The sequence below is a fragment of the Marmota flaviventris genome, chromosome 6 (assembly GCF_047511675.1).
Source record: "Marmota flaviventris isolate mMarFla1 chromosome 6, mMarFla1.hap1, whole genome shotgun sequence".
In the NCBI taxonomy this organism is placed as follows: domain Eukaryota; kingdom Metazoa; phylum Chordata; class Mammalia; order Rodentia; family Sciuridae; genus Marmota; species Marmota flaviventris.
Genome location: NC_092503.1, coordinates 101539014 through 101611102, shown reverse-complemented (window position 1 = coordinate 101611102; position 72089 = coordinate 101539014). Strand labels below are relative to the sequence as shown.

The 72089-nt window shown below is 39.5% G+C and overlaps 2 protein-coding genes and 1 pseudogene across 3 annotated transcripts; 2 read left to right on the top strand and 1 right to left on the bottom strand.

The window, feature by feature from the left end:
- Nucleotides 1-25093: 25093 nt before the first annotated feature.
- On the top strand, nucleotides 25094-39890 carry Tmem14a (transmembrane protein 14A). 2 transcript variants are annotated; one of them, XM_071613319.1, is made up of 5 exons: nucleotides 25094-26119; nucleotides 34030-34115; nucleotides 36148-36249; nucleotides 38127-38214; nucleotides 39676-39890. In XM_071613319.1, exons 1-5 carry the CDS (start codon nucleotides 26100-26102, stop codon nucleotides 39713-39715), a joined length of 336 nt encoding a protein of 111 aa, XP_071469420.1. In that variant the 5' UTR covers nucleotides 25094-26099; the 3' UTR covers nucleotides 39716-39890. The 2 variants fall into 2 exon arrangements, with proteins under 2 accessions (XP_071469420.1, XP_071469421.1); XM_071613320.1 differs by lacking the exon at nucleotides 25094-26119 and adding an exon at nucleotides 29009-29096.
- Nucleotides 39891-41331: 1441 nt separating this feature from the next.
- LOC139706030 (glutathione S-transferase-like) lies at nucleotides 41332-62509 on the bottom strand. Its single transcript, XM_071613318.1, has 7 exons — nucleotides 62432-62509; nucleotides 61070-61168; nucleotides 49667-49718; nucleotides 48212-48344; nucleotides 45158-45299; nucleotides 43045-43176; nucleotides 41332-41502 (listed from the first exon to the last, which is right to left on the bottom strand). The coding sequence occupies exons 2-7, from the start codon at nucleotides 61154-61156 to the stop codon at nucleotides 41332-41334; spliced, it is 717 nt and encodes a 238-aa protein (XP_071469419.1). The 5' UTR covers nucleotides 61157-61168; nucleotides 62432-62509.
- Nucleotides 62028-64541, top strand: LOC114082395 (etoposide-induced protein 2.4 homolog pseudogene; annotated as a pseudogene).
- The last annotated feature ends 7548 nt before the right edge of the window (nucleotides 64542-72089 follow it).

Below are 72089 nucleotides of genomic sequence, written 5' to 3'. Positions count from 1 at the left end.
TATTGATGTTGAAACCAGAAAAGAACATTACAAATAAGAAAGCTACTGACCTACATTGTCATGAGCATAGATGCAAAAGACCTTAAGATTTTAGCAAATTGAACTCAGCAACATAAAAAAGAGTAATGTATTATAATCAAATGGAGTTTATGCTAGGAATGCAATATTAGCATTTGAATATAAATTGATGCAATTTAACATAATAAAGAAGAAAAGTATATGATCGCTTTTAATAGATGCAAGAAAAACATTTGACAAAATTCAATGGCCTTCATGATAAAATCTCTCAACAAACATAGAAGAGAAGGAGACTTCCTCAACATTATAAGGGGCGTCTATGAAAACTCTATTGTTAACAACACATTTAATGTGAAAGATTAAAACATTTTTCTGCAAAGATTAAGATCAAGGCAAGTGTGTAAATTCTCATCACTTAGATACTTCTCACCCTAGACACTTCTACCAGAGGTCTTCAACAATGCAATAGGACAAGAATAAGAAATAAAAGGCAGAACTGTAAATGAAGGCATGAAACTGTCTTTATTTGCATATGACACAATTAGGTACACAGGTACACAGAAACTCCTAAATAACAAAAGCTGTGAGAGCTTATAAGCAAATTTAGGAAGGTTGTAGGATATAAGTTTAATATACCGAACTCAGTTATATTTCTACATATTAGCAAATGAATATCTGAGAACTGAAACTTAATACTATTTAGAAAAACATTAAAAAACCAAAATGCTTAGGACTGTACTTAAAACATGTAAGACATACTCTGAAAATTGTAAAATACTGCTAAGAATAAAAGAAGACAAACAAATGGGAAGATATACAATTTATTATTAAGATAATAATATGCAAGAATATGCAAATTATCCCATAATTGATCTATAAATTCACCACAAACCCAATGAGAATCCTGGAAATCTTTTAAAAACATAAATTGATAAATTGATTGTAAAAATTTTCTAGAAATTTGAAGGACCTATGGGCTAGGGATATAGCTCAGTTGAGAGAGTGCTTACTTCGCATGCAGAAGGCCCTGGGTTTGATCCCCAGCACCACAAAAAAAAAAAAAAAAAAAAAAAAAAAAAGAAGGATCTAAAAGAAATAAATCAGTTTTGAAAAACAAAAATGGTAATCAAGATAGTGTGCTACTGATATAAACAGAGACAAATAGAGATTAAATATAGTACAAGAGTGGTTCTACATGTATTTGCTTTTTGACAAAGTTGCAAAAGAAACTCAAAGGGGAAAGGAAATTCTTCTATCAAATGGTGTTAGAATCATTAGCTATCTCCACAGAGAAAAATTAATTAAAACCCATACCTTGTATCAAATGGAAAAATTAATTTGAGATGGATTATATCCCTAAACATGAAGGCTAAAATCATAAAGCTTCTAGAAAAAAAAATTCAGGTTATTTTTGCAACTTAGATATAGACATATATTTTTTTTTCTGGAATCACAAAACACTAGTCATAAAATAAGCAAGTAGATAAAATGGACTTCATTAAAATTTAAAACTTCCATTCATCAAAAGACACTGTTAAGAAACTGAATAAGCATTCACAGCACATATGTCTGACAAAGGAGTTATATTCAGAATATAAACCTCCTATGATGCAATTAAAAAAAAGACAAACAATCCAATCCTGTGACATGGACATGAAGATTTATGCTTTCAAAAAACTGAAGCAGGGCTGGGGATGTGGCTCAAGCGGTAGCACGCTCGCCTGGCATGCGTGCGGCCCAGGTTCGATCCTCAGCACCACATACAAACAAAGATGTTGTGTCCGCCGAAAACTAAAAAAAATAAATAAATATTAAAAAAAAAAAACTGAAGCAGACATATTTGTCCTTATTCTGCATATGTAGCATTGCTAAAAACTCTGAACATTAGAAGACTGTGAAAGGTGGAGAGAAGATAGACCAGCTATAGTTCCAAGGAACAGAGGGACAAATGAGTTCTCTTTTTGCCTCCTATATCTCAGACAGGGTACTCAAGAAGCCAGTGCACTGGAAATGCCAATAGACACACATGCATACTCAGAATCCCCTAGACAAGACTGTTCACTCCAGCTAATGGACCAGAAAGGGTCAGCTTAAGAAGACAGAAAACTGTACTACAGCAACTACTCTACTTTAGCCAAACAATGGAAAATCTGTGACCCCACCCCATCCCTGCCTGCAAAGAGCCAGTGGGGATCTTGAACCTCCACCTGCTGAGATTACAGTGTCCTTCTCCTGTTGGGTGGGGTCAGAGATCAGACACCCACAGAAAAAGCCTAGTCTAATTCCAGTTGTTTGACTTTTCTACACCATGAGCTTATAAGTCACCCTTTTTAATCTAAACTACTTCAATTAGGTTTAACTAAGACCCATAATTCAACTTAAAACAATTTTTCTTTACAACACTTTTCTTTACAAAACTCTCTTATGTACTCTCTCATTTTAACTTTCTATCCTTCCAGGCTTCTTACTAATAATTCTTGTCTTTTCCTTACAGCATCAGTCATGCTTGCTCCATTTGCTTTCCTGCCTCCTGTATCCTATAGTGTATCTCCTCAATATGCTTTTTGTTTAAATGAACATGATTGAGTTATAATTTGCCTGCAGTGTGTAGTCCCTTATAATGTACTATTTGTTCAAATGACTCACCCTAATAAATAAAGGGCAGATGATAGATATATTTATTAGCTCGACCTAATAATTCCACATTGCATATGTGCATCAAGACATAACAATGCATCCCATAAATGTATATATTATTATTTGTCAATCAAAAATAATATTAATCTCTGTATGATGGCCTTTACCTCTGGTCCCACTCGGGAGGCTGAGGCAGGAGGATCATTTGAGCTCAGGAGTTGGAGACCAGCCTAAGCAATATAGCAAGACTCTGTAACTAAAAAATAAAAAAAGTTAAAAAATAATATTAATACATTTTAAAATCAAATAAAAGATATCAAAACAATAAGATGGTGAATTATAAGGCATGCACATAACAGTGAAACTACAACTATCACATATAATAAATAAATAATAAATAAAATAACTGTTCTCTATATAGAATATTTCATCACCCTCAAAAATTTCAGCCCCAATGAGATATCACTACTAATGGCACCAAATACTGGCAAAGGATGTGGAGCAACAAGAACTTTCATACATTACTGGTGGTGATATAAAATTGCATAACCACTTTGAAAATTAGTCTGGCAGTTTCTTGTAAAGTTAAACATACACCTACCCTATGACCTGGCAAATACGCTTCCAGGTATTTATCCAGGAGAAATGAAAACATTTGAACACAAAAAAGACTTGCGCATGAATGTTCATAGAAGCTTTATTCATAAGGCTGGACATTCCAGAAAGAAAATTATATTTAAAAAAAACTTTATCAGGCTATAGGTGTAGCTCAGTGGCAGTGTGTATGCCTAGCATGCACGAGGCCCTAGGTTCAACTCCTAGCACCAAAAAAACTAAAATCAATGCCAAAAAACAAACAAAACAAAAAACAATGATTTACAAAAACCCTTTACCTAATTCTTTTCTCTTTTCTAGCCTTGGCCTCAATAACTAGAACAACAACAAACTAGAAACAACCCAAGCCCATTTGCAGGAGAATGAATAAAAGAAATAGGCATGTGTATTTAATGAAATACTGCTCAGCAGGAACAACAACAAAAAAACCCTTTTAATACACAGCACACAACTGATGGGCTCCATATTGTTATGCTAAGTAAAAGAAACTTTATATAAAAGGATACATATTATATCATTCCTTTTATATAAAATCCTGGGCCAGGCAAAATCATTCCATGGCAAAAGAAATCAGGACAGTGATTGTTAGTGAACCAAGAAAAGATACACCGGGATAGCAGGGCATGGCAGGGCATGCCTGTAATCCTAATGATTGGAAAGGCTAGGCAGGAGGATCACAAATTAGAGGCTAGCCTCAGCAAGTTAGTGAGACCCTGTCTCAAAATAAAAAATAAAGATGACTAAGGACTGGGGATGTAGCTTAGCAGTAAATTGCCTCTGAATTCAATTCTCAGTACAGAGAGAGAGAAAGGAGGGGGGGGGAATTGACTGGAATATTTTGGGAATTATGGTACTATTCTATATCTTAATGAGGTATGTATTATATAGATGTATGCAACTGTTGAAACTTATCCAAATATATAGCTAAGAACTGTCATTTCACTATAAATTATACTTCAATAAAATGGGAAACACTTAAAAGAAATAAACAAATCTTTTATATGCAAATTTCCAAACATACAAAAAAGTAGAAAGTATACCGTAGAGACTACTCTATCATATTGAGTAATCATTTGCTAACTTCAGTTATTGGTAAAATGCTTTACATACGTGTCACAACTGGTCCCCACATGTTCTTGAGCCAAAAATGACTATGTGTTCTGTTCACTTTGTAATGAAAGACCGCCCCTCCCCATCTCAACAGGCTCATGCTTTGAGGAATGGTGGTATTGTTTTTGCTTTCTCAGGGATTTCAATGGAATGTCAGCATTTGACCCATTGAGACCTTTTGAAAAAACTTGGTCATTTTCAAATATCAGCAGGACTTCATCTTTTAGGGCTTTTCACAGTCAACTTTGCCTTTTAGGAGGAAACACCCAGGATTGATTGATTGATTGATTTTAAAGTAAGCCTGCTATTTTTGCTCTTTCACCAAATAAAGAGTTACAGTGACAGTTAACGCTACACTTCTCTTCATTTGTGTTTCAGAAGATGAACTAATAGAGAGAACAAGGCAGATTTGGGTTAGAATACTGTTTTTACCAATCATTTGCTGTGTGACCTTGAATACATTTCTTAATCTTTCACCCTCAGTTTCCATATCAACAGGCATAGGAATACCTGCCTTATAGTGCCTTTCCATGTGCCAGGAGCTTGGTAAATGTTACTACTTCCCTTACCTCTTTAGCAGAAAGCAAGGGTGAAGAATGGTGCCTCCTCTGCATTTCCAAGGTGAGGACTCTCTGAAATTTGTCCTTCTTCAAGGAATTTATACATGTCAATTTAAACTCTTTTACAAATGAGGTGGGGATGGGTAGGTCAAGGTGGGTGAGGTGGGCAGGGCTGAGGGATCCTCACCTTTTATCTCTTAGACATCATGAACATAACAACTAATGATGAAAATATTGTTTGATGAAAATAGTTACTCTTTTTCTCTGGGAACGAGTATTTGGAAAACCATTTCTTCTTGTCGTTGTGTTTGTTTTTTACTGTTGACTGGGAAGCATTGATCCTGGACTTGGCTGATGTTTGGGAGGCCACTTTCCCTCTAGCTGGTGGTGGAGACGTCAGCATGGGCTGCAGCAATGACTCTCAAACTCTGAACAATGCTCCCCAGTATGTGCACAGGAAAGCCAGCACCTGGTGGCCTCTCCTCCAGCCAAATGTGGGCTCTCTGCCCTTCCTTCAGTTTTGTTTAAAGACAGGATCCATTTAGTCTTTGTCACTTCCTGCAAGGCCACCACACTTCATTCACTGTGAAGCCCAGCCAGATCTCTGTAATAAATTACCTGAGATGCCAAGGCTGGAAAAAGAGGAAAGAAAAGGTAATATGTTTTAAAGGCTGACTTTCTTTCTGCAGTCCTCAGTGTTACCTGCTAGAAGGGGAACAGTTGCACACACTAAGGCGTATGCTGAGCAGTTTATAGGCTAAGGTTTGGTTGGAAAAGTTTGGTTGGTATATTCCATTCATCACTTATACATTCTTCACACTAAGGGTGAAAATTTTCCAAATTAATGAAACAAAACACAGGTTCAAAGTGTTAAAAATTAGCATTAGCAGTCTGATGTGGTGGCACATACCTGTTAGAAGGCTGAGGCAGGAGGATGGCAAGTTCAAGGGAAGCCTTAGCAACTTAGTGAGGTTCTAAGCAATTTAGCAAGACCTTGTCTCAAAATAAAAAAAAAATTAAAATGGCTGGGGATGTGACTCAGTGGCCAAGCACCCCAAGGTTCAATCCCTGATACTAATAAATAAATAAATAGAAAGAAAAATATTAGCACTGACTCTTTGTACAGCATGTCATAAATGTATATTTCACTAACTCTTTACCAATCTGTGAGGTCGATAATATTGGTATATTAGTATCTGCTATGATTTGTATGTGATTTGTTGCCACGGTTCATGTGCTGAAGGCTTCTCTTCAGTGTGGCAATGTTGAGAGGTGATGAACCCTTAAGAGCTGGGGCCTAGTGGCAGGTGATTAGGTCATTGGAGGCCCTACCCTTGAAGGAAATAGTGTAATTCTCATGGGACCCTGGTTAGTTCCTGGGAAGAGTAGGTTACTATAAAGTGAGGCCACCCCAGGTGTTCAGGCACTTTTACACAAAGCCAACAGTTTCTTCTCCTGTTTCTCTGCCATGGTGTGACCCCTCTCTAGAGGCTGAACAGAGGAAGCTGCCCAATTTTGGGCTTTCAGCCTCCAAAACTGGAAGTCAAGTTTATCTCTTTTCTTTATAAAGTATGCAGCCTTCGGTATTTTTGTTAAACCAACAGAAAGCCGAAAAATATAGTATTTCTCCTTTTATAATGAAGAAACTAAGGCTCAACGAAGTTCCATGCTTGTTTGGAATCATATAGAAGGGAAAGAATAAGATCAAGTCTTGAATTCTGGCTTCTTGGCACACTGGATTGGCCATTAAGGCTAGATGCCACCTTCAAGTTTTTTGAAAACAGAGCTAGTTGAGTGGGCCAACAGGACAAGCTTGGGTACCCTTCCCCGAAGCACCATCTGTGATATTGGAGATCCAGGGTGAGAAGTGGAGATGTACAGACTAGACCTGAGATGATGGCCACCAATTTCACAGCCAGTGCTTGCAGAGCAAAGATTAGTATGACACTCTAGCGGATTCTCTTGAATTGGATCTTCTTTCATGTATCTCTATTCTGAGGTTACCTGTCTTCTCGAAAACCGGGAACAAGCAATGAAGATTGGACAGCAGAGAAAAACAGACCACATACCATTTCTGAAGTATGTTGAGAAAGCTACCAAGGGAGGAAAAAATCCATAAATGTACAGATAGAATACCACATAATTTTCTCCTTTTTAGATGAAAAGCACTGTGTCCCAGAAGCAGAGTAGAATGGTTGCCAGAGGTTGGGGGTAGGAGAAGCGGGGAGATGTTGGTCAAAAGGTACAAAGTTTCAATAATGCAGGACGAATAAACTCTGCAGATCCAACGTACAGCACAATGATTATAGTTGGTAATACATATGCTATATGTACTTGAAATTTGCTAAGAGAGTAGATTTTACATGTTCTCACCACAAAAAGAAAAAAGGCAACTCTGTGAGGTGATGGATAGATTTTAGTTTGAACACAGTAATAATCTCACAATGTGTATATATATATATCAAAACATCACATTGTAATACCACAAGTACGTAAAAGTTTACTTAACAAATTTTAAATTGACAAATTTTATTTTTCAATTCTACCTCAACAAAATTGGGGAAAATGAAATCCAACCCTGTGCAATAGATTGAGAAACTACATTGTAACATATGACTATGAATTTAGAAAAGCTTTTAAATATATTTGTATTTTACTGCTCATAAGAGGACTTCAGTGCATTGGAAATTAAATTCTTCAGTGTGGAGAAACCAAAATACTGTGTCCCATTGAGCACAAAGCTTGTTCATTTTTTTTTTTCGGTCAGCTCAATGTATTTTTGTTAGCAATTTTAACCACTGAAATGATTTCCTTAGCAGAGAATTTTTCAATAAACTTCCCAACATCATTGCAAACTTCCTGTTCCTAACTGTGTTCCTCTTCTCAGGCTCTTCATTATAGGCGGCAGTAGAGCTGGTAATCAGCAAAAAATTCGCTTGGCAGGGTGTATGTTTAAAGGCCTTAACTTCCGAGGAAAGGAAGTTTTGTTTTATGGTTTAGAAAGCATTGCTTTTTACTTGTGGCAAGTCTTTTGAAGTTAGGAATTACTTTTTGCCGATAAAGATGTTTGGTTTAGCCTAAATTCCACATACAGGTCAAACATCCCTAATCCAAAAATCAAAAATCCAAAATCTGTTGAGCACCACATTTAATCTTAAGTGACAGGTCACAGTCAAAACACAGGTACACTAAAAATACTATATAAACTTACCTTCAGGCCATATAGATAAGGCATACATGAAATGTAAAATGAATTTTGTGTTTACACTTGGGTCTCATCTCCAAGATCTCTCTCTCTCCCTCTCTTTACTCCCCCTTTTTATCTTTCTCCTTTTCTCTCTCCTCCTCCTTTTTTTCCCCCTCCAGTACTGAGGATTGAACCCAGGGCCTTACACATGCTAGGCAAGTGCTCTCCCACGGAGCTGCATCCCCAACCATGATATCTCATTGTGTATATGCAAATATTGCCCAAAAAACCCACCCAAATCTATGACCTATACCTGAAAATATATTTAATATATATTGTTGAAAATAATGTTTAACATGTGCTTCTTTTGGATCAAATAAAGGACATATGGGGGATTTTTTTTTTTCATTTTAGGTGAGTTTATAAGAATAAGCAATCTTTGGAAATTAGAGAAATTAATTTCTGGGGCTTGAGTCCAAGTTTAAATTCTGGGTCCTTGAACATACTTTTAAAACAAGGACCTCTGACTCTTGATTAAATACAAAATAATTACACAGTTAATGGAGACCTCCTAAAACCAATGGTTATCAGGCTTGATTGCACAAGGAGTCACCTAGAAGTCACCAGAGTGACTCGGAAGTCTGAGGCAGGAGGATGGCAAGTTCAAGGGAAGCCTTAGCAACTTAGTGAGGTTCTAAGCAATTTCGCAAGACTCTGTCTCAAAATTAAAAAATTAATATGGCTGGGGATGTGGCTCAGTGGTTAAACACCCCTGGGTTCAATCCCTGGTACCAATAAATAAATAAATAGAAAGAAAGAAAAATATTAGCACTGACTCTTTTTTTTAAAAAAAAGAGAGAGAGATAATTTTTTAATATTTATTTTTTAGTTTTTGGTGGACACAACATCTTTATTTATTTATTTATTTTTTTAATGTGGTGCTGAGGATTGAACCCAGTGCCTCGTGCATGCCAGGCGAGCGCGCTACCACTTGAGCCACATTCCCAGCCCCAGCATTGACTCTTTGTACAACATGTCATAAACATATATTTCTCTAACTCATCACACCTAGAGTGTGATGTGTGTTTGGATTTTTACATCATCATCATTATTATTATTATTATTATTATTTTGGTACCAGGGATTGAACCCAGGGATGCTTAACCACTGAGCCACATCCCAGCCCATTTTCAAAAATTTTTTGAGACAGGATCTTTCTTAGTTGATGAAGCTGGCTTTGAACTTGTGATCCTCTTGCCTAAGCCTCTTGAGATGCTGGAATTGCAGGGGTGCACCACCATACCCAGATGTATTATGATTTTTAAAAACACTGCTTCATCAGTCTTGGACCCAGAAATTCTCACATAGCTAGTCTAATCTGTAGCCTGGACTTCTAAATTTTTTTTAAAGTGGGGATGTGGCTCAGTGGTTAAGCGCCCCTGGGTTCACTCACTGGTACCAATAAATAAATAAATAGAAAGAAAGAAAAATATTAGCACTGACTATGTGCTCTCTATGTGTATGTGCTACCTAATTTTTGACTCAAGTAGAGCTGGTGGCCCATCTGTGCTTCTTTTTCTCTCCAAATTCTCTCTCCCTTCAAGGTCTCTCCTCAGTCCTCATAAACTGTTGATCAACCTGCTGATAAATATTTGGAATGAGGAGGTCTTTTGAACTTTTTCAGAGTCCCATCGGAGTAGTGAGAAATATTTCAGAAAGGAAGAAGAGACAAAAGCAGATGGAGAAAGGGAGGCCAGACATAAAGAATGAAATTGGCACGTAGAGAAAGTGACAGGGAGGTACAGAGAGAGATGAGATAGAGAAGAACAGCCTAAGACAGAGAATGAGTGAGATAGGGGTGGAGAAACCCAGAAAGAGGGAGATATGAAGAAACAGAAACTCCAAGAAAGGTAGACAGAGAGAAAGAGACAACCAGTCGGTCATGGAAGGAAAGAGAACCAGAGAGAGGAAGCAGAGAAAGTCAGGCAGGAGACAGAGTCAAAGTGAGAGACGCATGCTGAGCCCAGAGGACAGCCAGGGTGAACAGGGACTTGGCAGAGAGGTATTGCCAGGAGGAGGAGTATGGAAAATTTTGTACGCATGTCTTACTGAGAAATGAGGGGCAGCCTGGAGGGACAGCCTTGCCAGCCACAGCCATCGGAAGGCCTGAGTGTAGTCATCTTAAGCAGAAGTAGGATTCCATTCCCCCAAGCCCAATCCCTGCTCTGTCTGGAGGGCATCTGGTGGCTGTGGCTGTCTATGCCTGCACTCCCGTCCATGAGAGGGACTCACAGAATTGCAAAAGGTTGGAACTGAGATCCTGTGGTGGATGTGTGTGGCTTCTTGGCCAGTCCCTACCCATTTACCCTGTTTCCAGTAACAGCCTCCAATGTTTGTGGGGGAAACCAACCTTCCCTACTTTCAGTCCCTGTGGTTTTTGTGGAGTTGACAGTACCTCCCCACCCCAACCCCTTTCAGGGATAATTTCTCCTGTGGTCAGGAATAGGTGCCTAACTCGAGGGAGGCAAATCAGAGGCAACCAGTCTCATTTTAGGGAGTTTGTTGGAGTTTCTAGGTTTGCCTTCAAATCCAGACTTGAACCATGGAAATACTGAGCCAGAACTGAGACTGCCATCTTGCTTCCATGCATAGTCCTAAAATGAAGCCAATCCACAGAGCAGTAGAGTGAAATGAGCAACTGGGTTTTTGTAAGCTTCTTCTGAACACTGAACGAACAGAACTATCTCCAGACGTTTTATTGCAAAGTCAATTGATTACCTTTTCACCTAACAGTTTAAACCAGTTTAGGTTGGATTTTCTGTCACTTGCAACTAAATCATGATCAACATAATATCTTGGATATCATGTACCAGCATGTTTTATTAAAAAATAAGTTTAACAAACCTAAGATTTAGCTAGCTAATGGCAGCCCATGAACAGAGTTTTCATTTAACTTAGACCTCTCATTTCCTGAACATACTCTTTCCTGATCTCTACCTCATTTTATTTTTAAATAAAATGCCTCCCATCTGAGGCCATGGTAAGCAGAATATGACCGATATTATATTTTAATGTGAACTTATCAAATCCGACCCTTTACTCTTAAAAGAGAATGGTAAAGAGATGCCAAAGCTATTTCTAATGCAGAATTTCACATACTGCTGCATGTGGTTGGAGGACAAATGTTGGAGTTGCCAAACTTTCTTAGAATTCTCGAAAGTGTCAACTCTGAGCACTGGGTCCAATATTTATTTTATAAAATTATAACTAAAAATTTGCTGGAGAAGTTTTAATGGTCCCCTGCAGGTGAGCCCACTTGTGAATCAGATGCCTTGCTACATGCAGAGAGTCCACAAGTGCTAAAATCAGCTGATACCTGGATGATGGAGAAACACTTTAGAAAGAGGAATTCAGGGTTTTTGCTTTCCATAGTTGTTATTGAACCCAGGAGCTACCCTTACCTATGCTTCTCCCCTCACTTAATTCCAGGAAGCATCTAGAATCATTCTATTTTCATCATATCAAGGAAGCAGTGCAAACAGAAGTGAGAAGTCTATTTCCTGGTTTTTGTGCATCTAGACTATAGGCAAAAACTGGCTCATAGTTTGTGGCTGGTGCAGTTGTACAAACTGGCTCATAGTTTGTGGCTGGTGCAGTTGTACAAGGCACCAAGCTCAGTGAAGTTTATTCTCCGGTCTTCCCTCCCTTCCTCCATTCTCCTTCCTCTACTCTACTAGATTTCCTTATGCTCATCTGTTTATATTTGATTGGGTCTTTTTATTTATGCATAAAGGTGAAATTCCCTATGGTGTATTTTTATGTGCACATAACATGATTTTTTAAGAATTCATTCTGTATTGCCTTCCCTTCCCCATCCCGCCACTCTGCCTCTGAATCTTTTCTTCTACATTATTGGTCTTCCCTTTATCTTTATTATATCCTATCCTTCCCTCCCCCTTTCCTTTATTTTACCTAGCTTCTGCATATGAGAGAAAACTTTGACTTTTGAGTTTCTGGGTTTGGCTTATTTCACTTAGCATGATAGTCTCCATTCCATTAATCTACCAGCAAATGCCATAATTTCATTTTTTTTATGGCTGAGTAGAATATATATATATATATATATATATATATATATATATATATATATATATATATAATCTTTTTTAATCCATTCACCTATTGGTGGGCATCTGGGTTGATTCTGTAATTTAGCTATTGTGAATTGTGCAGCTATAAACATTGAGGTGACTATATCTCTGTTATATGCTGATTTTAGATCTTTGGGGAAAATACGAAGGACTAAGATAGCTGAATCATATGGTACTTTCATCCCTGGTTTTTTGAGGAATCTCCATACTGCATTCCGGAGTGGTTGCACTAGTCTTCAGTCCCACCAATAATGTACAAGTGTATTTTTCCTCCACAACCTTGCCACATTATTATTGTTTGTATTCCCAATCATTGCCATTTTGACTGGGAGTGAGAGGAAATCTTAGTGTAGGTTTGAGTCATTCCATCTTTGACCATATATCTTGTAAAGTCCAACAGAACAATGGAGTGTGTTCTAGAGGCTTAGCCTTGACTTTTGTTCAGGCTGGCTTCTTGCTTCCTCCCTGATGGATTCTCTTCCATAAGTTCCCCTGTCACCCGGTAACACATACCCTGCCTCCTCCAATTTCCTCTACCTAGGTCCTGTTCTATTGTCTCCCAGGGAGCAGAATACAGGTATATAGAAGGTTAAGGCCCAGGTTTTACACCCCATTGCATCTGGGTATTGAGTTCAGACCAGTCTTTTAAGCATCAGGTTGCAGGTGTCACAGCCATTTAATGGACAACTCTATAGCATCTCTAGCCTACTTCCAATTCAGGGACTAAGTGCATGCAGATAGGCAATTTGGATTCCTTTGGGATTGCCTGCCTGTTGTGGACCCATGGGAAGAGGAGACTGACTTCCTCAAAGCCCAGCCCCAAAATTTTCATTTTGCTTCAGGTCTGAAAATGTTGTAGCTGGCCCTGTACCCAGGCCTGAAGCAGCCCCTGGAAATTACTACAACCCTGAGCAGCAGAGAAGCAATAAAACACTACCGATAGCCCAGACTGTGTTTTTCAATCTCCCCAGCATTATGTGGGAACAGAAGATCCATCCTTTGTACCTCAGAGATGTAAAGAGCTGGGAAAGAGCTGGAACTGGGAGAACGTTGGGTCAGGGATGACTTAGCAATGACCTGGGCAGTCAAAGAAAAAGCCAGTAGGAGCAGGGATGCCTTCATAAATAGATACTGATCCAAACCAGGTGAACTCAACCATATGGTGCATATGCATGTGTGTGTGTGTGTATGTGTGTGTGTGCGTGTGCATGTGTGTATAGAGTCCTGCAAGTCAGCCACAAAAGCCGAATGAGCAAGGGGTGAAGAAACAAAAGAACTGAGACTGATCAGAGGAAGCCTGTCAGGGAAGCAGCAAAGATGTAGCCAGGCATGGCTTCCTTCTGAAAGTTGTTTAAATAGCTCTTTACAATGTTTTGTTCTATTAGGCATGTATGTTCCTTTTGTACTTTATTCGGGTGAAAATTTTTCTTAGAAAACTTAGCTAAATGGCCTGAGTTAAAAAATGCTGATTGCTAGAGAGAAGGTCAAGATGCAGAGGAAGGACACCTGAGGAAAGTTAGTAGGCACTGAGTCTCAGAAACACTGAAGAGTAAAGCCTGAGTTTTATTGGGGAAAATTTGGGGGGGGGTATTTCATTATTTTTTCTCTATATTTTCTAATTTTCCTACAACAAATGGGCATTACTTGTGTAATTTTTCAAGGGGGAAAAGACAACTCACGATGCTCATAGTAAAGATGTATATATAATTCTAATCTCCCTTACTCTGTATTTAAGAGAAGGAATAAAGGTAATAATAATAAGAATTAATAATAATAATAATAAAAGAATAAGTCATAGATAGCTTTATTCTCTTCCTCATTTGCTGAATCCAGACAGAAATGAAAGAACAGACATTCCAGTGAGCCATCAGAAAAAAGCAGAGGCCAGAAGTTCCCAAAGGGAAGATGTCTTAGAGTCCAAAGCCTCAGGAGCCCTCCTTAAGAAGTTACTTCAGATGAAATAGCAGCCCACCTGAGGATGAATGGTTACGTACTTTGGGGCCAGGGTGTGATTTTGTGACCAAACTAATTCCTTATCAATAAAAAGTCTTGTGAAGCCATATAAGTTCCAGGTTGCAGTAAATGATAATAATCCCAGATAAAACAAACTCACTGCATCCAAAGTGCGTGAATAGTCCTCTGGAGCTCCTTGGAACTGGGTTTGACTTATGGAAGGTTTTAGCTTCACTGTGTGATGCTAAATATGTCACAAGAGAGAGTTCATGTTATGATTGCACTCATACCTGTGATAAACCCAGACAGAACACACTATTCAAACTGAGGCATCCAGAGAGAATGAAAGGAGAGTAGAAAAATCAGATACAGAAAGAAATGGTGCTGATGACCCAGGGCAGATAACTGATTTGTTCTTATAGAATCAGAGTGAAAAAAGCTTCTTCAGAAGGGGTCAAATCCCCAACACATTTAGAAGCATGAACACCCTTCTTGGCTCTGTGCCCTTCTCCATTGATGTGGTCTCTATGCAAAGAGAATTGGATCCTGGTTCTCAGAAGCTCATGTTTCCTGTTTGTCAGGGATCTCATTTAGCATTTGATGGGAATTTTGTCCTTATCGGCATCATTTTTCAATATTCCTCACAATGATACAAAATCAAAAGGTAAGAAGAGTCCCTTTGGGATGTTTTAGATTATGATTCACCAGTCCCTTCCTGCCTCACTGGGCAATCTCATCTACATACAGAGGTTCCATTGACTCCAATGGTCCCCGTCAAAGCCAAATTTAAGAATGGAAAAGATGAGCTGGAGTCTCTTTCTTGTTGGACTCATCAGCTAATTTCTGTTGCAGTCACAGGTCAGAGGACCTTAGCATGAAAGAGGCAGGAATAAAAGAGCTGTTCAAATACATGGGGGTTTCTAGCATTCTGACTGTAAATGGATCCAATAATTTACATGCAAACCATTGAGAAGGAGATGAATGAACAACAGAACTCTGCAGTGTCTTTTTTAACATGCAGTTCACCCTGTTTTAACATGTGCAACTAAAGGGAGTACTGCTGTCAAAAAGCTTTGCCAATTTTGTTTCATTTTACTTTAATCTTGGAATAGAGAAGGAGGAACAGAATTTAAGAAAGTTTATTCAAACCTGTGCAATCTAAACTCTTTCTAGAGACATAGCAACATTGGTATTTTGAAAGGCCCACTTAAAGATTCAACAAGAAAAATTATTTTAAAAAAATTATTAACTTAGACTAGAAACTCCCTGTACAATATCCCTCACTCTCTCAGAAAGAGAATGGAAGAAAATTGACCATAGCATGTTTATAGGAAATTTGTTCTTTGGAAACATGAGTATTTTTGTGTTATCTGTAAATAAATCACAAGACTTATTTGTCCACTCATCCATTAATCTTTTCATTTTGTTCATCTAGTGAACATCTATTAAGTCCCTTCTATGTGTTAGTGACACTGGTAGACATAGAATGTATAAGATTAAATCAGGCTCTGGTTCCATGTTGGATGAATAAGACAGAATGAGAAAGCTTGTTTTTTTCCCCCCACTTGGTGAAGCCATAAAACCTGGACAGACTCCATGGAACAGGTATTTAATACCAAGAAAAAGTATATAGTAGCATGTGGATTGGGAAAAGAACAGAATCTGATGGATCACTAAGCTGATGTTAAGTTTACTATTTTTCCTCCATCTGGTATCCCTTGGCCTGAACCCAAGGAAGCCCCAAAACCTAGAAGTAGGCATTGACAGAGGAGTAGGGAGGGAAAACGTGTCCTAAATCCCCCATTTTTCTTTTTTCTTCTTTTTCTTTTCTCTACTTCCTCACTATCCAGACTAAGGCCCCTTGACCTAAAACTCTGAGGGAGAGGAAACTTCCTTTCTGCTTGGAAGAATTGTGGTCCCAATGGGTAGCACAAATTCCTGGGTTTTTAAAAATTTAATTAAATTAATTAATTAATTAATTTTTATTTTTAATTTGTTTTAATTAGTTACACATGACAGTACAATGATCTAGACATATCATACATTTGAATCAGATGGGATATAATTTCTCATTTTTTTGAACTAGAGGTGAAACCATTGTCCAACTGCCCAAGTAGGCCACTAGGTGGCATATACATCAGCTAGATCTGAGAAGTACTGCAAAAGCTTTCAAAACAGAACTGACAGGAAAACCACTACCCACAGAAGACTAGTCAGAAAACTTGGTGTTTAAAACCAACTAGGTTGATAGCTAAAGAAAAAAAAATGACATTTTTTTTAGGATTTAAATAAGACCCAGAGTTTCTTAAGATGATATTCAAAATATCCAGTACATAGTCTGAAATTATTCAGCCTACGAAGAACCAAGAAAATGTCAACTTTGATACTTACAAACTCATAAACTGCACGTCAAAAATTCACTCACGATATTTCAGTGAAAAATTCAAAAGTTCATATAATGCCCTTTGCTTATAAGAAGTGCTCAATCTAGTGTGGGAAATAGAATCATAAATGGGTAAAGACATAATGTTTGGTACCGATGATGGTAGCGATATGGATAGGCCAATGAGGGAGCATAGATGGATACTTAACTTAGGAAATAGAGATCAGGCAATTGAGATTGGCCTCCAGGAAGAAAAGATACTTTAGTTAGGTCTGAAAAAAATTGTAGACAAAGAGGATTTGGAGAAGTAGAAGGTATTCGCACATCTAAGTAAGGGATAATATGATCAAAAATATAAGGCTAGTTCTGTTTAGTTGGGATACTTGATGTCAAGCAGGGAGTGGCAGAGAAGAAGGGTGGAATGCCAAGGACCTGGTCATGGAAGCTTTCAAACACCACCACATATCACATTTAATCCTTCAGAGCATCCTATCCAGAATCTGATCATAGTTCTGTCAACACTAACATCATAGCCACAGTAAAGTTATGGCACCCATTTGGAACTTGGTTTCTTGTGGCAGGAATTATTGGTACATACCAATATCTGTGTGGTCTTACCTGTTTCCCAGCCTCCTTTGCAATTGGTTGACTGCATGATCCATTCTGCCCATGACTGTGAGGAAAAGTGATGCGTGTCGTACTTCAGATTTGGACATCTGAAGTATCAGGGTGCCTTTCCTGAAGTCTCTTTCCTTTCACAATGACCATGTGTTTTAGGGTCATGAGAGAAAAGGGAAGGAACCTGATCATTGAATCATCCCTTAAAGGAGAGTTCCTGACTAGGAACATCTATGAAGAAGTTTTCCCAGGTGTGTAAATAAACTTTTCTTGTTTCATAGTTTATTAATGCATCCTCATCCAGCCTACCTAACAGTTTCTCCACCTCTATCAAGAGCACAAAGAGCCTCCCACCAAAGTCATTTCTGGCTCCATAAGTCCAACTTAATGTAAAGAAAGCCCTCTTACACTCATCTGATTCCTTTCTGGTTCTTTGCCCAAACTTGATTTGTCCTGCCTAGGTTCTTCTCCAGGGACTTCTGTATCTTGCCTTGAAAAATGATCACGATATCTTAGATGCTCAGGATTCAGTAGGCTCTCAAAGCTCCTCTAGTTTACCTTATTTTCTGGTGCCTGACTCACTTTTACAACAGCTATGTGATGGTTTAGGTTCTGATTGAAAAGCTCCTGTAATTACAAATTTGTTGCTCTTTCTATACAAGAGTTCTCCTCACCTCTACATTCTAAATATGGATACTGCACTGCCTGTAAGTTCTAATCCCCATAGAATGTGTTTACGATCTATTTCATTTTTTTTCAAATGAATAAGTAGCAATTCCATTTAAGTGAATGAATAGTAACTTCATTTCATTTGGGAAACCTGAGCTTCTTCCTGATCTTTTCCCAGCATCGCAAGAGTTCTTTTATTTCTTTATTTAATGAACTATATATTTAAGGAGGTTATGTGACCTATGTGTGAGAGTCCAGAAATTCTCCTTTTGTCTGTCAGCGCCATTTTTCCACAAGTAGAAAGCACTTTTTTTTTTTTAAAAGAGGATCTTGTCTTCAATGTCAAGAACAAGAGCAAAATTCAACTTTTGGAAGCTTCAAAACTATCTATATGTCCTTGGGGGAATGTCTGAAACTACAAATATTTTCAAAAGTTAATACAATGAAACAAGAAAACATAAATAGCATCCTCATTAGGCTGAAAAGTTTTAACATGAAAATTATTTGCAACAAGAGGCTCTGTCTTGGATGCCATTGCTGTTCAATTATCTGTAATGCTAGATAATTAATCACAATTCATAAAAGAAAAAATTAATAAACTGAATATGTCAAAATGTAAAGCTTTTTTTTCTGTAAGACTCTCTGAGAGCATGCAAATAAAAGTTGCAAATAAAATATTTGCACATCACAGATGTTCTAAAAGACTAGTATTTAGCATATATAAAGAACTCTCAGAACTCAATGGTAAGAAAATAAATACTCCAGTTAGAAAATGGGAAAAAGATGAAATAAGCCCATGAAAATATGTTTAACATCATTAGCCACTACAAAAATGCATATTAAAAGCATGATGTGATATCACTATATACCTATCAGAAGAACCAAAGTATAAAAGAGTGACAACATCAAACGCTGGTAAGGATGTAGAGAAATTGAGTCACTCATGTTGCTGGTGGGATGGAAAACAGTATATCCACTCTGGAACATAGTTTGTCAGTTTCTAAAACAAAACAAAAAACAAACAAACAAAACAATGAAATATGCTCCCATACAACCCAATAATTCTACTCCATGGCATTTATTCTAGAGAAATGAAAATGTATGTACACACACAAAAATATGTACTTGAATATTTATAGAAAGTTTATTCCTAATAGCCAAACCTTGAAACAATCAGGATGGTTAAATTAACTGTGATACATTAATACTATGGAAAAGTAGCAACAAAAAGGAATTAAGTATTGATACAGGCAACCATCTGGATGAATCTCCAGAGAATTGTACTGAGTGAAAAGCTAATCCTCAAAGGTCACATGCTATATCATGCCGGAAGTACTTGAGGGTCTTCTCTCAGTATGGCAGCCAGGGAGATTTTAGGCTTAACCTTGGGAACTATCTCCCACACAATAGATGGCCCAAGGCACATGTCCTTTATCTAGGAAGATCTCTCATAGTAGCTCCAGAGATGGGCATAACCCATTGGGAACTGGACAACCTACCTATAACCTTTTTTGGTGAAGAACATTCTATGGAAGGCCTTTGATGTCCCCGATACCAATAAAGCAAGTGCAGGTTCCATTTGGCTTTTTTAGTATAGAAGCTGGATCTGTGTGATTGGCTAGCCCATCCTGTCCCCGCTTTCTGAAAATATTTCCTGTGTCCTGTGGTTTTTTCGTTGTTCTATTTTTCTTAGCTTTGATTTCGCAGCCAGCCCGTTCCACCGACGGGAACCCCATTCCCATAGCCTGCGTGGGACGTGGGTGAAAGTATCACATTTATAACTGATTCTTAAATGTACAAATGAAGAACAGATTAGTGGTTGCTAGAGGTGAAGGAGGAGGATAGAGTAGGTGGGGAAGTGGGTGTGGTTATAAAAGGCCCACAGGAAATGTTTTGATTCATGAATGTATCAGTGTCCATACCCTGTCTGTGATATTGTATTATAGTTTTAGAAGATGTTACCATTGGGGAAAACTGGATAAAGAGTACAGAGAATCTCTGTAATTTCCTACAACTACATGTGAATCTACAATTATCTCAATATAAAAAGACTAATTTAAAAATCACTCCTCATGCCTGTGTTGTAGCCCATGCTGATTAAATTACCATATCTATGGGTGGGAGCCAGGCATCAGTATCTTTCCTACCGGAAGCCAGTCATGAGCAAATTTGGTAACCAATGAATTAGGCATCTCAAAAGCCTCTAAGGAGATCTTTAAAGAGGAGGGTGGATCCATTCCCAGCTTTCCCAGGAATCTCCATACTGCTTTCCAGATTGGCCGCACCAGTTTGCAGTCCCACCAGCAATGTACAAGAGTACCCTTTTTCCCACATCCTCTCCAGCACTTGTTGTTGTTTGACTTCATAATGGCTGCCAATCTTACTGGAGTGAGATGGTATCTTAGGGTGGTTTTGATTTTCATTTCTCTGACTGCTAGAGATGGTGAGCATTTTTTCATGTACTTGTTGATTGATTGTATGTCCTCCTCTGAGAAGTGTCTGTTCAGGTCTTTGGCCCATTTGTTGATTGGGTTATTTGTTTTCTTATTGTTTAATTTTTTGAGTTCTTTGTATACTCTGGATATTAGGGCTCTATCTGAAGTGTGAGGAGTAAAAATTTGTTCCCATGATGTAGGCTCCCTATTTACCTCTTTTATTGTTTCTCTTGCTGAGAGAAAACTTTTCAGTTTAAGTAAGTCCCATTTTTTGATTCTTGTTATCAACTTTTGTGCTATGGGTGTCCTATTAAGGAACCACCATTTGACCCAGCTATTGCCCTTCTTGGACTATTCCCTGAAGACCTTAAAAGAGCGTACTACAGGGATACTGCTACATCGATGTTCATAGCAGCACAATTCACAATTGCTAGACTGTGGAACCAACCCAGATGCCCTTCAATAGATGAATGGATAAAAAAAATGTGGCATTTATACACCATGGAGTACTACGCAGCACTAAAAAATGACAAAATCATAGAATTTGCAGGGAAATGGATGGCACTAGAGCAGATCATGCTTAGTGAAGCTAGCCAATCCCTAAAAAACAAATACCAAATGTCTTCTTTGATATAATGAGAGCAACTAAGAACAGAGCAGGGAGGAAGAGCAGGAAGAAAAGATTAACATTGAACAGATACATGAGGTGGGATGGAAAGGGAGAGAAAGGGAAATTGCATGGTAATGGAGGGAGACCCTCATTGTTATACAAAATTACATATAAGAGGTTGTGAGGGGAATGGGAAAATAAACAAGGAGAGAAATGAATTACAGTGGATGGGGTAGAGAGAGAAGATGGGAGGGGAGGGAGGGGGGATAGTAGAGGATAGTAAAGGTAGCAGAATACAACAGTTACTAATAGGGCATTATGTAAAAATGTGGATGTGTAATCGATGTGATTCTGCAATCTGTATTTGGGGTAAAATTGGGAGTTCATAACCAACTTGAGTCTATTGTATGAAATATGATATGTCAATAGCTTTATAATGTTTTGAACAACCAATAAAAAAATAAATTAAAAAAAAAGAAAAGTAAATATCAGAAAAAAAAAAGAAAATTCTTTCCCTTAATTGCCTGAGAATAAATCCTGATTCACAAATAAATAAATAAATAAATAAATAAATAAAATAAAGAGGAGGGTGGAGAGAAGTTTCCCCAAAGTTCTATCTATAAACAGATTTTTGTAAAAGGGTACAACAAAGAAGCACTCTATCATGTATTCTGGTTATAAGCACAGTCAATATGAGGGAGAGGCCTTGGGCACTTTTTATTCATCTGGTAGGCTCCTAACCTTAAAAAGCTCCACTAGCTGAAAAGTAGCCTAAAAGCCAACATTATTAACCACTTCATTACTGGAATAATTTACCAAAAATGTTTTTAAAAGTCATTTCATAAATACTGAAATTTCTCCCTATTTGTCTCCATCCTAATTTTTTTTTTCTAGTCTTGGGGATTGAACTCATGGGTGCTTAACCACCGAAACCATATCCCCAGCCCTTTTTATTTTATTTTTTGAGACAGGGTCTCACCAAGTTGCTTAGGGCCTTGTTAATTGCTAAGGCTGGCCTCCTGCCTCAGCCTCCCCCAAGTTGCTGGTATTATTGACCATGTCACCACACTCAGATTTAATACTCTTTATTTAAAGTCTACTCGAGCTGAGTTATTCGACTGTTAGGTGTTACTGAGTCTGCCTAATGTATCATAGGAATGTTGCTCTGTTTTAAAAGTAACATTCCATTCACACCTGATGGTGTTGAAGATTTACTCTCCTTCCTTCCAAGAATTTTCTTAGAGATCCTACTTATACTTGTTAAAACAAGCAGCCTCTTAGGCCAAGCTGTAAACATAAAGAAGAGAAAAATTAAACTCATTAAACTTGTACCCAATTTGACCTTTACACTGAATCCTATTGTATCATTGAAAGGATTTTTAGAATGTTCCCTAATTGGATGTTTTCAAGTATTATCATGCTCTATATTTGGCTTAAGCCTTCTCTTGGGATTTTTCTTTTAAATTAAAAATATTGTTAAATGCATTAGTAGAGTAACACTATTGTAATGAGAAGTGGTAGTCTTATCAGATGATAATTGTTTTTCTGTTCTTATTGCCTTAAGGTTCCTTTGCTCAAAGAGGCCTGAGGAAGACATCTGGATTAACCCTGTACATTAAGTCTTCTTCCTCACCACGCCCATTTTCTATTGGATTTTACACCCCAAAAATCACAAGTACAGTAGGAACTATGGGCACTAACAGAATAGGAAAGATTGAACTATCTTTCTTATTTCTAAGAACTCTCTTTTAAGTAAGATCAAGTGTTGTTCATGTATGCTAGTTAATGCAGTAACTTTCATCTGCCATACAGAAGAGCAAAATTGTTGTTATTGTTAAGCAAAACAGAAGAGTAAAGAGTCATTTCATTTAAGACTGAGGCTCTTCTGAACTTACATATGCACAGACACATAGCATTAAATTTAGTTATGACAACCAATGAAAAACAGGCTGCACACAAAGATTACCTTTCACCCCATGATGTAAAGTTTCCACTCAGCAACATCTGGAGGCTGCAAAGTCCAGATGATTTAAATAGACGACTCAGAGGCAGGAAACCATACTTAGCCATGGTTCTTTGTGAATACAGATTCTTGCTGAACCAATTCACTCTGCCTCTAATTCACGATTTTCCAGCCCCAAGAACCCTCATTTTGTTTTCACATGTCACGGGCCCTTTCCCCACCGTGAGCCTTGGCTCAAGCCATTCCTGTTGCCCAAAATGTGCTTCCCCTGGCTCCCTGTCCATTGGCTGCCTCTCAAACTTCAGGTTTCAATTAAAATAATATCACGTCCCATCCCTTTCCCTCTAGAGTTATTCTTTTGAGTTGGCACTCTGCTTATTTCCAAGTCCTTCTCCAGACTTGATATCTAATAGAAAAATATCTGTGGAATTAATAAGTGCTTCCTCCAAAAATTAATACATCAACAAAATGCTTTCTTTAGCTAGAAACAAAACAAAAAACCTCCCCAGATATCACACCATTCCCTAACTGAATTTTAATTACAATATTTTTAGTTAAATGCACACATGTAATAAAAACAAAGAACATAATGATTAGCTCAGTCATTTGGGATCAGAGTCGGCCTTCTAACAGTAACCGAGAGGTAGCTCATGCAGAATTTTAAGCAAGTGCCACACTGAGCAACCTGTACATCAGAACTGACCATTCGATTTCATATGTGGTCCCTCTTCAGAAAGCTTATATGCATCTGTTATGCATCCTGTTCATCCAGTCAGTAGGCCTCTCTAATGCTTTATGAGTCTTGTCGACCTCTTCCACAAGCTATTAAGCTCCTGGAGAACAGGCACCAGTCTTTAAATAGTAATGGCAAATGCTATTGTGTATCTCCTGTGAGACAGTGGTAATGCTATGTGCTCTCCCGTAATGATAAATCTATGCAATTAAGCCATAGTTCAAACCCAGGCCAGAAGGACCCAGAATGACCACATGACCTCTACACACACTTTTCTTAATCCTGGGCCTGACACTTTACATATCCTCTGCCAAGTTGCCTCAATTTTCTCCTCTGTAATATGGGGAGGATGGTAGTGGCTACCTCAGAGGATAAAGCTTATGAAGTTGGACATAGGTCAAATGCTTAGATTGGTGCCTGGTACACAGTAGATATTACTGGTAGGAGATGTTGTCCTTATCATTGCTTATAGGAAAGCTCAGTGTCCCAGAAAACTCCTCAGTCCCATTTTAGCATGCACAGTCCTTGGCAAAAGTTCATTCTGGATCCAGATGACTGATCTAGAACAGGGAGTCTGCCAGTGTTCTGGTGGTCACTATCCACTGCCCTGCATCTCCTTCAGAGCCTACCTCAAAAAATATCCCTCTCTCTCCTGTGATTGGCTTTTTGTTTTTTTTTTTTCTTCCTGACACAGTATTTCAGAAAATTGTACTCCTTAGTCCTCAGAGTGTAATCCAGAGATAGTGTATGGTTTTTGCACATTTTCCCACATAGGCCATCGCCCTGTTTCCGGCATTTACTAAGAGCAAACTATTTGATACATGATAATTCTTGAAGGGGTAAAGCGCCATGCCTACCGGAATGCAGCCCTAGTATCTAGTGCCCCCTGCTGCCTTTTCACAGGAAAGGCAAGCGAACGACAGAAGCTTCACTTACTCAATGTTTACTTGCCAAAACCGAATAGAAAGCTCTATAAATGTGCTAAACTTGAAGTTAGAATCATGTTTATCTTTTCTTGACTGACCCCTTGACTTTTAGATTTTTATTTTGCCTTTGTAAAAGTTGTTTGTTTTTTTTTTTGCTTAATTATTCTTTTCTCACTTACATTTGATTTCCTTGATTTGTGGCTCTTTTGCTATTTTTCACTTTGGCAAGGCCCGGACTCCAGTGCGTGGCGGAGAGAGTAAGGGGTCTCTAGACCTTGGGCGGGGACAGGGGGGCCTCCTGCCCATCTCGGGGATCCTCCGCAGGGTCCAGGCTGGGCTGTGTATTAAGTAACCGGAGGACAAATCCACATGGAGAGTGCGTTGTTGCAGCCAATGAAACCCTGGTGCACGGCTGATTGTCAGGCAGAATTAACCAGTGAGAATGCGCTTTGGGTGACTTGAGCCCGGCCCCCGAATTCGGTCTTATAAAATAGATAGCTGCATCTCAAAACCGAGCTGGCCCGGGCCAGGCGCAGTGAGGAATCCGCTCCGCAGCGTACGCAGCCGCGAGAAGAGCCGCCCCGGTCACCCACTATGTCACAGGCAGATGAAAGCAAGCAGCAGGTGGAGCCAACAAGCGACAGCAAGCAGCCACATCAAGCCACCCCCGAAGGCAGTCCCCGGCCAGGACCAGGACACCCTGGACACGGACCAGAACGGCCGACCTGGCGGAAGGCGGCAGGAGCCCGGAGGACACGGGGCAGGTGCTGTGGAGTTGTGACAGTTGTTGGTGGACTTTGGCGCAGTCCTGGAGTCACCTGGGAAAGAAGATGCGCGACTAGAGGAGCGTGTTTGCTCGCTCCGGGCCCACGTGGGCCCGGGTCTGGGTCCTGAAAAGCCCCCCTTCCTTTCCCTAGCCTTCCCTCCGTCCTCCCTTCTTTCCTTCCTGCTGGGTACCAAATCATTGTCAGACTGAGGTCTCCGCCCTGGGAAGGTAGAGTTCTTTGAATGCGATGTCTGGGCGCCAAGGAAGAAAGGGAAAGAAATGTGGCGAGGTGAGCCTTTTATAAGATGGATTTTAGACAAATTAATTTTCCAATGTGAGCAGTGCCCAGGGATGATGCCAAGGCAGGGTAACGTTGCTTTCCCTCGCCAAAGCCTGGGGATGCTGTGGTCTTGTTCAGCTTTGTTTCTGTCAAGGAATTGAGATCTCGGGAAGACGGTAGTGCAGATCTGTGAACATCTTTGATGTAGAATGTATCACTTGGTGTAGACCTTGTTTTGGATAGTGGCTCTGCTTGTAATCCTTCCCTCTTCATAAACTCCATCTAATTTCTAAGCTCACTGCTTCCTTGTAAAACTTGTTCCCATGACTATTACACTACCATTTCAGAAAATTGTTCACTGATGAGCTCAACTGGGATACAAGCAGAAAGTACCCCCAAAAGACTATTTTGCCAAATTTGGAGAGATTGTTGACTATTGTAAAAATGGATTCCAACACTAGAAATCAAGAAGGCTGGGGCTAAAGATGAAGCCAGGGTGGAGAAGGTAAGTTGGGTACTCCATCAAGGGCCCTTGTATATGGGATATGATTCTAAGGGAACATTTCTGGATCATGTTTAGTTTGACTGAGCCACATGTGGCCAAGTACATGGAGGGGTGGGTGCAGAGTTCAAGCACTTGTTCCTGTACAGATTAAATGAGGGAGTGAGAGGTATATGGATTGGAGTGGCCCAGGAAGGAGATAGTTGACATTTAGTACCTATTTATGTCTCTATTTGGGGGGAATGTGCTAAATGCTTCACATATGAGGATTAGAAAAACATCCAAGGATGCTATGAGACAGACATTGAAGTGCTGTTTACAGAGGGGAAACAGATTCAGAGAAGAGTGTAAGTAACTATAAGAGATCACACAGAGAGTATGGGGTGGAACAACCAGAATGCCAACCCTAGTAGCCCAGATCCAGGCAACTGTTTTAATCTCTGCTGCTTCACTCCTGGAGGCAACAAGCCTTAGAACGGGACTTTCATGGCAGGAAGAAGGCTCACAGTTAACAAACTCCAAGGGAGTGAGTACAGATTTATGTGTGTTGGATAAACTGGATTTCAGGCTTAGAGAATATTGGGAGGACAGACTTGGGTAAAGTATGGTGTCTTTGGAAGGGATGAAATATTTTATGTACCTATGGTAGAATCTTGTGACTCAAAGTGAAGGTAGTAACTCCTGGGCAATGCTCCTAAGAAATGCCAATGAGAATTCGAATGAGAGTCTGCTGGTGTTAATGTTAGACATGCCAATGAGAATTAAAATCAGTTTCTCCTTTCTCAGAAGGACAACTGTGGTTTGCAGTTCATAATGGTTTTCTATCCATTATTGAATTACTCAGAGTAATGTGATTGAACATATTGTAACCATTAAAATTGACAGTCCATCTTTCACTTTGTGGATGAACTGCTGTATTCTGATTTTTAAGAAATCATTATTAAACATTTGACCATGTTTTCTAAGAGATCAGATAATGAAGATGAAAAAATTATAATAACCAACACAAGTAGGACCCCCATCACAGAAATAGAAGGCTAAAAATCTGTGACATTTTAATAATAGATGGAAAGACACATTTGACTGTATTAAGGAGTTAATTAACCAAAACAGAGCATGCTGCATGTTATGCAGAAAATAATTTGGAATCAGGCATGGGGGAAGAAGGAGATGTGAAAGTTCATACCGAGATTGAATCTCACAAGTCAAGAATGAGAAAGGCAAATATTTCTAAGCCAATAAAAAGTACTTTTGTTTTCCAGAAAGATATCACAATGTTCAAAATTAACAGCTGCTGAATTAGCTTGGGCATATCACACAAACAGACATGCATAATTGTATTGCTCCTTGATGGCTCTAAAAAACTGGGTAAAGTTACATTTTCTGATTCAGAAGGGTTACAATTAAAAAATCCTGTGGGTGAACAATGGGAAATTTTGATAACAGATGTATTGGCCCCTTACTGTGTAGAGCTCACACCTCACCACCAATCATACTTTCTACAGTGTATCCATTTTAAGTGATGCACTTATCTAGATCACATTGTTGGAATAATGAGGCATTCCAAGAGGGCTTTATTTATTTTTTAAAAACAATTATGTATTTATTTTTGGGGTACTGGGGTTTAACCCAGGGATGATATATCATCACCTAGCTACACCCCTAACTTTTTTTTTTAATTTGAGACAGGGTCTTGCTAAGTTGCCAGGCTGGGCTCCCACCTGTGATCTTCCTGCCTCAGCCTCCTGAGTAGCTGGGATTATAGGAGAGGGCCAATGGGCCTGGGGAGGATTTTATTTTTATTCTGAAAAGAGAAAGTGTTGAAAGAGAAAGGGAGTCTGAGGAGTGGGGGAGATGTCTGAGATAAGGATGGGCATAGAAGGCAATGGAAAGGACAGCTGGGAGAACTCAAAGTCAAACTTGAGAATACCACTTCCTCCACACTTCAGTGTCTTGCCATCAACTCTCCCACGAATCTCCAGGGATCCTATTAACTCCCTAGGACCAACAGACTTCTCTTGAGTTAAATACCGTCGCATTACTTCCCTGAAATACTTTCACGTGTAAGGAATAGATTCAGTAAATTTCACAAGATTTAATATGTATATTAGCTTCCCTTCTTTCTTTCCTTCCTGAAATTTTGCTGTTATTCCAGCCCAACAGAATCCTAGAGCTGCTTGGGGTCCTAAAGGAAAAGCTTCTTCCAATCCCTTAAGGACTGTGGATAAGAGGGTTGGAGTTACTACATCCAGCCTAGAAGGCTAAATTGGAGTGAGACATGAGTGTTCACTGGGAAGCACAATTTCAAATGAATTTAAGGTTTATTCTTGGGAACGGATTATCCTGGACTAGAAAAGTTTTAAAGTGCTTTCCAGCTCTGGGATTCTTACTAGTCCTCCTAGATATTTAAACCCAGCCATTCCGGGCCTGAAGTGTAAAACCAGAATCTTGATCTCCCAAACACATTTTATGACCCCATAGATGATGTAATGAAATCAAATTTGGGTTCTGACTTTAGACATCATAATCACTCCGCCTCTTGAACTTTAGCTTCTTCCACTGAAAATGGGGGCAATCTGCTAGTGCGTAAAACCCTTGGGTTTGCTAAAGGCCCCACAAATGTCCCTCGAATGATAAATGACCTTCTCTTTTAATCTGTTTCACCTTCTGGGATCCTTGCTGCACCCAGACAAGCTCCCTGCGAGTGCCTGCCAGCCCCGCAGGAGACAGCATGCTTCAGCTGGAGATTCCTGGCCTGGGATGAAGCACCAAAGAGTAGCAAATAGGCGGGACCAGGCGCCTGGGGTGTAACCGGCGCTCCGGGGCTGGGCTGCACCGGGTTCAGGCTAGAGAGGGCGGGACGCTTCGCAGCGCGTGCGCGCAATAGGGAAGGCGGCGCCCGGAAGGAGCTACTCCGCTCCGCGTGAAGGCAGTTTGCGGGTAGAAAGGTGCTGGTGTGGAGACCGCTTCCGGACTCCAGGTATGGCACTTGCCAGCGTCCGGTCCCCTCCTTATCTCACGGGGAGGGTTCAGGCTGCAGCTCTACTGTGCATCCCACAGTCGAGATTTACCTGCCCTGGATTTTCTTGCAAAGGCACAGAAATACAAGGTGCTGAGCGCTCCCCCACCTTTTCAATCCCTACAGCAAACAAGGATGCAGAGGACCTGGGATGGGGTGGGGAGGGACTTTGGGAGGATTGTGCAAAGGGTGGAGTCTGCCCTCTCAGCTATGTTTTTTGTTTTTTTTTTTAACTGGGAATTTCCTGAATTTCTGCCTTCCTGCGGCCCTAAATCTTCCACCCATTCTGTCTTCTACCCTTCTGGAGCTGAGCTGTTGGTTAAGGTGGTGGGATGAATTCATGGACTATTGCAAAATCGCTTGATAGGATTTTAACCTTCTCAGCACCACCCAGATTTCACTCGAAAATGTCAAGTCCAAGGAGCACAAGGATAGGTAATTGTTATATCCTTAGCATGTGAGAAAGCTTTGTATATTAGTTTACAGAAGATCTCTTAGTTTTCCAAATTTTGGAGGACTTGGCGCTGGGAGCAAGGCTTGGCCTTGTCACCTGGTTCTGTACGCAATGCAGTAAACCATTTTGCTGCATTGCACCCAAGATGCTTTCTAGCTTTTTACAAGTCTGAGGATCTACTTTAGGACAGGAGCATGTAAGGGTGTGATGGGCTGCCCTGCCCACACCTCATCTTTTTCAGGTTAACACAGCCTTTGGCTTTAATGTGTGCTTCTGGCCTGGCCACATAGCCCTGCCGTGGCAGAGGAGCAAGAGGGGTGCTTATTGTTTGTACAGATTTTCTCTGTAATAACAACATTTCACAGGATTAGGAATATTTATTTTGCCTCCTTAGAATAACAGTTCACTCAATTTGATTCTTGGCAATATAGCTAGAGGTGGGGATAGGGAACAGATGAACTACAGGTTATCCCCAGGTAGAAGCTGTTCATGTCTCATTCATTCATTCTTTACTTAGTACCTGCCTTGTGTAGGGCAGTGTGCTTGGTGCTGTTAGAACAAAGACGTGAACCTGGGTTTGTCCTCAATGAGAGAAGAGAATACTGGCTCCCAGAGCCTGGAAAGGGTGTGTGGGCTAGGGAGGGAGGGAATGGAAAGAGGAGAAAGGATCCTAACCTAAGGAATTCTATACCAGGTAAAAGGGAATGTGTCCCCAAGAGAGGGTCATAGGAACTCCTGGGGGATGGAGCCTTTCACTGCTGCTTGGCTTTAGGAGAAAAGTAAATCCTTCAATTACTACCTGATGATGAATGATCTCTCTCATGAGCTTCAGGTCTGAACTAAGGGTATTTTCCTGACTCAGACAGAATATAAAAACAGGTCACATTATTCTTGGCTACCTCCCTCCTCCCCACCTCATATCTGCTGCCGCTCCAGCATTATCTGTCTCAGGGAATCATCAAGGCCCTCCACCCCTACTTCTCCTGATGGTTTAAGGCAGAGACCTAGAGGCTGAGTCATCCTGACTCATCCCTGCCTCTCCCTCCCCACACCCAGGCCTCTTGATGCTACCTCCTTCACCTGTCTTAAGTTCATCTGTCTCCCTCTACCTTTTTGTCATTTCTTTAGGCCAGGTTACCATCGTCAACTAAGTTCTTGCTTAGTTTACTGCAACTATCTCCCAGCCTCACTTTAATTCATCTTTCACTATCGCAGCCAGGATGCTGTTGCTGGTGTTTAAATCTGGTTGTGAGGCTCACTTCATTAATCTCTCACTGGCCTTAGGACAGAAGCCATATTTCCTCTGCAGGGCTTACACCAGAGTCCTGTTTCTCACCAGGCCCTCTCTTTTCACAGCCCCTATGCACTTCCTTTTATTTTGAGATCTTTGTCATGCTTTCTTACATCAGGAAACTTTTGCACATTTTCCTTCTTCTGCCTGGATCATCTCTTTTCTCAGCTTCGTTCTGATCTCCCCAGGGTACCAGCGAATACCCTGCAACCTGTAGGCATCCTTCTCTAGGCCCCCACCCCGTGTCAGATGCCTGTCCTCTTAAGGATCACTTAGCATCTCCCTCCTCTTGCTGTGCTATACTGTGGGTCCTGAAGGACCAAGACCATGTCTTTAAGATAGGAGGTCAAGCAGGAGATTGATCCATAATTGAAAATTCTGAAGCACATCCGCTTTGTTTGCATGCTCAGCCAGCTAACTTAGTTCTCAGAGGTGGTGTTGCATAGTGGTTAGAAGTGAGACTTACTTGAATGTGAAATCTTGGCCCTGCTCTGTGACCTTCTGGGATTGCTTGCCTTTTCTGTGCCTCACTTAGTTTCCTCATCTGGAAAATGGGGATAATAATGTAACATTCAACCATAGGGTTGTGGTGGTGATTACATGAGATGATACATCTGAGACCTCAGGATGGTGCAATTACATGGTAATCGCTCACAAACATTGTTAACCTCAGTATTATTATTACTAGTTTATCCATCATTCAGTCAACAAAGGGCCTTTCTACCTGTCACATCCTACTGCACCACTTCCTAGGCATAGATGAGGGTCTTTTGGTAGGTGTTGAGGGCTTTTTAGTGCCATCATTTGCTCCTGTGTCCCTCTGGCAGACCCTCCCTCATAGTAATTTTGATTGGCTCTTTGAGATAAGTGCAACAATTCTTTTCTTTTTTGTTTTTATTTTTGTTATTTATGTATGATTAGCAGAACACATTACAATTCTTATTACACATATAGAGCACAATTTTTCTTATCTTTGGTTGTATCAAAGTATGTTCACACCAATTTGTGTCTTCATACATGTTCTTTGGATAATAATGATAATCACATTCCAACATCCTTGTTAATCCCCTGCCCCCTCCCTTCCTCTCCCACCCCTCTGCCCTATCTAGAGTTCCTCTATTCCTCTCATGCTCCCTCTCCCTATCCCATTATGAATCAGCCTCCTTATATCAAAGAAAACATTTGGCATTTGTTTTTTTGGGATCAGCTAACTTTACTTAGCATTATCTTCTTTAACTCCATCCATTTACCTGCAAGTGCCATGATTTTATTCTCTTTTATTGCTGAGTAATATTCTATTGTGTATATATGCCACATTTTTTTTTTATCCATTCATCTATTAAAGGGCATCTAGGTTGGTTCCACAGTTTAGCTATTATGAATTGTGCTGCTAGAAACATTGATGTGGCTGTGTCCCTGTAGTATGCTGTATTTAAGTTCTTTGGATATAGACCAAGGAGAAGGATATCTGGGTCAAATGGTGGTTCCATTCCCAGTTTTCCAAGGAATCTCCAAACTGCTTTCCATATTGGCTGCAGTCCTACCAGCAATGTATGAGTGTGCCTTTTCCCTACATCCTCACCAACACTTATTGTTGTTTGTCTTCATAATAGCTGCCATTCTGACTGGAGTGAGATGGAATCTTAGAGTAGTTTTGATTTGCATTTCTCTAATTGCTAGAGATGATGAATATTTTTTCATATATTCATTAATTGATTGTGTATCATATTCTAAGAAGTGCAACACTTCTTTTCCGTTCTTCTGAGTCAGTTTATTGTCAGTATAGGGAATAAAAGACTGGTTAACCTAAATGATGAGCAGTGAGAAAATTGAAAAAAATATATAAGAAATCCCATATATCATTCTCCTGTTCCCTGTGGAAGAAATGTAGATATAAGAAAGTTGAGATATAAAAGCGCCACCAGGATTCTTAGAATTCATAAAGCAGAAGAACTTCAGAGCTCCTCTCATTTGTTTCTCTCACTGGGAGGACTTGGAAGAAGGAAAGAGCATGGTTTTAGGACTGACCGCCAGCAAGTGACCAGAACCACATCTCTAGCTTGTGGCCAGCGCACTTTCTACTACATCTTAAAGAATATAGAAGCTGGGCACTAGTGTGCGTACCTGTATTCCCAGCAACTTGGGAGACTGAGGCAGGAGGATCACAAGTTTGGGGCCAGCCTCAGCAACTTAGTGAGGCCCTAAGCAAATTAGGGAGATCCTTTCTCAAAAACTAAAAAAGGAGCTGAGGATGGGACTCAGTGGTTAAGCACCCTTGGGGTTCAATTCCCATTACCAAAAAAAAAAAAAAAAAAAAAAAAAATAGGGCAGTGTCCACAGGGATCTTCTCACCTTCTAACCCCGAGATATGTTTTGACCGCTGCTGTGATGCAGGATAAGATGTCACTATCATGCAGTTAACTTTGTGCCAGCCTTCACTTTCATTTATATTTTTTACTGATTTGTCATCACTCTAATGTGGATGTCTCTGCCTCCCCAGAACTGTCTAGTGACAGAGCATATGTTTAAAGTGAAACTCTGGTTCAGTCTCCAAGCAAACACCCAAGAGCTATGCATGGATGTCTTCCTTTTCTGTTCTGCAGTATGGGGAGCATGGAAGGATGAATGTCTGCAAAATATGAAAGAATTATATGATGGAGTTTCAGAAGTCATTTAGAGGAAGAAGAAGCTAGAGTGATTAAGGGGATCTGGGTTAGTTAAGGGCAGAGGTCGAGGAGAAGGTGCAGAGGCTAGTTGGGGTCCTATAGGTGGAGGAGAGGGAGAATGTTATAGAAATGGAAGTAGGAAGTATAGATTGTAGTGTTTCCATCCAGTGAGGAGACCCAGCTGGCAGAGCACAAGCCTTATTTGAGAAGTAGAAGGACCTAAATAGCTGAGGGTGCAGCTTGAAGACAGAAAGGGGAGAGTTAACCTGAGGTGCTCCCCTCCCCCCCCCCCCCCCCCCCCCCCCCCGCCATGCCCAAGAATGAGGATAGCAAGACAGTGGTGTTGGGAGTGGCCTTGACCCTTTCTTTAGAGCACTATAGAAATTAATTTTTATGATTCTGTGGGATGCCTTTCAGTTTACTATATATTTGTTCCCCCAGACTCTTTATTTTGAATCGTTTGTTCCTTCCTCCTTGCTTTAGAATTGAGGCCTCACCAATGGACCTGATTGGTTTTGGTTATGCAGCCCTTGTGACGTTTGGAAGCATTTTAGGATATAAGCGGAGAGGTAAGCCAAAACACAAAATTTTCATCAAAGGAACTTACTGGGGAGTTGCTGAATGTGCTAGGATCATCTGAGGGTCTGTAAGTAGGACAAGAAGTTAATGATATCTTAGAAGGAGGTGAGGACCAGCATATCATGGAAGGGATTCATGGAGGGAAGGGGTTACATGGGACTGAGCATGACAGAGCATTCCAACGTGGGGCTTCTCCAGCATAAAAGTCTAATTTCACCTGCCATTATGAATTGCATAGTTAATTGATTTAACCTTCCCCAGAGCTCGCTTATTATTAAATAAGGCTTTTTGTGTTTTACATAATTATGTTAAAAACTGAGCTTTATTGGTATGTGTTGCAAAGGAAGAGATTTGTTAAATACCAAGGTAAAATACCCAAAGCTACCTCTTCATCTGTATCTAAAAGAGGGAGAAGAGCCTAGTTGATTACTTAAAGGGTTTTTATGGAGAAAAGTAAAAGGTCAAGATTTTATGCTTTACTTTGTTCTAAGTAGATGCATGTGTAGTCATGGTGTCTCATGTTTGTTTCTTCTATTTTAATGAGCTTTTAAAAGTAAAGCAGTATTTCAAAGGGCATTACACCTGTGACAAGGGTAAATTTGAATTTGAGTGAAAAAGCCAGGTGTATACAGTTAGAAGTTAGGAACTTCCTTAGAGTTATCTCAGAAGCCACAGGCAGAAGAACAGTTCTGTCTCATAGCAAAACAACTGGCAGATTAGAATAGATTCCCTTCTAAGATTCCTTACAGATTGTAGTTCACCTTACATTTTTGTTTGTTGTTTTTCTCTGAATATGTGTATTGTAGATATTTTTTGAAGGACAAACAATGATGCCACCAAAGTGATACCGGCAAATAATTTCTCAAGGGCTGATGCTTTATGATCTACTTCAAAGAGGACTCAGTGTAAAACCCTGATAGGATTGTTACTGAAGAAACAATTTTTCTTGTCAAAGACATATCTAAAAACTTCTATTATATAACAGAAAAGAACACCTAAACATTATTTATTTATTTATGCTACCAGCGATTGAACCCAGGGGCACTTAACCACTCATACTCACAAGTCACTGGGATTAGAGGTGTGCACTGCTGTGCTAGGCTTAAATGTTTTTGCTTGCCTTTTTTAGGGATGTAAAGAATTCTGTGTGTGTGTGTGTGTGTGTACGCGTGTGCACGCTCATGCACAAGCACGTATGCTTATGTTTGCATTTCCTGCAGTGGTTCTTATGCCTGGCTACATATCTGAATTCCCTGTGAATATTTGAAAAATAGAAATACCTCAGTCTTACCCTCATGGATTCTAATCCAGTAGATTCTAAATGAAAACAAGTTCTGTAAAGCAAGGACTGTGTGTGCTTTGATCACAGTGTCACCCTTGATCACAGGGTCACCAGCATAAAACTCCCCGTCTAGTGCACAGAAGTGCTCAGTGTTTATCATGGTGTGCTGGGCTGGGTGGATGGGCTGGGGACTGGCTTGCTGGGTCAGTGCCCTGCATCTTCGACTTTCTTGGTATAGTCTCCTCTGGCGCCTTAGGGCTTGATGATTTGTTAATTATTCAGGAAAAAAACATTGCTTGGTTTGCACAGACCTTCTGTCTTTACCTCTGTGAGCTAAAAAATACCTTTGGACCTCATTTTCCATCATCACAACTTTATAGTAAAAATGGTGGATCCAAGGGGAAAAGCGGGGAGGGAAGAGTTCCTAAAAGTGAACTGATTGCCCAAGATCATACAATCAAGACAGCACAACTACTACAATGCAAGCTTTCTTTATTCCTCCCAGTGACACCTGACCCCTGCATTGCCCTGTGTTCAGAGTTCCTCTGCCTTATGTTTTGGGGTTCAACATCAAACAGTTGTTTCTTAGAAACCATCCCTGAAGAGACCCGTACTTAATTTGGCTCTGTCAAGATGCTCTAGTAGGAATATGTTCGAAGGTGCCTGTGTTGCACTTGAAATGATGAATGAATTCCTTTCACTTTGAGATTCTCTTTGTGAGTCCATACTTTTCTCCCCAGGTGGTGTTCCATCTTTGATTGCTGGTCTTTTTATTGGATTTTTGGCGGGCTATGGAGCTTACCGTGTCTCCATGGACAAACGAGATGTTAAAATATCACTATGTAAGTAAAGCACTCCCCCGCCCCCTGCCCCCAGTTACAGACCTTGAGACCTTGGAGCGGCCTTCTTGATACCCTGTACTAGGTTGACTAGAAAATATGTTGTCAAATGTTGAGTGGCCATGCACTTGGGTGGAGACTGAACACAACCCTTGTTCCTTTCTAGACAGACCTGCCTGATAAAAAATGGTACTGCCACAATGCCTTCCAACTCAAATTTCTCTAAAACTTGTTATAAGAAAAATGAAATTAGAAAAAGCAAGGAACCATTCCTAGATTTTCTGCTAATTCTCCTATGTACATATTAAGCATGGTTGTTATGTTGCTGTGAAAATATCTAAAAAGAGACAACCTATTTTATTTAATCTACAAACAGCTTTTAGAATCTGTTCTGCCTTGAGAAAGCAAGACTGACCCCTTCTTAGCTTCTTCCTTTGTGGGCTTTAGTGAGAGAATGTCCACAGAAAAAAATGGAAACCTATATGTTTAAGCCCTCAGAGTACTTGGCTTTCTTTTGTCTAGCTGGAAAGAGAAATACAGCAAAGGTTTAGAAAACTACACCAAGAAAATTGTCTTTATTTGATTTATTCAAAATGCCACGGTGAGATATGGAGGAAAATATAAATAAAAACAAAATTTTATTTTGTTTATATTTGAGGAAGAGAAAGAGATTAGGTGTGTTTTTCTTCCCTTATTTTAAATACAAGAGTAGGGATATTTCTAATAATGAAGATTGTTTCAGAGCTAAACCTATTCAGCAGGGTATAGATATGTTGAGCCTTTTATTCATATATACTTAAGTAGGGTTTTAGTCAGCTTTTTCACTGCTGTGACTAAAAGACCAAACCAGTAAAATTGTATGGGAGGAAAAGTTTGTTAGAGGGCTCACAGTTTCAGAGGTCTTAGTCCATAGAAGGTTGGTTCCATTTTTGGGGGCTCGAGGTTAAGCAGGATATCATGACAGAAGAGTGTGGCAGAGGGAGGCAGCTCGTATGATGATCAAGAAGCAGAAAAAGAGAGACTCCACTTGCCAGATACAAATATAAACCCCAAAGTCACGCCCCAATTTCCACCTTCTGAGACCACGCCTTACCCCTTCAGTTACCACTCAGTTAATCCCTATTAGGGAATTACTGATTGGGTTAAGAGACTCACAATTCAATCGTTTCTCCTCTGAGCATTTGGGGGATACCTCACATCCAAACCATAACAAATATTTCCCATGTTTGTTGTCAATCATATTTTATATCAATATGTATTTTATATGAATACATATTTCAATTTTATGTCAACAGCTTTGAAACTGTTCTTAAGTTGTAATAGTGACACCCTGAAGTCTTACACAGAAACATCCTTCTCTCCTTTGGGTTCAGCTCCTGACCTGATGCTTCTGAATATAAGGTTGTTATTTAGTCTCCAGGCATTTAATCTCCCAAAATGGAATGCTATCAAGAAAACAGTTTGCCTTCTAGTATTAGTTTATAATCAGATCTTTTAAAAGAAACACTTGTATTATTTTCCTTACTAAATTAACCAGCCTTTATTGAGTGGCTCCCTGTGGGAACCTTGTGTAGTTCTTGCCTTTGAGGAGTGTCCTGTGAAGAGAAATTTAGGTAGAAAAAGAATCTTTGGAAGATATTTCAGGAATGGACCTTAATATGTTTGTTTACTCAAAAATTTTGATAGGCTGTTTAATAAAGCATTTTAATAGAGCCCTTTATTTTTTCAAGAAATAGCAACTCAGTGCCTGTACATAATAGTTGTCGTATGGAAAGCTTTGAAACAGTATCCTATTTTTCTATTTATTTATTTATTTTTCTGCAAGCAAGCACTGATAACATGTTTGATACTCTGGTTCATGAATTGATTTTGGTTTTCAGTTACAGCTTTCTTCCTGGCCACAATAATGGGTGTGAGATTTAAGCGTTCTAAGAAAATAATGCCTGCTGGGCTGGTTGCAGGTTTAAGGTAAGAACTATTGTGATTTTTACTTTCCTCTGCCATCATTTTGAAGGGCTGATTTTTGTTCAAAAGTCAATTTTAATTTGAAAGGTGAAAATAGTTTCTATCATAATAAGCATGATTGTAAAAACCTTAAACCATAGTGGATTCAGTCTTTGGCACTGATGTGTTCATAGTCATTCTTCCCAGAAACAATTAGTGTCACTATTATCTGATCACATGGACACAGTTACCTTTTTCATAATTCAGAGCTAAATTCAGCCTTGTTTCCCCACAAGATTCATCAACCTAAAGCAGTAAATTTCTTCATTTACGTCTCTAAAGAAAGTTGGACAGTGATAGTCTCATGCAATTATTTTGAATTTTTGAAGGGAGATAAATTTTAGTATTTTTTAAAAAGGTAGGTAGGGGGTCTCCAATTTTTGTCAATTTGATCTGGTAATTTTGTCCAAGAGATTAAGCATGTTACCAAATAAAAATTTAGAGATAACATGTTTTTTCATTCTTCCTAGCTGACTTTTAAGTGTTAAAATCCATCAGTAAGTCAGCTCCCTTTGACATGTATTTTCACTGTTTGGAATTTATTTAAAAGAAGTGAGATGTACACAAAGATTGACCATTCATTGAGACTTTATTTCGAATGGAAAACATGTTAAACTGAAAAATTAGGAACTGCCTAGAAATTCACCAGAAAGGAAATATTCCAATAAATATTTTGCCCACTTAATGGAATATTGAGTAGGCATTTGTACATCATGTTTTCAAAACCTGTTTAATGGCATTAGAAAATCTTGATGACATAATAAGGTATAAAAATAAAATCAAAATCCACGGAGCACAATGCAAACCTATTGTTTTAAAATGTCTGTATGTAAACAAAGAAGATAAGAAGGAAACACCTCAGACTGTTAATAGTGTTTTTTCTGTGGGTAATAATAGCATAATGAATAACTTCCATGTTCTTTTTTTTCCACTTTCATATAGAATTTTCTAGTGTAGCTAGATGATATGTTTCTAAGGAGGGGGAAAATTTGATTACAAAGGACTGCTTTCCAGTTATAATCCTGTTCTAAAAAGGATGCTCTGTGTTAGAATCAGAAGTAGGGTTTGCTGTCAAGAGGACAAGACCCAGTTAATGGCCATCTCCTTGATTATTTTTCTAAGTGGCTTTACTTGACTAGCTGTTGAAAGTTTTTGTTTTTTCCTAGACCTTTCTTTCATGAACCCTCATCCCAAGCTTTGGAACAGCAAGTTCTTATTTTTCTCATTCATTCAGTGAACATTTTTATTTCCTGTCTGAGAAGTTAGAACACAGAGATGATGTGTTCTCCCTGTTCCAAGGAGTGGAGCTGGGAGAGAGTCCTGGAAGCCAAGGCTTAGTAACATGCCTGCATATAGCGTGTGATCCTTTCTATCTTATGCCAGGTAAGAATGACCTCCCTTTGCCTCTATCTTATTTTAATTCAGCCTCATGATGATCCTGAGACTTGTCTTACTGTTGCTGTGAGCATCCAGAAGAACCGAAAACTAAATTCCTGTCATTCTACTGTAATGGGCAGAGTATTCTTTGTACTTAAAAGATAAATTTCAATATAGAATGTCAAGTCTCTTATTTTATGTCAGAAGCAAAAGTAAATACTGTCTCCTCTAAGATGAATAAAAGTTTAAGGTAGTTTTTTTTTTTTTAAAAAAAAAAAACAACAGCAAAAATTTAAACTGTTTCTATTTGTTAAGCACTGTTTTCATTAAAGGTGTTTAATGAATCCCGATAAGCTCTTTCACTTGCTGTGGCTATTTTTATATTTGTAATATTGTTTTTGACAGTTCCAAATACTGATGACTCAAGGAAGTTTAAATTAAACTACAACTTATCCAATAAAGGAATTTCCTAAGTAGACTTCACAAAATACTAACTTAGATGTTTGTTACTTGTGCTATATCAGAAATTTTATTTTTTTTCCATTTTAATTGCTGCCAGTGTTATTTTTTTCCTTTAAAAGAATTCCATTCTAGATATACTCTAACAGAATATATCAGTATTCAAATAAAAAAATAAAAATGTCTTAAAAAGTTTTGTTGTTGTATTTTTTTCCCCCTCAAATCACCACTTCAAATTTGGGCATAGTTATAACTTCTAATGTCCAAGGCACCTGCCGCTGACTATTGTGTTCTTGGGAGGTTACTCCCTGTCTCTGGACTCAATTCCACTTCCTCAAGGAAGACTTTAACTTAATGGTCAACAAAACCCCTCAGAAGTCTAAAAGCCTGTGATTTTAGTCCTATTGGTTTCCATACCCTTTGTTTAAGTGAGGGAGTGCAGAGTCTTCAGCCCATAGCAGCAGAATAGATCTGGTTTGTTAGGTTGGTTTCATTTGCCAGCTGATAGTGACAAGGAATTCAATAAAGAGGAAAAAAAACCCAAACCATTGGTTGAACCCCAAAGGAAACTTAAACAAAGTCCTTGATATACTTTAAAAAAGAAAAATCCCATCAATCCTAAGGATGCCAAAGAGATTGTTAACCATAAGCAAGGCTGGAACATACTGTCATAACTGAGCTACTCTCCTTATTTGTCACCTGTCAAAGATGAAGGGAAAAGCCTGCAGGTTCAGACTGACAACAGCTTCTACTCAGCCTTTGATTATGACAGTGATATAGAAATTGATCATAGAAATATATGCAATACCTGTGACATACTCAAGTGACAAAGTTTTAGGAACTAATTGAAGCTGTACAGAGTCCTGGACTGTTTCCAAAAGATGGTAGAAGTGAATGATGGTGATATATGCCCTTCTTGTCATTCGGTTTTTGGTTTTTAAAGAAATCCTTGATATCTGTTTGCTTACTTATGATTTCACTCTTTGCACATGGAAAATCCAGAAGAATTCTTTATTATTTTTTTAAAAGAATTCATATTTGGATCATTCTAAGTGGTGTCAGAATATTTAGGAAAAATAGAAAAGGAGTTTTCTAATTTGCAGGCAAGTTTTAGGGACTTTATTTCCTTATGCATTTATTACTTTTGTTTCTTTATTAACATATCTTTAGGATATTTTACTGGGCCTTCCTATAAATGAAGTGTGCAGTATGTCCTGAACCTCTTGAATTCAACCTCTTGAATTGTTAATACTCAGCTTCTATAGTGCTCATGTTTTTGAGAAACATGCCATTTTCAAATTTGAATATTTTCTTCACTTTCTTAATGGATTCTTCATCCATTGGAGGCTTTCTCTGGCTTCCAGGCTGGAGAAATTTGTAAATTGTGGGGATGTGGCTGATTCTGACCTTGAATTCCTAAAATGTAAAATGTCAAAATTCATGAGAGAAGAATATAGTACAATAAACAAAGTAAAATTCTGCTGACTTGTAAGGAGAAGTCCTCAGGTTTCCTATGCCATAAACATTTTTTATGTTCTTACATGATTTTTGAAAACATCATTTTAAGTAGCTGCACAAAATTCTATCCAGCTGATGTATCTCATTTATGTAGATATTTTTTCAGGTATTGGACATTTAAGTTGTTTGTGATTTTCATTAAGCACAATAAATGGAATATTATGTATTGGAAATTTCAAAAAACATTCAACAGATAACATTGTGTACAAGTGAGGTAGACTAAATAACAATAGTAAAACATGGTTATAAAGTAATATGAAGTGGAAAATTGAGGCTGCAGAATTGTCATTAACTCATGTTACAAATATTTTAATTTTTTTGTGTGTGAATTTGGTGCTAGGGATTGAACCAAGCCAGAGCCTTGCATATGCTAGATAAGCACTCTACCCACTGAGCTACATCCCCAGCCCTCATGTTACCTAGCAATGTTTGAAATATTTTAAAGATTATAAAAGAAGCCACTAATGTGGCAAAATCTTTTAGAACTTGGGTCATGGAATCAGACAGACTGAGGTTTGAGTATGAGTCCCAACACCCAAGTTATTTATGTGCAAGTATGTGCAAGTTATTTAACCTCTGAGTCTCATTTCCTGTCTATCTTGAGGATGGAATAAAATAACTGAGGTAGGGCTGGGGATGTGGCTCAAGTGGTAACGTACTCACTGGCATGCGAGGGGCGCTGGGTTCGATCCTCAGCACCACATAAAAATTTAAAAAATAAAAAAAAGATGTTGTGTCCACCGAAAACTGAAAAATAAACATTAAAAAGTTCTCTCTCTTTGAAAAAAAAAAATAAATAAAATAACTGAGGTAAAGTGGATTTGATTCTTGGTTCAATGCATGACATGAAGAAGCTTCACCAATGGTTATGTGGTTGTTGTTGAGTAATGTCTGGGATTGAACTCAGGGGCACTCGATCACTGAGCCACATCCCCAGCCCTATTTTGTATTTTATTAGAGACAGGGTCTCACTGAGTTGCTTAGCACCTCGCTTTTTACTGAGGCTGGCTTTGAACTTGTGATCCTCTTGCCTCAGCCTCCCTAGCTGCTGGGATTATAGGCATGCACCACTGCACCCAGCTATGATATTATCTTAAGTTTTTCTTCTTACTTCATCTAGAAAATTAAGCAACTTTTACTGAGGTTTTACTCTGAGGCTTCAGCCCTGCAAGAAGCCTGCCTCAGGTCTCTGTGCTGGTGCAAGTGACCCTCGTCTGCTTTCCCATGTTTTATTTTTTAATTTATCACATTGTATAGAAGATACCTGTCTATGTGTCTGTCTCCCTGACTAGGTATGTTTCTGGAGGGCATCTTTATATTTCTAGTATAGGCCTTGGCATAAAGAAGTTAGAACGTTCTTGAGTGAATGACAATAAAAGAAGAGAGGAATGATGCATATTCATTCTCTCTGAAGTTCTTGGGGACTCTGGATAGCATTACCTGTAGCAGAGGGAAGCCTGAGAGGACACTGGGTTTGCACTCTTCAGCCATTAAGATGACTTCAAGGAGCTGTATATCAGCCCAGCTCAGCTGACTGCCCACAAGGAAATCTTTCCCAGGGTCTCTTAGTGCCTGCATGATAGTTGAGAAGAAGGTAATGGACTAAGGGCATACCTCACATGTAAAACTGTGATCTAGTCTTCTAGAAAAGTCTTGTAGAAAGTGTTCTAGAAGCTAAGAGACCTGGTTTCTAATCTGTTCTCTGCCCCCTGGGTAGTGGTATGAGCTTGAGCCAACCCTGTCTCTTGGAGCTTCAGTTCACCTGAAAGAGGTGGAGCAACTCCAATCCCCTGACCTGACCACAGGAAACAGCTTGATCCCGTGAGCTTTGTCGTCTTTTATCTCCCTCTGCCTACCCTGTGAACCTCTATGAATGGTTTTAGTGCAGCACCTGGCTTGGTGGCTTTTCCAGGTCTGTGTTTGCCCTGCCTCTGAGCAGGTTCCTTAGTTATGCTGCTTCTGGAGGGGACTTTGTTTTCAGGGAGTTTTTACAAGTCTCATTTTTACAAGTGAGTTTTCTTATAATAGGGCTGTAATTTATGAGTCATTTTGAGTTAAAATTGATTGAATACAAAATGAAAGATTAGATAGTAAAGTATATGCTAGCTCTCCAACTTTATGATCTTATGGTGCATGGACATGTGATCAGAATTTAGAGACTTGAGTGCAAGTGTCAGCTTTATTAGTTGAATGTATGACATTGGGCAAGTTATTTTCAGCTGTTGTTGCCTCATCTGTAAATGGGACAATCATTGCACCTCTTTCATGGACTTACTAAGATTAAAAGGGCAAAATATGCCAAATACACAGCACAGTGCTTATCATTCTGTGGAGGTGACAATGACATCGTCATGATTAGTACTGTAGTTAGTGATATTGTCATTGTCACTATCTTCGGCCATGAGAGAAGCGTCTATACTTTATGATACTGTATGACAAAAACTGCAGTCATTAGGAAGAATGATGTCAGACATCCCTTCCATTGCCAATATTTATAAAATTATAGGATAAAAATCTCTTAAATTATGTGCCGATTACAAATTAGTATATTGTCTTACATATTTCTGAAGGAAATGATATAGAGAAAGTGCAAGGTATAGAATATTTACAGTTTGATCCAACTTGGAACAAAGAGACTGAAAATTCACCGAATGTGATCAAGAGAAAAAAAAGTGTAGTTTGGGAAGTTAGGCTACCTGTAATCTATGCTAAATACCTAAGTATTAATTAAATAATCTGATTACATGATTTGATGGTGATAAATAGATTTAAATATATGTACTAAGTCATTCTTTTAGAACTATTGTTCCTGAGCCCAGAAAGGGTGGACTAAACCAGCATTGGCAGTAGATTTGGAAAACTCATCTGGATCGTTAATTTTTTTTACCGAAACCCTGACATTTTTAATGATTCTTTCCTACACTTACTAATATTATAATGAATGTTCCTAGAGGTAAGAGCATAGATAGCTAAAGAAGGTCCCAACCCTGGTGTTAGCAATGCAGTCTAGATGTTTGCTTAAGGCACAAGCTTTTCAGACATAATTTTATAAATGCTAAAAGTTTAGAAGACACAAGAAACAAAGGGTTATTTTGAAAACAATTTTTTAAAGTTTTAGACTGTTGCATAGGATTCTGCTAACCTGATAAACTTCCCTGAACCCTAATACTAGCCAGTGCATTTTAGAAATAATACTATCCTCCCCAACAACTCTTTAATTAGTGTGGGACTCTGATTTCCACCCCAAGTCCTGTTTTAAAGCTTTATTTTACTCTAGAATTATATCAGGAAACTGAAATTCTGTCAGCACCAGAACTACAAATGATTCTGAACTTATGCATGAAATCCTTAAAAAAAATAAAATAAAATTCAGAAGAACCTAGTGGGAGGAAGGTAGATTTGTTTTATAACTGCAAGTGAGGGAAGAATTTTGAGTTTTTACAGAGGGTTTGGCCATCCTTCATCCACCACTAAAATTCTTTATCTACATTTAGTTTAGTTCATTTTTCTTCTTGATCCAAGTCATCAAGCAAAACATAAGTCTGTCACATACCTTCTCATAGACAGGGAAGAATCTCATAATGGCTCGCTGGAGAATATACTCAAGATTCATTTCCTTCTCTTCAGGCAGAGATAGTGGAAAGTACATAATCATGTCACTCAGGTCCCTCAAGCCTTCTACATACATGTCAATCCTACAGGAAGGGTGATAGTTCCAAAAATGATTTAATATATGCATTTAAATATATGTATCATGGCTGAATCATATAATACAAATTATTTAATTAACACTTAGTTATTTAGCATAGGTCATAGGTACCCTAACTTTCCAGGTCGTGTTTTTCCAGAAGAAGGGAATATCATGTTATGGACCAAAGAAACATTTAAAGTAGTGCCTCAGTTTCATCTTCCTACCAGGGGTCCTCCTGGAATATTGTTTTGTGAGCTAACAATAATAATGGAATGCTGTTCCTTTGGGATATTAAAAAAGATCAATCTGGGAGATAGGAATAATTATAGAACTCAAATATCTAGGCAGGTGTGTGTGTGTGTGTGTGTGTGTGTGTGTGTGTGTGTCATCAATTATGTAACACTAATGTTAATCTCTCACACACATAGACATACTCACACAAAGCATTAAAAGGATGCCATAATAATAAACTGGACAAGATTGTATTTGGCTGTTTGAATGTAATAATAGTGTGATCACCATGTTAGTACATGTGATACATATGGAGGAAGAGGTAACTACAGACCTCTGTCCGGCCCCAAACCTCTCCATCTGGATCAAAAGTTCTCAAACACAGTAGAGCAATTTAACAGAGCACAAAACTTGCTCTGCAAGTTCCCACTTGCCTCCACCTTCATTTCCATGCCTGAATGGAAGGAAAGATGGCCTTATGTCTGTCAAGGACCAAGGCATAGTGAGAATACTCCTGGTGTGGGTATTGGAAAAATCTCTGTCCAAGGGGAGTTTCCTAATCTTTGTGAAACATGGGCCTTTTAGCTTTAACCCAGAATAGTAATGTGTGTCTTGAAAATGGTCTCAAATTCTTTGCTCCTCCTGCCATTGAATTAAGTCTCATTCTCCCCTTGGATATGAATGGGCCTTGGGAACTTTCTAGACCCAGTGTAGGGAAGTAATGTTCTTGGATTTCCATGGGTAGGCCATAAGAATCCTTCCAAATCCCACCTGGTTCTCTTTATCATTTGCTCTAAGGGCAGCCAGCCTCTATTTAAGAATTCTAACCACTCTGAGAACCTCCTGCTGTACACTCAAGCTGGCCACATGGAGAAGGTATGTGGGGAGAGAGAAAAATGCCTGACGATGTCCACATGTTCCAGGTCTCCCAACCCAGGTGCCAGACATGAATGAAGTGCTGCATGAGAGACTCAGCTGAGCCCTGTCAGCTCGGAACTGTGAGAAAATATGTGGCAGCAATGGATTACTATTAGAGAACCATTAAGCATTAGAGTTGTTGTGGGACTGTGTAGTTGGTTAAAGGAGTTTTAAAATATAAACACATATGAGACTTTATCATAGTGACAAACCAATGAAAGTATATATAAGTAAATCATTGATTCATTTTCAATTTACAAACATTAGTTCTAGAAATTAACTACTTTAAAACTATTTTACATTAAAAAGAACCACAGCTACTTAGAGAAATGACTGAGTCCAGGCCTGAAGCAAGAGATAAATAGGATTGATCTGGATCAACACATTATACCAGAGAATAAATAAGTTATCAGAGCCACTAGAGTAAGGTTAAAAAGAATTCCAGGAGCCACTTGGATCCCATTGACCAAAGGCAGAACAATTTGAGCATATAACAATGGAAATAATCGAAACATATTAAAGATGTGCAAATTGATTCGTTCAGATGCATAAAGAATAACAACAGGCAATAGGTCACTTTTGGATGATGCATGTGAACCAATTCATTATTTGGAAAACTGGTCAACAAGGAGAAAGAACCAAGCATCAATCCTGTCTTCTCTATAGGAAAATGTACTTCCAAGTAACCAGATAGTAGGTGAGGGAGGTTTTTTGTTTTTGTTTTGATTGAAGTATTCCAGATAATAAATGTGGAAGGAATGATAGCACTGAAGCCTACAGCTACTAATATCATGATGGATAGATAAGTAGACATTCTGTTTCTCAACACCCATGAAGTAGTCTTGCAAAACCCACTGGAACCTGTATCTAAAAAACCTGAGTCTGATAAACTCTCTAAATCCAACTAGCCCTTTATAAAAATAGAGACAAAGGAACATGTTTAACTACACTGCGGCAATGTAGTCAGCAGAAATTTAGAAGGAACCACTAGAAAGCAAGAGAATGCTTATGGTTAAGACATAACACAAGGTCAATCTAAAAATTTGTATTGCATGAAAATTTTAAACTAAATTTCTAAAAATACATTTTTGAAATGAAACAATGGCTTAATCAATGAGAAAACACTTCTTATTTAGTAAAAATGAATTCTTTGTTGTTTACCAAACAACGGCTTTCTAATTCTGTGCAGTACTTTACAATTTAGGGTAGTTGTTTTAAACAGGTAAGACAAGACTTTTACTAGTTTGTGGATGGGTCTGCCCATCACAAATTGACTGGTTGGTGCACATGAGAATTATCTATAGAGTCTGGGAAGCTGGGGGTGTATCTGGTGTATTCAGAGACTGATGAGGTAGTTTCCAGGACCGTGTCCAGATTCAGTTTCACAGGGTTAGATGACTCCCTGACAAAATTTTCAGTATTCTTTGGATTTACTCTTGAGTGCTGCTTCCACCTAGTGGAGGCAAACAAATCATGAGAAATGCCTGATTTCTTTTATGAATGAGAGCTAAATATGGCATCTGGATGTTAAAAAAAACCCACAAAACTGTAGTGTTTGGCCATGAATTGGTAACTATGAAGATAAATGTTTTATAATAGGTGCTATTATATTCTCTCTTTTGATATGTGTTACATTTTTCATGATAAAATGTTAAAAAAAACAAGAAAAGAATTTTCTATTAATCAAGAATTACACTAAATGTGGCAGCTAATAAACCTCAATGTTAGGTTTTTATTCTGTTTTTAAGTCACAAGTGTTTTCTGTACCAGGCTTGCTCCTTCAGGTTCCTTCCATACAAGCCATATTTTGCAGCTATGTATCTTAGAATGGCCCTGGATTCTACCAAATTCATTCCATCCATTTCCACCATGGGCACTCGTTCATACATCAGGGTTCCACCTTGAAAAACACAAAAGAAAGCTGGATTATTTATTGTTCTTGATAGTGGCAACTGAGTTTTCTAAAGATGATACAAAATGGAACTATTATAATCAAATAATATTTATCAAAATATTTTTAGAGACTAAGTAAAAGGAGAAATTTTTATGTATTCACTTATACAAAAAAAAAGTGTGGAGGGCCAGACACAGTATTGAATATCTTGGAAGACACTGAAAAAAAATATAAATATATATTATATTAATATTATATATATTATAAATAAATACATGTATGTGTATACACACACACCACCTTTCTTGCCAAAGATTCCTCTTTCTAATTCCTTTGTCTCTTTTTCTTTTTTTTAATATTCCTTTTTAGTTATACATGGACACAATTCTTTATTTTGTTTATTTATTTTTATGTGGTGCTGAGGATTGAACCCAGAGCCTCGCACGTGCTAGGTGAGCACTCTGCCACTAAGCCACGACCCCAGTCCTCCCTTGTCTCCTTTCCTACGGCCATTCCACTCTTTTTACCTTTGAGCTATCTTGATCATACCCTGAGTGTTAACTCAGGCTCCAGATGGGCCATTCTTGTCTATCCCACCTTCTCTGCCTGGTTGTTTTCATGAAGTCATGAGATTATTGAACATATTTCTATCAATCCCTATTAATTATCAGTGAGTAAGCAGAACTAAAAAAAAAAAATTAACCCCTGTATTATTCTCTGTAATAAAACCAACTAACAAACTAATCATAACTAGGGAGGGCCATGTTTTGATTAAGAAGAATTCTCTCTCTCTTCCTCAACTCTGTGTGTCCATCTGTCTGCATCTCTTCCTCAGATGGGCAACGGTAAGGCTGGCTCTGCACTTCCACCATCAAACATCTGGAGCTGGGCCAGTTCTCCTTTCCATTATCTGAGGGTCTAACTGGGAAACTGAGCCACACCAGTTACTTTTGTAGAGAGAGTTTAATATAAAGAAGTTAACTACGTCCTGGAAAACTGAAAAGAAACAAAGGAGCAGTGCAGTATCGTGAAGTAGGAAACCGCAAAAAAGAAGACAAAGTTCAGGGGAAAGAAAAGGAGAGAGCTGGAACAATTAGACTTAGAAGCGTGGAGGCAGGGCTCCTGCTGGTTGCAAGACTCAGGTACTTCCTTCCTTATATAGAAATAAGACATTGATAGTTACTGTCAATACATTTTTTACTTCTCTTATTCAGAGTATTAAACAGAGGGGTGGGGATGGGGGCGGGGAGAGTGATCATAGTAATGGAGACACCATCTCATCTCTTTGATCTAATGTAACATCAAAAGTAATAAGATTTTCATCTCACCTTGGATTAACTTTTCAAATTCTTCACGTGTTTCAAAGAATTTTTCTTCAAACTAAGGAACAAATAAAAAGAATGTAAGAATACATCATTATTAGCGTTTTTATTATCATTGCTCTTGATACCATGGAAAAAAGTTACATGGAAGTCAAAGGATTAGGTATGAAGTGACCCCCAAAACTCATGTGTTGAAGCCCTTTCACCAGTGAACAATGTTCAGAGGTGGGGCTTTTGAGAAGTGATAGGATCACAAGGGCTCTGACCTCATCAGTAGATTAATCCATTTGATATTTTTTTTTTCTTTGTTGTCATTTTATTTTATTTTATTTTTTAATTTTTTATTGTGGGTTGTTCAAAACATTACAAATTTCTTGACATATCATATTCCACACTTTGATTCAAGTGGGTTATGAACTCCCACCTTCACCCCATACACAGATTGCAGAATCACATCAGTTACACATCCATTGATTTACAAATTGCCATACTAGTGTCTGTTGTGCTCCGCTGCCTTTCCCATCCTCCACCCTCCCCACCTCTCCCCTCCCCTCCCCTCCTCTCTCTCTACCTCCTCCACTGTATAACCCTGAGGGTCTCCTTCCATTACCATGCAATTTCCCTTCTCTCTCCCTTTCCCTCCCACCTCTCATCCCTGTTAAATGTTAATCTTCTTCTCCTGCTCTTCGTCCCTACACTGTTCTTAGTTACTCTCCTTATATCAAAGAAGACATTTGGCATTTGTTTTTTAGGGATTGGCTAGCTTCACTTAGCATAATCTGCTCTAATGCCATCCATTTCCCTGTAAATTCTATGATTTTGTCATTTTTTAATGCAGAGTAATACTCCATTGTGTATAAATGCCACATTTTTTTTATCCATTCGTCTATTGAAGGGCATCTAGGTTGGTTCCACAGTCTTGCTATTGTGAACTGTGCTGCTATGAACATCGATGTAGCAGTGTCCCTGTAGCATGCTCTTTTTAGGTCTTTAGGGAATAGACCAAGAAGGGGAATAGCTGGGTCAAATGGTGGCTCCATTCCCAGGTTTCCAAGAAATCTCCATACTGCTTTCCAAATTGGCTGCACCAATCTGCAGTCCCACCAGCAATGTACAAGTGTACCCTTTTCCCCACATCCTCGCCAGCACTTGTTGTTGTTTGACTTCATGATGGCTGCCAATCTTACTGGAGTGAGATGGTATCTTAGGGTGGTTTTGATTTGCATTTCTCTGACAGCTAGAGATGTTGAGCATTTTTTCATGTACTTGTTGATTGACTGTGTGTCCTCCTCTGAGAAGTGTCTGTTCAGGTCCTTGGCCCATTTGTTGATTGGGTTGTTTGTTCTCTTATTGTCTAATTTTTTGAGTTCTTTGTATACTCTGGATATTAGGGCTCTATCTGAAGTGTGAGGAGTAAAGATTTGTTCCCAGGGTGTAGGCTCCCTATTTACCTCTCTTATTGTTTCTTTTGCTGAGAAAAAACTTTTTAGTTTGAGTAAGTCCCATTTGTTGATTCTAGTTATTAACTTTTGTGCTATGGGTGTCCTATTGAGGAATTTGGAGCCCGACCCCACCGACTGTAGATCGTAGCCAACTTTTTCTTCTATCAGACGGCGCGTCTCTGATTTGATATCAAGCTCCTTGATCCATTTTGAATTCACTTTTGTGCATGGCGAGAGAAAGGGATTCAGTTTCATTTTGTTGCATATGGATTTCCAGTTTTCCCAGCACCATTTGTTGAAGATGCTATCCTTCCTCCATTGCATGCTTTTAGCCCCTTTATCAAATATAAGATAGTTGTAGTTTTGTGGATTGGTTTCTGTGTCCTCTATTCTGTACCATTGGTCCACCCGCCTGTTTTGGTACCAGTACCATGCTGTTTTTGTTACTATTGCTCTGTAGTATAGTTTGAAGTCTGGTATCGCTATACCACCTGATTCACACTTCCTGCTTAGCATTGTTTTTGCTATTCTGGGTCTTTTATTTTTCCATATGAATTTCATGATTGCTTTCTCTATTTCTACAAGAAATGCCGTTGGGATTTTGATTGGCATTGCATTAAACCTATAGAGAACTTTTGGTAATATCGCCATTTTGATGATGTTAGTTCTGCCTATCCATGAACAGGGTATATTTTTCCATCTTCTAAGATCTTCTTCTATTTCTCTCTTTAGGGTTCTGTAGTTTTCATTGTATAAGTCTTTCACCTCTTTTGTTAGGTTGATTCCCAAGTATTTTATTTTTTTTGAAGATATTTTGAATGGAGTGGTTGTCCTCATTTCCATTTCAGAGGATTTGTCGCTGATATACAGGAATGCCTTTGATTTATGCGTGTTGATTTTATATCCTGCCACTTTGCTGAATTCATTTATTAGCTCTAATAGTTTCTTTGTAGATCCTTTTGGGTCTGCTAGGTATAGAATCATATCATCTGCAAATAGTGATAATTTAAGTTCTTCTTTTTCTATTTTTATGCCTTTAATTTCTTTCGTCTGTCTAATTGCTCTGGCCAGTGTTTCGAGAACTATGTTGAACAGAAGTGGAGAGAGAGGGCATCCCTGTCTTGTTCCAGATTTTAGAGGGAATGCCTTCAGTTTTTCTCCATTCAGAATGATGCTAGCCTGAGGCTTAGCATAGATTGCTTTTACAATATTGAGGTATGTTCCTGTTATCCCTAGTTTTTCTAGAGTTTTGAACATAAAGGGATGCTGTACTTTGTCAAATGCTTTTTCCGCATCTATCGAGATGATCATATGGTTCTTATTTTTAAGTCTATTGATGTGGTGAATAACATTTATTGATTTCCGTATATTGAACCAGGCTTGCATCCCAGGGATGAATCCTACTTGATCATGGTGTACAATTTTTTTGATATGTTTTTGTATCCGATTCGCCAGAATTTTATTGAGGATTTTTGCATCTAGGTTCATTAGAGATATTGGTCTGCAGTTTTCTTTCTTTGAAGTGTCTTTGTTTGGTTTAGGTATCAGGGTGATGTTGGCCTCATAGAATGAATTTGGAAGTTCTCCCTCCTTTTCTATTTCCTGAAGTAGCTTGAAAAGTATTGGTATTAGTTCTTCTTTAAAGGTTTTGTAAAATTCTGCTGTATACCCATCCGGACCTGGGCTTTTCTTAGTTGGTAGTCTTTTTATGGTTTCTTCTATTTCCTCAATTGATATTGGTCTGTTTAGGTTTTCTATATCCTCCTGACTCAATCTGGGCAGATCATATGACTTAAGAAATTTATCTATGCCTTCACTATCTTCTAATTTGTTGGAGTATAAGGATTCAAAATAGTTTTTGATTATCTTCTGTATTTCTGAAGTGTCTGTTGTGATATTGCCTTTTTCATCCCGTATGCTAGTAATTTGAGTTCTCTCTCTTCTTCTCTTCGCTAGGATCGCTAAGGGTCTGTCGATTTTGTTTATTTTTTCAAAGAACCAACTTTTAGTTTTGTCAATTTTTTCAATTGTTTCTTTTGTTTCGATTTCATTAATTTCAGCTCTGATTTTAATTATTTCTTGCCTTCTACTTCTTTTGCTGTTGTTTTGCTCTTCTTTTTCAAGGATTTTGAGATGAAGTATGAGATCATTTATTTGTTGGTTTTTTCTTTTTTTAAGGAATGAACTCCAAGCAATGAATTTTCCTCTTAGAACTGCTTTCAATGTGTCCCATAGATTCTGATATGTTGTGTCTGTGTTTTCATTAATCTCTAAGAATTTTTTAATTTCCTCCTTGATGTTTTCTATAACCCATTGATCATTCAGTAACCTATTGTTCATTCTCCAAGTGATGTATGCTTTTTCCTTCCTTCTTTTATCGTTGATTTTCAGTTTCATTCCATTATGATCAGATAAGATGCATGGTATTATCTCTACTCCTTTATATTGTCTAAGAGTTGCCCTGTGACATAATATATGATCTATTTTTGAGAAGGATCCATGTGCTGCTGAGAAAAAAGTGTAACTGCTTGATGTTGGGTGGTATACTCTATATATGTCAATTAGGTCTAGGTTATTAATAGTGTTATTGAGTTCTATAGTTTCCTTATTCAACTTTTGTTTGGAAGATCTGTCCAGTGGCGAGAGAGGTGTGTTGAAGTCTCCCATGATTATGGTATGGTGGTCTATTAGACTCTTGAACTTGAGAAGAGTTTGTTTGACGAACATAGCTGCACCATTGTTTGGGGCATAAATATTTATGATTGTTATGTCTTGTTGGTGTATGGTTCCCTTAAGCAGTATGTAGTGTCCCTCTTTATCTCTTTTGATTAACTTTGGCTTGAAATCTATTTTATTTGATATGAGTATGGACACTCCTGCTTGTTTCCGAAGTCCATATGAGTGATATGATTTTTCCCAACCTTTCACCTTCAGCCTATGTATGTCTTTTCCTATCAAATGCGTCTCCTGTAGGCAGCATATTGTTGGGTCTTGTTTTGTGATCCATTCTACTAGCCTGTGTCTCTTAATTGGTGAGTTTAAGCCATTAACATTTAGGGTTATTATTGAGATATGGGTTGTTCTTCCAGCCATATTTGTTTATTTCTGTTACTAAACATGGTTTGTTTTCCTCTTTGATTATTCCCCCCCCTTTACTGTCCTACCTCCCACTGTTGGTTTTCATTGTTATTTTCCATTTCCTCTTCCTGTAATGCTTTGGCGAGGATGTTTTGAAGAGGTGGTTTTCTAGCTGCAAATTCTTTTAACTTTTGTTTATCGTGGAAGGTTTTAATTTCATCCTCCATCCTGAAGCTTAATTTCGCTGGATACACAATTCTTGGTTGGAACCCATTTTCTTTCAGTGTTTGAAATATGTTATTCCAGGATCTTCTAGCTTTCAGAGTCTGTGTTGAAAGATCAGCTGTTATCCTGATTGGCTTACCCCTAAATGTAATCTGCTTCCTTTCTCTTGTAGCTTTTAAAATTCTCTCCTTATTCTGTATGTTGGGCATCTTCATTATAATGTGTCTAGGTGTGGATCTCTTATGATTTTGCACATTCGGCGTCCTGTAGGCTTCTAGGATTTGGGGTTCTGTCTCATTCTTCAAGTCTGGGAAGTTTTCTTGTATTATTTCATTGAATAGACTTCTCATTCCTTTGGTTTGGAGCTCTGTACCTTCCTGTATCCCAATGACTCTTAAGTTTGGTCTCTTAATGTTATCCCATATTTCTTGGATGTTCTGCTCATGGTTTCTTAACAGTCTTGTTGAGCTGTCTGTGTTCTTTTCCAGTTGAAATACTTTGTCTTCATTGTCTGATGTTCTATCTTCTAAGTGTTCTACTCTGCTGGTAGTATTCTCCATTGAGTTTTTAAGTTGGTTTATTGCTTCCTGCATTTCTAGGATTTCTGTTTGTTTGTTTTTTATAACCTCTATCTCCCTGTATAGTTGATCCTTTGCTTCCTGGATTTGTTTGCGTAATTCGTTGTCGAAGTGATCTTTCATTGTCTGATTTTGCTGTTTAATGTCTTCCTTGATACTCCAGATCATCTGAAGCATGTATATCCTGAATTCTTTATCTGACATTCCATCTGCTGCAGCTGTTACCTCTTCTAAAGTTGCGTTGACCTGCAATGCTTGTGGTCCTTTCTTTCCTTGTCTTTTCATACTGCTTGCGTATCTTTCCTGCAGGTGCGGGCGGCAGCTCTGCTCTCTCCTTATTCCAATTGGGATGTCGCGGCTACCACGCCGGCAGGTCACTGGGCCTGTTCTGGGAGCTGGCGGTGGCTCTGTTCTGCCCCTACTCCAATTGGGGTGACGAGTGTACCACGCCGGCAGGCCACCGGGCCTGATCCTCCGGTCGGTTGCAGGTTTGCCTACCCTGCAGGCGCAGGCGGCGGCTCTACTCTGCCCCTACTCCAAATGGGGTGACGTGTCTGTCGTACCGGCTGGCCACTGGGCCTGTCCCTCTGGTCGGTCGCAGATCTGCCCACCTTTCGGGCACGGGTGGGGGCTCTGCTCTGCCCCTACTCCAATTGGGGTGTCGTGACTACCCCGCCTGCAGGACGCTGGGCCTGTTCCTGGCACGGGCGGCGACTCTGCTCTGCCACTACTCCAATTAGGGTGGTGTCTCTACCTCGTCGGCAGGCTCCTGGGCCTGATCCGCCGGTCTGTTGTAGGTCTGCCTACCTTGGAGGCGCGGGCGGCGGATCTGCCCTGCCCCTCCTACCACGCCTGCGGACCCCTGGGCCTGATCTGCAGGTTGATCACTGGTCTGCTCACCCTGCGGGCACGGGTGGCGGTTCCGCTCCGCCCCCACTCCAATTGGGGTCACGTGACCACCATACCGGCAGGGCCTGATCCGGGCGTGGGAGAAGGATCTGCTCTGCCCCTACTCCAGTTGGGGTGACGTGTGTACCACACTGGCAGGCCACTGGGCCTGACCCGCCAGGCTGTCACAGGTCTGTTTACCTTGCAAGCGCAAACCGCGGCTCTGCCCTGCCCCTCCTACCACGCCCATGTACCACTGGGTCGCGGGTCTGCCCACCTTGCCGGTGCGGGTGGCGGCTCCGCTCCGCCCCCTCTCCAATTGGGGTCACGCGGTCACCACGCTGGCGAGCCGCTGGGCCTGCTCCGGGCACTGGCGGCGGCCCGGCTCCTCCCCTCTGGCTTGACAAATTGAGGAGACTCGGGTGACTGTGCCTCACCCCCCTACCAGGAGACCAACTGCTTATGTCACCGCTGGTATTGATGAAGTTCCCTCCTCCGCCGCTTTCTGCAGACATCAGATCTCTGCCATGTTGGTATCCTATGCAAATGGCAGCATTTCGTTCCCCTTGCCGGGCAACCAAAGCACCGGGTGAGTCCTGACCGGCCCTCAGCAGGACCCGGACCGAGAAGCAGTTTCCGCGGGCTCCTAGCCCCGGGCCAGGGAAGTTCCGGGAGCCGGAACTCGGCCGCTCCGTGCTCGGTGTAAGCTCCTATAAGTGTAAGCTCCAAGAAGCAGTCCCCGCGGGCTCAGTTCCGGGAACCGGAAGTCGGCTGCTTAGTGCTTGTTGTATGCTCTGATAGGAGCAGGGTCCAAGAAGCAGCTTCCGCAGGCTCAGCAGCCCTGGGCCAGGGCGGTTCCGGGACGGTTCCGGGAGCCGGAACTCGGCCGCCCCGTGCTCGGTGTTCACTCCGATAAGATCAGGTTCTAAGAAGCACCCAGGCGCTGAACCCTAGCAATCTGTCTGCAAGCCGCAGGCGAATTGCAGCCTGAAATTACCTGTTCTATGGCTGAATGAGCTGCGGTCAGTCGAAAACAGGGGTGGTGACCAACATGGTGGCTGCTGGCCTCCTCTGTGGTCTGACCGGTGTGGAGAACCGAGATGGACCGCTTCCTTCCCCCGTCTCGAACCCAGAATTCAGCCCTGAGTACGGTGCTTGCGCGGCTCGCAGAAACTGCAGCGCTGTAACCCTGCGTCTCTATCCCAGCGCGCGCTGCAAACTCTAGCCACGGGGCGATTTGCTGAATAAGCAGTGTTACCCTCCGTGCGACAAACCTCTCGCGTTTGAGTCCCCGTAGCTGATCCTCGTGCGATGGAAATCCTCAATCCATTTGATATTTGATAGCTGATATTTGATGATAGAATGGATTACTAGGAGGGGGAACCTAGTTGGAGGAAGTAGATCACTGTGGGCTTTCTCTGAAAGGGTAGGTAGAGTATTTCTTGTTCCCTGCACGTGCATCTCTTTTTCTCTCTCTCTTTCCTTTTCTGCTTTCCAGATGCCATGAGCTGAGTAGTTTCCCCCTGCCATGTCCTTCTGCCATGATGTTTCTGCCTTGGATTCAACTGACCATAGACTGAAACTTCTGAAACCTTGAGCCAAAATAAATCTTTCCACTTTTATGTTGTTTATGTCAGGTATTTTGATCACAGTGATCACAGTGATGAAAAGCTAACAAACACAATGCCTAATTACTGACTAAAATAATGTTTTAAGTATACCAAATATGTAGTTCCTTTGTGTCACTCCTGAATCCTTTAACAACATGAAACTGAAGTGTCAGATCACCTCATTTCTACACCTCAAAGACCAGCATTAACTTTAACTCTAATCCAAGAGCAGGAAACACAGCAGTCTCCAGGGAATTCTGCTATTTTTATAAGACAACAAAGACTGTAATCCCAGTGGATGAGAAAGCTGAGGCAGGAGGATCTCAAGTTCAAAGCAAGCCTCAGCAACTTAGTCCCTGTCTCAAAATAAAAAAAAATCGAAAGGACTGAAGATGTGATTCTGTGGTTAGTGCCCCTGGGCTCAATCTCTGGTGCCAAAAAAAAAAAGATGTAAGAGTCCTTATTCATTTAAAATATTATCAATATTATTGTATAAATTATAGAACTCTTCATAGAAAAATCAGAAAATATAGATAAGCTAAAAAATTGTAAGTCATACTTATTGGGCTGTCCTCTAGGAATGAGAAGGTATTCAGTAGACATGTTCTTTTCCTATGGCTAAGTCAGCACAAATATGGCATTCAAAAGGTGGAAGTTGGACACTTGCTACACATTTAAAAGAATCTTTGTGCAGGGATAGAGTGTGTAATATGTATGTGTGTGGGGGGTCTCTTTTCTCTTAGTCCTTTGATTTTACAAAATAAATTTTCTTCTGATTGATGATCCCCAGTACTATGTATTAAGTACTATCTTACCATCACCTTCTATTCTTGGTTCAGATAGTTGGTGGTGTTCTCTCTTTTATATTTTCATTAGTAAAAAGAACCATGAATCAAAAGCCAAAAGAAACACACACACACACACACACACACACACACACACAAAAACAAAACAAAACAAAACAAAAACAAAAACAAGCTCTGCCGACAGCTGGCATAATATTGGAGCTCTTCTTCTCCAAGTTTTCATTTGATGCTTAGGAAGCCCAGAGAGGCCAAGTGACTTGCCTGAAGTCCCCCGGCTAAAGGATAGAAGAACCAGCGCTGGGTTCCCTTCATTCCAAGGGAAAAGCTTTCCACTACATTTCAGATATTATTAGCTTGGTAACTGAGTAGTCTTTATTTAAATAATCATTTCAATTTGAAGCCATATTCTGCACTTGATACCAAGTATGGGAGTACAGAGAAGGACAATCAGGGTATAAAGCAAAGCTTTCTTTCTTCCTTTTATTTTTATTTTTATTTATTTATTTTTGTGGTGGTTGGGGGGTGTTACTGAGAATTGAACCCAGGGGTGCCTTACCCCTGTGCTACATTCCCATCCCTTTTTATTTTTTATTTTGAGTTTTTCCTCCTGAACTTTTTTTTTTTTTTAATGATTTTGTGCTTTGCATAAAGGCTGAGTGAGAGTCTGTGTTGGGCACTGTGGGGTTTCCAAAGATAAGCGAAGCATAGCTATTTTAGCAAACTGGTATATACAAGAGCATACTTAAGCTTTTGAAAATTCACTGTGACTCATAATGACAAGGAAAAGTTGGGAAAAGAAGATGGATACTGACTGTAGAATTGCCTTCTAATTCTGACAAGTTATGATGGTATCAACATGAATCTAAAACTCTGGGAGGAATCAGAAGGCCCAAGATAGAGATTCATGAGGCTCAGAAAGAAAGACTGACCTATTACTGTTTTGTAAAAATTAGGCCTTTAGAAGGAAAAATGAGAAGTTTAAGTTTTTTTTTTTTAAAAAAAACTATACTAAAAAATATTTAGTAACCTCCAAAGAAGTTGGAATGTTTTTGATAGGTAACTCTTGTCTCCTGTGCATGTTTTATGATGCCATATTCTTTCTTCTTGAATGTTAAAAGTATTTACTGACCATATCCTTTGTTCTTATAAATACCATAGTATTATAAAGCAACAATACGAAAAATTGAGATAAAAAAGATATAAAAGAATGACCTTGTGTCTCTCTCTTTCATCTTCAACATCTATCATCTGTCATTTATCCAGCTGAGTTTAAAGAGAAAAATAAAGAATGATACACAGAAGGAACCATGTAAGTAAATTTTTTTTCCCAAAAGTGCACAAGTCAAATTTTGGCAAATACAGATAAAAATGCAAAAATATACAAGCTAGACTTGCTAGATACAGGTTATTCAAGCAGACCGGAAGATGATGGTCCAACTGAATTTTAGCTTTATCTGTTAATGTTTTATTTTTTAACAGAAGACTATCTGACTATATTGAGTGAATTAGGACTAAATTTTAACAATTGTTCATCCCAGGTAGCAGGGTCATGTTCATTTACAATATTCTTTGTACTATGCTTAATCTTCTAACTTGATTTAAAATTAAAAAAAAAAAATCCAGATACGACTTTTAGAAAAAAAATGAAACTTCTACATATGTTTTTTTTTTGTTGTTGTTGCTTCATCCAAGCACTACTGGGAGAAATAATGTGGTACATTTCACAAAATATTCCAATTTAAACCATGTTCTGAGATGCATTCATAAAAGGTATTTTCATTTCTGGAGAACAGATGAACGTGAGACCTCTGTTAGATCTCAGACAGCATTCAAAATATCCTAGTGAATGTCAAGTCACCCGTATTGCTTGCTAATTTTTCACTAAGTCCCCATGGGACAGACCATAAGTTCAAAGAAAACTTGTTCCTTTATCTAAGAGACCATTTAAGAGTAACTGAAAAATACTTTTTGTATGGATTCCAGAAAAGGCCAATTGCTTTATATTCAGAATGTGCATAGAGGCAAAAAGATTTATTTGGAAAGCTCTTTATAAACTTTAATAAACTACTTTTAAAATGTATTGAGAAATTTTTAATAATTAAAAAAATCATTGACGTGTAGGACAGCTATAATATTAGTGGTAAACGATAATGTTATGTCAGTACTGTTCTGGGCTTTTAAAGAAAAGTACTATTATCTTAATAGTCTTGATTCAAGTGTAGTTAAATGAATGCCATACTTGGCTGGTAAGAATGGAATCAGAAGCTATGAAGCAAAATGAGTCTCTTCCTTTCTTTCCTCTGTGCCTCCCTCCTTCATTTCCTTCCTCCCACACCCTTCCTTCTTCTTTTTTTGTTAATTATTATAGAACACTGTAATATCTTGGATATGTTTAGTATTAACAATTACTACAGTATTTAGGCACTTAATTAAAAGGACTAATTAATTCTTTCACAGCCAACATTTAAAGAGCATGTGGTAATAACTGCTTTTTGTTTTCTAGCTGGTGCAGTAGAGTAGGCCTGTAATCCCAGCAACTCAGGAGGCTGAAGCACGTGAATTGAAAGTTTGAGGCTAGCCTCAGCAATTAGCGAGGGCCCAAGTAACTTAGTGAGACCCTGTCTCAAAATAAAAAGAGTTGGGGATGTAACTCAGTGGTGAAGCACTTCTGAGTTCAATCCCCAGTACAAAAATTTTAAAAAGTAGTTTTCTATAACTTTCCCAAAGTAAGTGCTTAATGATCTGCAGACAATAACAATAGCAGTCAACCCAGCCACCTTACCTCCACTCCTGCTGCAGCCAAAAGCCATCGGATGGACTCCATTCTGCCCCTGCCATTGAAGTAGTGAAGCACAGGCTTCCCCGCCATGACTAAGAATCCCTGAAAATCAAGAGGGAACAACTGAGATTTGTACACAAAGAGAAAGAGAAACTTATAGAGCATCACAAAATTCATCAGAAAGATAAAGGCTTGCAACTTATGCCCTAGAAAACCCAAGCGGCATCTTAGTTCCAAGGCTGCCTGTAATCTAGGTTCCTTCCTCACGAGTGGAGCTTGTCTTCTGAAACTGGTGTTCTAGATTTTTAAAAATTAATTTAATAACTGACTTAAAAAAATAGAAAGACGATAAGTGTAAGCAAGTCAGATAGAAGGAAGGAATTCAGGACTAAGGCTAACCTGTTTTTCTTCTTGTGCAGGTGACAAGATTTTAGCATTTTAATCTTTCCTCTCTCTCTTTTTTGTACAGCTCCTCCTCCCTCCCCCTGTCAGGACAAGCCTAGGCTGGAGAAACTGAGTGAGAATGGAGAACTGAGGAGGAAGCTAGCATTTTTTTTTAAAAATTTTTTATTGTTGGTTGTTCAAAACATTACATAGTTCTTGATATATCATATTTCACACTTTGATTCAAGTGGGTTATGAACTCCCATTTTTACCCCGTATACAGATTGCAGAATTTCCAAAGTCATCTTGACATATTAGTCACAGCACACTCTGGAGCCAAGAGCAGCACACAAGAGGGTTTTTGATAATTGGGATTTTAAGCAAAAGTGCAGTTAGGCAAAGGGTGACATTTCCCACCTTCACATTTTTCCCCTTTGGAAAAAAAATATTTTTAAGAAATAACAACTCATACTCATCTTGAAGAAATTGAAATAATGCAGAAGTATAGAAATTAAATGCCCATCCCCACCATCCCAAGAAAGCCTATGTGGCTTGAGGGATGTGAGAGTTTGGCATGATGGGGTGAGAGGTTCTGAACATTCAAAGATTGCAAGGGGGAGCTGTGGGGAGGAGGATAGTGGCTTTAGGAATGGGAGGGTCTTCGTGGTATAAGGGGGAGCTGAATTATTTTGCAGCATGTCAATTGGCTCACTTTCAAAACTGGCCCCTCTACACATGAAGAACTCAGCAAAATAAACGAGGAAAGGATAGATTGCGGAAATAACTATCTTGAAACTCAGAATGAAAAAAGTTGATCTACCAAATTACACTGCTGTATTGTGTGCATGTGTGAAAATGCAACAACAAATCCCACCATTATGGACAACTATAGTGCACCAATAAAAATATGGAAAAAATAAAATTCTATTTTCTATTTATTAAAAAGAAAGTTGGTCTAGGCCAGTGGATTTTCTATCCTACCTGCTACCCATTAGAATCATCTGAGCGGCTTAAAAAAATGCCACAATTCCCTTCTCCAATCTTGCTGGTTTAAAATTTGAGTCTCCTCTTCCTTAAAGAGAAGGTTCTTCATAATGAGAGGTTTGGGGGAACTTCTGTCTCCTCTGTATAGTTGATGGTGTGAGTGGTAAAGAGATGGCTGACAGTGTCCAAACCTTTTCCCTGGACCCTGGCGGGGGAATCAAAGGCTCCATGTATCATGTCTAAGCTAGATGCTTGAATTCTGTAAAAGAGAGGGGAGCAATGTTGAAGGAGGGCGAGCAGTGTTCTGGGGCAGTGAATAGAGTGGAAACGGAGTGAGCCATGATGATTAGTAGAATTTCCCTGTGCTGTTCTCTGGTTTGGTCTCCTTTTGTTTCTTCAAGTGATTTTCTCTGTGCTTGTCAGTAGCAGCCTGAATTAGGAGTCATTTCCCAGTGCTCTTTGGGTGTTGCCGTGTTCATGCTTGGAAAAGTCATGAACGCCATTTGGTTTCAAGACAGAGCTGACCTAGCATTTGTGCTATCAGGAAGACGCCTCACCATTCCCATGTGTCAGCAAAATAATTGCTGACATGCTCTTCAACCCTTTGCTGCAGGCTCTTTTCCTTATCCAGAAAATGATTGTGAGTTTCTTTCCATCCATCATGTTGGTTAACTGGTGAGTTTGCTGCATAAATCCCTTTTCTGCTCACTGTACTCCTTTGAACACTGTTGGTTCAATAAAGGAATTTAAATGCACCAGTGATTTTCAACATAAAGGAATTGGCCTTTCTGCTTTGCAACCAAATTGCCCTTGGCTTTCTCAGCAATGCCGTCCTCACATATTACTGGTGGCTCCTCTTCTCTAGCCTCTTCCCTTCATTCACCATCAGTGTCAATTGAGCAAAGACCCCTAAAAAAGCAAACTTTTGCAGTTGCACCTCTTCTCCTTGGTGATCTTCTTAAGCAAAAGATTCTTTCACAAGACAATTCACCTCCATCTTCCCTGAGGAGTTCAACTTCTCTGCAGAGAAGTCCCCTTCACCTCATCCATCTCCTGCACAACTTAAGGCCATGCAAGTCCCTGAGCCACCTGCCCTGCAAAGGGGATGATGGATTGGAAGGAAGCAGTGGCAACTCTTTTCTCCAACCTCTCCCGGCTAGGGAAGACAGGATTCATTCTGCCAAGGGTCCTCTTCATATTCCCTTTCCTTTGAGGAATTGAAAATTTTGTTTCTTGTACACATAAGGCAGAACCTTCCTCACACCAATATGTGATTTTTAACATAACCATTAGTCTGAAATTTTTTTTCTGCAGTTATTTTCTAACATTGGTCAGCCCCTGTGCCTGGACTGGTTTCTCCCTGCGCCATTCACCCTCCCACCTCTGCTTCCTGCCCTCCAGCATCTTTGAATGAATGGATATTATGATTCTCTCTGTCATATCTTGTGGGTTTGTTATTTTTGTTGTTTTTCTGTGAAGCACATACATTGGAAGTGGGAAGTGAAGAGTATTTCAGGTGCTCCTAGTCACACACCATTGATGGTCATGTCTTGTTTCTTGTAACTCTGGTTAGATTTTGGTCTCAATGGCTCTTCTGCAAAGAGAGGAAAAGGTAGGAAGGAAGAAAGGAAGGAAGGAAGGAAGATAGGTAGATAGATACTGGCTACTCCGCAAAGCCATTTTTGCATTGTCCAGCTTCCCCATTGCTGCAACCTCCTCTGCCACCACAGACTCTGGTAGCTTTATGGCCAGAGTCTCTGAACTCTAGTTTTCTTTTTAATACACTGCATGGGATCACCAATGTGTCCCACTATGTCAGATGTGGTGGACACCAGCTCCAAGACCACCATCAAGGACTTAAAGGAGAAGGAAGTTGTGGAGGAAGCAGAGAATGGAAGAGATGTCCCCCCACCCCGAATGGAAATGCCAATTAGGAAAATGGAGAGCAGACAGTGAGGTGAAAGAAGAGGAGGAAGAGGGTGGTGAAGAAGAGGAGGAGGAGGAGGGTGATAAAGATGAGGAGGCCGAGGCTGCTACAGGCAAACAGGCAGCTGAAGATGATGATGTTGATACCAAGAAGCAGAAGACCATGAGGATGGCTAGATAGTGGGGGAATGAAGCAGGAAGGTAGACCTCCCACAAGCAGAAAGGATAATGGCCTCGGAGAAGGGAAAGAGGGAATGAGACCATGCCATCCTAAAAGGAGACATCAGGCCTGGAGAACAAGCTGTCACTGCTGCTGACTAATTGTCACCTAAGGCTCTTCCTTTGCTAACCCTACCCCTACGCCTAGCAACAGACCACCAATCTACCCTTGCCTGAATCACTCCTTCTCCCAGTTTGGACCATCCTCTTAAGTATGCACTTCTGATTGGCTTATTAAGGTGGGAGCTTGAAGAGTTTTGTTGGTCCTTGCTAGCATTCCTCACCCTGCCAATCACCTGTGCTGGGCCATCAGATATGCCTTTAAAAACCCCTAGACAACCGACACCTGTTGGCATCCCTCTCAGGACCCATCCCTCTTCAGGATCTCTGCATTCTTTCTATTCCTCTAATAAATCATGTTACTTTGCTTTCACTCTTGTGTCCAAGGATTTCATTCTTTGAATTCCTGAGACAAAGAACCCACCCATCCATGCTCTGTGCTAAAACAGAAAAAAAAAAAAAGACCACCATGCCTCTTCACCCTCCACTTTGGGTCTCAGAATGAAATGTACTCACCTTGGAGTATAGAGGCCCACCTGTCCCCCGGGGGTAGTGCTACCCACAGAAAACACGTGATCTCTACTGCCCCACTAAAACCACGGCGTGAATTTGCAACAGGGGAGAAAAAAAACAACAAAAAACTAAGACTTCCAAGGTCCTGCTTTTTTTCTCAAAAGTACTTTAAAAAAGGATATGTTCATATTTTTATTTACATTTTATATTTTTGTACATATTGTTAGGGGTCAGCCAGTTTTAATGATCTCAGATGACCAAACCAGCCTTCAGAATATTCTCTGTCCTACTTCTATTTTTAGTTGTGACATGACCATGTTCATTATAATCTAGAGAGAGAGAGAGAGAGAGAGAGAGAGAGAGAGAGAGAACCCTTGTAACAAAAAGCAAAAACAACAATAACAAACAAAGAAAGTAACCTTATTGCAAGCATTCCAGGAATTTTTTTGTTTATGCATTTTAGCTGCACTGTAACTAGTTGGTTTGTATGAGATCATTAAAAAGGTAAAAGGTTTCTTTCTCTTTTTTTGGCCTATGGAGTTGCTTTTTGTTTTATTTTATTTTATTTTTGGCTTCTTTGATGTATGTGGGAAGCAAAGTTGTCAACAATAAACTGAAATTTTATTTTGCTGATTTGTTCTTATAAAAAGAAAGAGGGGTGGGGTGGGGAGGAGACCCCAAAAAGACAAGACAGAAAGAAAGACCTTCACAGCCAGCTCAGGTTTTGAGAAATAGTTTTCTTTCTACCCCTTGAAGACAAAATAGGTTTTTCCACTGGTACATATAAAGCTCCCAGCTCTGGGAGGTACTAACTCTGGACAAATGTCACTGCAACCCAATGCGCAGAGAACCTCACCTTTTTAACTCTAGAGGGTGGGACAAAATAGGTTTTTCCACTGGTACATATAAAGCTCCCAGCTCTGGGAGGTACTAACTCTGGACAAATGTCACTGAAACCCAATGCGCAGAGAACCTCACCTTTTTAACTCTAGAGCTGTTGCTGGGTCTAACTGGTATTTCAAAAGCATATTGGGTGCTGCAAAGAGGAACTGGAGGGGTGAACTTATTAACTCCATTAAACCTGTGATTGGTGATGTTTTCCTGTCATTTTAGGAGACTAAATATGGATTGGGAGCAGATGTCAAGACACTTGTATGATTTTAAAATTTCACAAATGCAAGTTGACTTCCCACAAACAAAACATATGCCACAGTTTCTTCATCTGTAAAATGGGAATAGTAGCACCAATCTTGTAATTATTGACATTTTTGAATGCAATAAAACATGTAATGTGTTTAGCCCTCAGTGGATGATGAGCAATGGTAAATGGTTCATATCTATGGATGGAGGGAAGGGAAGGAGATGGGGGGGCGGAGAGAGAGAGAGAGAGAATAATTATATATATAATTATATATGTATATATATAAAATAAAATATATATATTTATATTTATATATATAATTTTACTTTCATATTAATTGGTTTACTCTGCACCTATTTATTATTGAGGCTTGATTTGTCTTAGGTGAGGTATAGTATGAGTTTGAGTTGTTTTATCTTACATTTGCTGGTTTGTTTGTATTCTTCTTTGTCTTCATATTAGCCTCATCAAATCCTAGAGGAGGCTGGTTAAGAATCCCATTGTGATTTCGGGTATGTGAGAACATGGGAGACCATTGCCTTGTTTCTTGCAAATTCAGAATGACTCAAAAACATTGAGTTGACATGTCTGGGTCTGTGCCTAGAAAAGTGGACTTGAAACAGCCTTAGAGCTCTCCATGTCACAGCAATGCAGTTCCAAGTTTAAAAGGCCTGTGTGTTAACAAAGGGGACGCAACAGTCTTTTGCAAAGATCTTCACTGGGAGATTAGAGGGGTGTGAAGATGAAGACATCTTGGCAGTCTTGTTTGTAGACAGACATCTGTTGAGGTCAAGATGTCCCTCTCCCTAGTGCCTTGGTATTCCGTAAACGTAGATGCCACCTTCACAAAAATGTAGGCTGTGCCTTGGGTCGAGGTGGGGACTGAAACTGTCAGATTTAGTTTGTGCTTCCTGATGGAATGTAGCTCAAAACAGAAATTAAACTCAGTTTGGAAATATAAAGAAAGGCTTGCAGCCTGGAATTTGTGAATTGGTTTGTCTCTATAAAGTTTTTCATCTATATAAAATAAAGTTTCCTTTTCAGAGTGGACATTACTTACAATTTCTTCATTATCAAAAGAAACTTTATAATGAATGCACTTTTGTCACAGAAAATGGAGGAAACTATCTTGTTTTATATTCACAAGTCTGTTCTTCATAATAATTTCTGAGACTCTGTTAGATCTCAGAGTTTTAGAGTTCCATTAAGGTGGCATGTTAGAATTTATTCTGAGAAGCAAGGCTGGCAATGTTTTAATCCTATCTTATCCTATCCTTCTCTTCCCTCCTGTCCTCTTTGGTCCTCTCTTTCTTTCCCTCCCCTCCCTTCTTTTTCTTTATTCTTTCTGTTTTCCAGTACTAGGGATTGAACCCAGGGGTTCACACTGCTAGGCAAGTGCTCTATAATTGAGCCACAATCTTGGCCCTTTAGATTTTTTTTTTAACATTTTGAGACAGGATCTTGCTAAGTTGCCCAAGCTGAACCTGAACCTGCAATTCTCCTGACTCAGTTTCCTGAGTAGCTGTGATTTATTACAGGTGAGCACCACCATGCTTGACTTAATATTTCTTAAAAGCAAAAATGTATTTGGAACTCAAGCATTTAACTTAGTTGTTATGTTAGATATTTCAAGTCAAAATGTCTTGTCTTTGTATGGTATTGGTGTGTTTATCTCCAAAAGAGAAAGAAAGAAAGAAAGGAAGAAAGAAAGAAAGAAAGATTACAAGTGAGTCATCTCTGACAAAATATAATTCTAATAATTCATAGGTATATGAAAGCATAAATTAGGCCCAGGGAGAGGCCCACCCCACCGCACTACCCCAGCAACCCGGGGAGAGGTGCACCATGCTGGGGTTCCTTATTCACCAAAGCATGACTCCACAGTGCAACATCAGGGTATATATAGGCTTGAGGCTGCTGCCACCTTGAAACTGGAATATCACCACTTCTCTCAAGAGACAAAAATAAGGACCTGGTAAGACATCACCAACGGCCCTGTGGGACTGGCTATACCAGAGGTATCTCTAGTAGGTGATGCTAACAGTTATCCTGTTGCTGAGGTAGCAGGGAGTCTTGCATGGGGTTGCCTCTTTCTTGTTTCTCCTACTAATAGCCAACTTCTTACAATTACCCTTTCACTAGTCATATAATCTAATACCTCTATGTTCTCACATCCTACCTCATAAACATCTCAGCCAATCTCCCAGCACCCCCCCGCCATTCTACCATTGGAAACTGTAAACCAATATGCAAACCTATTGACTATATGGTAGAAGATAACTGAACTCATCTTTTCTGATTAATAGTGACAAAACTGTAAATGTAAAAATAGTAGCTAACTGATCTATGGCTGCACATTAGGTACATTGAGTGCTGTAATATTGAAAAATGGTGCAGCCAACCTGTAAAGCCGTATGGAGATTCATTGGAAAACTTGGAATGTCACCACCATTTGACCCAGCTATCATGCTCCTCAGCTTATACCCAAAGGACTTAAAAACAGCATACTACAGGGACACATCCATATCAATGTTTATAGCACATAATTCACAATAGCTAAATTGTGGAACCAATCTAGATGCCCTTCAGTAGATAAATGGATAGGAAAACTTTGGTATATATACACAATGGAACATAACTCAGCATTAAAAGAGAATAAAATCATGGCATTTGCAGATAAATGAATGGAGTTGGAGAATATAATGCTAAGTGAAGTAAGCCAATCCCAAAAAACCAAAGGCTGAATGTTTTCTTTGATATGAGGATGTTGACTCATAATGGCGATGGGGAGCAGAGGAATGGAGGAACTTTAGATAGGGCAAAGGGAAGGAAGGGGAAGGGAGGGGGCAAGGGGGTAGGAATGGTGGTAGAATGAGTTAGACATCATTACCCATATCCCGGGATCATTCACACCACCCATCAGAACCTGCATCTTCTATACATGCCAAGGACTGAACCTCTGCTGTGCTGTGTTTTCAGCTGCCCCATACTCTAAAGGATGCAGTGGGAAAATCTGAGGAAGTATTTCTCTGCTTTCTCTCATCTCCAATTGGCAATGGCTTGTTGAGAGCCACAGCCGAAGGGGCCCCAGCAAACTTCCAGCTGCCAGCAAACTTTCAGACTGCCAGCTGATGATTGGCTCACAGCAGCCCCAGCAACATCTAGCTGATTGGCTCCTCTGCGGTGATGCTCATTGGGCTGTTTCCCTGCCCTTTCAGACCACGGAGCTGCTCATTGGGGGACTTTTTTGGCTCCGCCCACGTGACCCAGCCAATCGGCCTCAAGAGCAGGAGGATTGTGGGAGGTGGAGAGAAGCTTGTGTGGGAGAGAGAGGCTTGTGGGAAGCCGGTGGTGGCAGTTGGGGCTCTGAGGGTTTTTCCTGAGAGGCTGTTTTGTTTGGCGTGTGTGGTTCTAAAAATAAAGTTAGTTTCTTTTGACAAGTGGCTCCTGATTGTGCCCAGCCAGACTGCGGCAATGGTTCCACCTTCATGGCAACACCTTTCACCTAGGAATGAAGCATCTCAGTGTCTACATTGTTCTTATCTGCTTCTCTATTTTCCTAGTCTCTCTTTCTGGGATCTGAAGTGAACTTGAATTCATCATCTCCTTTGCAACATTGGCTCTGGCTCCCTACTTACAGTATGCCATAATCTGCTGCTGAAATGTCTATGGGTGAACTGCACCAATGCCTGAAACTTTTAAATGCATGAAATAATATGTTTGATTCATATCTAAGGATATGGCTCAGGGGTAGAGTGCTTGCTTAGCAAGGGTGAGGTCCTGGGTTCAATCCCCAGTACCATACACATATTAAAAAAAATTGTGACTGATGGAGAGAGGGGTGATGGATACCTAAGATAATCTAAGTATAATAAGACATTAGTTATAATATCTAGGTGGTGGATATCTCTACAAGGTTGTTAAGCATTTATTTAAACTCTTCTGTATATATGAAAATTTAATAATAAAATTTTAAGGTAATATGTACCATTTAGTAAAATATCTCAGTAATATTAAAATAATAAAGAATAGTAAGAAAAACCACACATATATATGATACTTTTTATTGTACTGATTTAAGAGAGTGTTTTGGCTAATACCCTTTCAGACTGTGTATGCATATCAAAGAATGGATGATTACTTGGTACAATAACAAAATGAGGCATGAAATGTTATATAATAATATACACTGTTCATTTATGTATGGAGTGCTTTGATTTCTCAGTACAGATGAGTAGAACTGTAGTGCTGGAGAGCTTGTCATCAGTGATGTCCCTTAAACTGTCAGCACCATGAGGGCTGGAGGGGGAACTCAAGAATCTGATTACTCTTAAATCTTTGCTCTTTACATTGGACCTCATGCATAAACATGAATTAACATTTGTTCATATGAATGAAAAAATGATCCATTGTTCTGTAAGATAGGAGTTTAGCAAATAGTCTTTTATTTTTAAGTCTTTGATCTTATAATCTTTGCTTTGTTCTGTGATTTTTTTTTTATTCAGCATGATATAGCTTTGATCTTGGAATGTTCTCCTTTTGTCCTCAAAAAGAAACCTTAGTTAAGTACTGTGTATTTGACTTTAGAAGTTATTTCCTTATTTTTGCATAATTTTTCTCAAAGATCTAAGAGTCATATCCCTAAATTCTGTAGATTATTTTCTCTAATAATGAAGGGATTACTGTCCCTTCATCTTCTCTTCCTCTCCATCTCTCTACCACCATCCCTGTGTGGATACTTCTCATCCATGCCTGAGACACTATAGTACTCTCCTGGTGGACAGCTGGTCTCACATCTCCATACACATGGCAACAGAAGATTTCCTGCTGTGTTGCTTTCATCATGTTGTTCTTAAGTCAGAAGACTGGGGTGCTCTACATGATCCAGTCCAGTTTCCAATGTGCTCAGAACTTCCCATAGCCCAAGTGCTGACTATGACCATGGAATTCTGTCACATAGAGAATTCTAGTTTGAGTCCCAGTAAACTAAAAAAAAAAATAACTTTGGCATAACTAATGCAATGCTTCTTCATAATCTATATTTACACAATGCCTTGAGTGCCAGAGAGGTAAGTTAATATGGAAGAAGATATTTGGGAAGTGAAGGTCAATGCCCCAGGATTACCTGGACATGTTTTTCTGTTTCTGTTTGTTACAGACTGAATGTTTGTGTTCCACAAAGTTCATATGTTGAGATACCAATCCTCCCTGTGTTGGTATTAGGAGTGAGTGGTGAGTAAGTCCTGTGATGGAGCTCTCATGAACAGCAAAAATGTTCTTATCAAGGGGGCTTCAGTGAGCTCTCAGCCCTCCACCATGTGGGGACACAGCCAGGTGTCAGCCATCTATGAACTAAGAAGAAGCACATTGTCACATACTAAATCTTCCCAGGGCCTTGACCTTGTACTTTCTGCTCCTCAGAATGTGAGGGGAAAAAAGTATTATATAAGCTACTTAGTCAATGACATTTTTTGTACTACCATCCCTAACTATAAAGATACTCTTTTAGGTCTACGATGGCATCCAAATTTTTAGTGCCCTAAAGGTGAAACAGCTCCCAATTACATTTAAAAAGGCAGGAAAATAACAAATTCTAGCTTTCTCTTTGACCTGGGTAAGACTTGCATCTTTCTACCCAAGTGGAAGTTATGGGTGATAAGTATTTCATTCAAATCTGCTGTACTTTCTGCATACCTATCACTCCTGAAAGACAAAAACTATCACTGGATACCTAAGGAAATAGAGCATCACATGGTGGAAAAATAACTCAACTCCAGGGGCCCTTTCATGAGCCAG

Excerpts from the sequence above, each read along its gene's own strand:
- Tmem14a (XM_071613319.1), top strand. The coding sequence starts at position 26,100 with ATGAAGCCAGGGTGGAGAAG. Across the intron at positions 34,116-36,147 it reads TTTAGGATATAAGCGGAGAG|GTGGTGTTCCATCTTTGATT; the intron begins GTAAGCCAAAAC and ends TTTTCTCCCCAG. Across the intron at positions 36,250-38,126 it reads AGATGTTAAAATATCACTAT|TTACAGCTTTCTTCCTGGCC; the intron begins GTAAGTAAAGCA and ends TTTGGTTTTCAG.
- LOC139706030 (XM_071613318.1), bottom strand. The coding sequence starts at position 61,156 with ATGGCGGGGAAGCCTGTGCTTCACTACTTCAATGGCAGGGGCAGAATG. Across the intron at positions 48,345-49,666 it reads ATTTGAAAAGTTAATCCAAG|GTGGAACCCTGATGTATGAA; the intron begins GTGAGATGAAAA and ends GTGTTTTTCAAG. Across the intron at positions 43,177-45,157 it reads TCTTCCCTGTCTATGAGAAG|GCACTAAGAGACCCTGGGAA; the intron begins GTATGTGACAGA and ends ACTATCATGCAG.